We start from the raw sequence: 72,089 nt of genomic DNA on the forward strand, positions 1-72,089 counted from the left end.
AAAAATGGGCACTTGTAATATTTCAAATGTTGCAAGTGCAGATAGAATCTTCCCCGATTCTAATGGAATTCTCATAAGAATACAAAACCCAAAAGTAACCATGGATACAAACATGGGAGCAGATAAGAAGACAAACGTAATCATAGCTGATGAATAAAGTAACCTTTTTATCCATTTTGTTTCAAAGTATCTAGCCTCAATTATCTTATCCAAGAACTTCATCTCCCAACCCTGGAGCTTGAGAACCCTCATATTTCTCAAAGCCTCAGATGTCACCTTCATCCGTCGATCCTTTGAATCCATCAATTCTCCTTGAAATTTTTCCTATAGTTTTCCTAATGGAAAATTTGTTAACATCAAAATCATTGTGCTAGCAAAAGCTACAAGTGAAGCGAGACCAAGGCTCTTGTACAAGATCAACAATGCTAGACCAATCTGAAAAGGCACCCTCCATATATTGTGCAAGTACCAACTGAAAAGCCCAATCCTCTCAACATCAATATTCATCAAATTAATGTTCTCCCCACTAGCATGACCCTGCTTTGATTGGCTTGAAAGTTTGAGATTCTTTTTATAGATTATAGAGAACAAGGCAGCACGGACCGTAATTGCCATCTTTCGCAATTGAAAAAACAAGAGTCTCTCTGAGACACATCTTATGAGCTTTGAAAGAAAGAAAATAAACACTAGTGAATAGCCTTGATATTTTTGTTGGTGAGGGCTGTTGAGATACTTAATAAATGTGTCAATAAGATACGGTCCAACATAAGAGGCTAATGTGCATACAATGGAAAATATAGCTGTCGATAGAATATCCTTGTGTGTTGAAATAATTAATGCCTTCACCAGCTTGAGTGTGCTTACCTGACCACCATTACCATTGCCAACAGATTCAAGTTTATTTCTAAAACAAGCAAAGACCACACTGGCACTATCACCATTGGCAAGCTGAGGAACATCTTCAAGGTCTAGTGTTTTATTATACCCAAGTGCAAGCAAAGGACCCATCCAAGAAAAAGTAATCATACTAAAAAGATTGGCATTTGCATACGGAGTTACTCTCTCTCCATCGACACTTAAGCTTTGTCCATTGTCACCATTATTGCTTCGACTGGAACTAATTTTCAAAAGAGGCTCCAAAAGATGGAGATCTTCATCTTCTTGCCTCTTGCCAAACAATCCAGCATACCAAAAGAACAAACTAGAAATAATGGACACAACATCGGAGACCCATATCAAGAATGATAAGGCTGAATGTTTCCAATACAATGCAAGATGTATAACAAGATAGGAACACGACATAAGGAAGTAGAAGGCCCACCAAATCCTTAGTAGAATGGGGAACCTACGCTCACTTAAGTGAGAAAATTGGATGTGCAAGTAAGCAGAGATCACAAACCAAGTGAGTGCTCTAAATGCAAAATCTAGTTGGAAAAAAAAATTTAGATTAGACCAACCATGTCTACACCCAGAGAGGTAGTTCAACACATATAAGAGAAGATCACAGAAAGACAGAGTTGTGCAAGATATAAGGGCTAACCAATAGTATAAAAAGTAGGTATTCTTCAACAATGGCTTTGAATTTTCAAGGGTAGACATCGTACGTCTCTTGCAAGCCCAGGAAATGGATAAAACTAATAACAAAATTAGGTGTGAAGAAGCAGAAAACCCGTGTAAGAAAATGGTTGTAGAGGATTGTGCAAAAAAAATCCAGATATTCATATCGTTTTTTGATTCTGCAAAAGCATCCATGTTCGCAAATTTTCTTTGCTTCTATTTATAATTTGGTGGTGTAGCTACCCAATGCAAATCCAATCAACTTTACCACATTTTGAATTGATGCAAGCTCATTTGCAAAAATGTTGTAGAAACTCGATCTAGCCTCTAAATACCAATCATTTCCACTTCTTGTGTTCCAAAAAGACTTAGATCAGTATTGAAAATCTTCTAAATATCATCCTTGGAGTAGTTGAACCTGTTATTGAACAAACAAAACAAAAGCTATTTGAAAAAATATATATAAAAAAAGAGTTGTCAAGGCAAAGAACTTCATATCATAAGAAAACCAAGTGATACATTGAAACAACATCAACAACATAATATGGAGGAAAGTGCTCAAGTACAGAGATCTAGTTGAGGGTAATATCTTCCATATCATTGGGGATGGTCGGTCAACTAGGCTTTGGCTTGATCATTGGCACCCTAAAGGAGTTCTGCTAAAAAGATTTGGGCAACGTATTCAATTTGATGCTAGATCCTATCGCCTCGCTTTGGTTTCAGATTTAATTAGGGATGGTGATTGGCGTGCACCTCGTCTGAGTTCCTATGATTTGATCACGGTTGGGAGAGATCTCCCTAGTGTTCCTATAGTGAGAGGGGGGGTGTTTGGAAACAAACCTCTAATGGTTTATTTACCACAAAATAGGCTTGGGAAATGCTAAGAAGGAATGCTAATAAGGTGGAATGGTTCAAAATTGTTTGGTTTTTGGGGTATTTTCCTAGGCACTCATGCACAGCTTGGAGGTGTCTAAAGGAGGGTCTTCCAACTAAGGACCAACTTGTTAAAAGGAATATTCGGGTTGGGCAGCATTGTATCCTGTGTTGGGGGGGAGCCATAGCCACTTGTTCTTTGAGTGTCCTTTTTCCAAGACAATATGGGATGGGGTTAGCTCTTTATGCTGTCCTGATGGGAAGGGGCCTACAAGCCTAGCGGATGTGGTTAGGTGGCTTTCTTTTGTGGTATGCACCAATGACAAGCTAGATGTCATTCCAAAGCTGGCTTTTGACGCATCTATTTACCATATTTGGTGGGAGAGGAATCAGCGCCTTTTCCGCAATACAACTAGGACTATAGATAGGATTTGGGCAGATATTAAATTTGATGTAGCCACTAAATGTTCTCACCCTCCTATTAAGACTGTTTGCAATCCTAGAAACCAGTTCTTGGTTGAAAAGTGGGGGGTGCAAGTACATTGGACAGTTTCGGACCCTGTATGTTGCACTTGGTTACAGCCTCCTTCCCATATGGTGGCGCTTCATTGTGATGGATCCTTGAATGCGGATAGAGCGGCGTATGGAGGCATAATACGACATTCCACAGGAGAACCCATCCTAGCCTATGTTGGTAAAGGGGGGGAGAGGCCAGTGCTTAGCATGGAGGTACTAGCTATACATAGAGGGGTGACCTTGTGCTTGGAGAAGGGATTCCATAGTGTGTCTATTAGATCTGACACAAAATTGGCGGTGGATATTATTACTAGTGAGACAAGTTGTCCATGGATGGTGTGTGTGCTAAAATGCCAAATCACAACTCTGATCAACCAGCTGACTAAAGTAGAAGTAAGACATGTTTGGAGAGAACTGAATCAACCGGCAGATTTTGTGGCTTCCATTGATAGTGGGGATGGGGAAACTATTATGTATCCTTCAGGTTTTCCTGACGACCTGATAAGGCTGGTTCGGGATGATACTGACAGGAAGACATATTTTAGACAACCATGATTGGGTTGGGGAGGCTTTGCTCTTGTATGCCCGAGGGGAGTGTCCTCGGTGAGTGTGGGGCTTTTTCCTCTACCTTAGGGATATCTAAGGGGTGGAAATAGGTCGCCTTCTCCTGTAATTTATTTCTCTTCTTTATATACTCTCATATTACCTATCAAAAAAAAAACATCAACAACATAATAAACCTACGAATAAAACTATCAAATTAAGGATGACATACACTGCAAATCTGCAACTAACGATTCTCAACCTGATCTTAATTATCTACAAATCAATAACTAGGTTGAGTCATACACCAAGTTAAGTGACTCATTTCAATCCATTTCATGTGATCAATACAGTTTCATTAGTTATATACGATAATCACATTCTTAAGGCGATAGTTACACATCACTATAACTAACCACACTACCTAATTTTATACATAAATCAAACATTCATTTAGTGTATATACAATAACCACAATCTTGTGGTACTAGTTATACTTCACCGCTCCTAGGTAAAATGACTATTGGAACTCCATTCCATCACTGCTTGGTGTGATAAAATAGACTTTAGGCAAGAATACTAGCCTAAAGCCTATTTTATCACACCAGACATTAATGAAAGTCGTGGTATAGGACGGCCATGGACAAGCTACATGAATTTTGTTGGTTGTTGACCTAAAATTGTCCAAATGATTTCTAACAGCCATTACAAAATTATATATTTTCAGAAAACAAAAATGCCATAATTAATAGGGAGAGAGAACGCCACACGGTCACGCAGCATACGTACACCGTCCATGTGTCTAGACACAGGGGTGCACGTAATGACTACCACAACCCCCTGGAAAGATGAAAATTATAAGAGGTGTGGCACTCATTTCACACGCCCGTGTCTGAGCACAGGGTGGTGTTCTCTTTCCCTAATTAATACAACAAGTAAATGAAGGTTAAACAAGCAAGTATGTAATACAATAAAGGCAACAAACTTTCTTAGGCATTAAAACAACCAGCTCGTGTGATAAAGCTCCTTTAGAAGGATCGTTATCGCCCCCAGTGCTGGGGGGCTGCTGTGCGCATCGTGTGGCGCAGCAGCGGCCATGTGCCCACGGTGGGGCCCACTATGCACTCATGGCCCCTGCTGTGCCGCACGATGCGCACAGCAGCGCTCCCAGTACTGGGGGCGATCATTTTCCCCTTTAGAAACTACAAAAGAAAATTGGGGATTTGATATCTCTCAAGAGAAATCTTTAGTTTTGATGAAAAATTGAAAGAAGTAAACCAGTCTCCTTATAGCCCCAATGCTGATTTAATATGGTGTGCGGCATTTGTGTAAATGATTCAAAGTTTGTTAGGAGAGAAAATGAGCAAAAAGAAATAAAGGGTCTGCATGATAACTCTTTTGTTTCTCTATTTCTCTTTTTTTTTTGTTCCTGGGAACAAAAAAGGAACAAAAAAATAAGAGACAGGAACAAAAAAATAAGAGAAATCCATTTGTTAACATCAGTTTATTTTTTTGTTCCTAGGAATGAACCGGAACAAAAAAGTTGCCGAGAAATAGGAAAAAAGAAGCTCCAATTTGAAGCTTCCCTCTCCCACAAATAAAAGGAAGAAATAAGGGGAATTTTTATCCTCTCCTGTTACAGCACGGTGCTGTACTGCATCGTGCGGCGGCTGCAGAGGCCATGTGCACCATTTGGGGCCCGCTGTGCCACATGGCCTCTGCAGTGCCGCACGATGCAGTACAGCACCGTGCTGTAACAGGAGAGGATAACGATTCAAATAAGGGGGGAGTTGCTCTTTAATGAGCACATGCTTAATTTGATGGGCAAAGCAGTAATTTCATGTTCAAAATAAAACACCACCATCTCTGCAACTTCAACCACCACCTCCACCTCCACCACTACCACCACCATCGCCATCACCTTCACCACCGCCACCATCGCCACCACTACCGCCACCACCTCCACCTCTGCCACCACACCTCTGCTACAGCCACCACTACCACCACCGCCACTTCTACTACCTCCACCACCGTCACCACCACTGCAACCACCACCGCCACCACTACCTCCACCGCTACCACTTCCTCCGCCATCACCACCACCTCCACTGCGACAACCACCATCACTTCCACCGCCACCACCACCACCTCCACCTCCACCAACACTGCCACCACGTCAATCTCCACCATTTTTTTGGGTATTTAATGACATTTTTGAAATTTTATAGAAATTCTAGGAATAGAAATGATTGTGCATAACAAACATGTTTTTGTTTCTTTTCTGATCAAGAAATAAAAATTATTATGTGTTACCAAACATGTTTTTTTGCCTAGAAATATAGCCCAGCAACAAAAGTACAAAAAGTCATTTCTGGAATAGAATCATGTCCCAGAAACAGAAGTGTTATCATGCATGCCCAAAACAACTAAACATAGTCTGATATTCGAAGCCAAACACCTTGACCAGCACAAGATGAGCAACTTCTCTTTGATTCAGCAAATCAAAAACATTTCACAGAATTTTGATAAAAGAAATAGAAAATTTGTATAGGGCTAAGGCCAGATTTGGTATGATTTCTATTTCAATTTCGGATTGATTTCATAAAATAGTCAACAAATAGAATTTTGGTCAAAAAAATTGAAATTGTTTTGGTTATATCAATATAAAATATTTCAAGGATAAAAAATCCATTTGGTAGTTCAATTTCTGAGAATAGATTCTCTCTATTTCTTTGGGAAAGGTGACGGTGGTGGCAATGAGAATAATTATCACCTTCAATTCACGGGCACCTCCAATTCCTCTAATTCCTCTAATAGGGGGGAGTGGACCCCACCTTGGGCAGTGTTTTTGGGCAAGGGATAGGGTGGTCATTTCAGCCCCCATATGAGGAATTGGAGGGGGCTGCAAATTGGAGGGGATAACGATTCATGGCGACGATGGTGGTGGTGAGACTATTAAGAGAAGAAGAAAGGTGATGTTTTATTTTTAACGTGAAATTACTACTTTGCCCATCAAATTAACCATGTGCCCATTAAAGAGCAAGAGTGAAATCAAATGAAATAGAAATTCTGAAACAACTCTTCAGCTATTTCAAAATTTCTATTCCACTTGATTTCTATTTTGCTAAATACAATGCAAAAATCAAATAAAAAATCACCCCCTGAAATTGAAATAAAAAATCATACCAAATCAGGCATAAGAAAAACATTTTTTTTTTTTTATCAAAATGCTAAATATATATCTATATATACTGCTTGATCAAGGAAAGTGGGTTTCCTACAATTCTGTATGTGAAGGAAGCATTTCTTTTTTTACAAAAAGCAAGCAGTGTCGTATACAAGAGAAAAACATATTACTCAAAAATAAATGAAATCATTCTAAATCCTTAACTACACGTATACACTTCTATTTTCCATAAATTGAAATGAAAAACTATTGGGCATTATAATGACTTAAATGTTCATGGGAATTGTGTATCACTATTGATTCATGATTTCACTTTCATTCCTATGAAGTGTTAACTTTTCTATAATAAACCAGCTGTCATGTTCCATTGATGATCACAAACCTTGTCTTAAACCTGACACTACAAAACATTACAAAACTTCAATCAATATGTTATGTGTTTAATGGGTCCATTCTAGTGTCTGCGTGTTAGATTGGATCAACCTAATATGAGATAGGTTAAAGGACTTGATTTAACCGTTCCATCAGCTTTGGAACTTTTGGCATATCGGTCAAATACCAAACAGAATGAAAACAAGAATGTTACATGGATTCTGAGTGAGAGATAGAGAGAGGTGCACCTTGTTGAAGAAGCTTCAAATTATCCGGTGTTTAACTTCTTCAACGAAACTCCCAAGCTTCTTAATAGAAATTGGAAAGCACCTTAGTTGAGCTTTTGTATGACTTCGCCTTGCAACTCCTGAACTTCCTGAGAAATAGGAAATTGGCGGGTCCTTATCCTCTTGATTCTTGAACGTGCATGCTTCCTAAGAAATGGGAAGACAACAGGTACGACCATTGGAACCCGTGTGCTTCCTAAGAAATAGGAAAGAGATTCTTAGAACCATTCATAAATGGTAACAACCTAAACTATAAATGGAATGTCTAAATGACACATATATTTAGAATTTGTAATTATTTTGATCGATCAAGTTCGATATAAGTGTTTTCAAAATAATTTGAAAATGATTTATCATATCATTATATCGTTATCAAAAGTTTTCATTGTGAATGCGAATGTGACATTTAGAATTTGTAATTGCTTTTCGCTGTTTGAGAGATTAGACTTGTGGTTTTTGCTCATGCATGGAGTTGGTATATCTATTAATGACTCTTGGAACCTGCAAGGGAAAGTCTATCTGAAATCCCTTGGTAAAGGTTTCATATGTTTTGTTTTGCCCTACAATTTGATATGCTAATTATTTGGAAGAGGGGACTGTAGGGTACCTGCAAGGGAAAGTCTGCACCAGATCATTGGGTAATTGTCAAGTTACGTTTGGAGAAGGTGTTAGGCACCGAGTTAAACACGTTCTCCAAACGTAACTTAACAGTTTTCAATGGTCAGCGCTCTTTTTTTTCTTTTTTTTGATTGCTCGCTCGTTAAAGGTCAGCAAGTATGAAAATTAAAAGAAAGAAATATTACAGGGTTAACGTCCATGTATACTCAAACGAATACAAGAGACAAAATAATCTCATAAGCCCAACCTTCGGAAATGCCATCAATGGTTGCCCCATATTGTCAAAGTTGAATTTTCAATCAATTAGGACATAATATCTCCATATGGGAAAAGCATATTGGGATAAAACATGCAAATATGTAGACATCAAGTCCACAAAATTTAAGTTCAAACTAAGTTACCTGATTAGAAAATAGTTTCCTCCAAAATTGAATTTCCATGTTTCACTTCCTCTCAAAGTTTTCCTTCCATGATCATGCATCCTAACCCGAAAGTCTCAAAAGTGATTCTTAAAGTGGCAATTTAAATTGTTCATATAGACAGATGGGAGGCTATTCTGACCCCAATGACATTTGGCTGAGATTTTTCACAAAAAAGATTTCTTAATTAAACAACAGTTCAGGACATCAACTCTTTGATTAATTTGTTTTTGTTTTAGAAAATTTCTACCTTCCTAATTTTTGTCACAAACTTATAACTTCTTAAAAGGGGAATGGTAAGAACAATTTAAATTTTCTAAATGCAACTAAGACAAGCGTATTCAATCCGCAAACCTTCCTCTTTTAAAAAATCATAAATTTTAAAATTGGTTAGTGTGGCTCTTGCACCTAGATGCAAAACTGTCCTACCACCATAGAAGGACAGAAATCTCATCCAGATCGATGCTTGCACATACGCTCCCATTAGCCAACATGCATGTGCAGGCACTATCTGCACACTAGAGGCCAAGGCAGCATTCTCTTACCCATATATTTTATGTTGTTTCTTGGTTTTCTACCCTTGCAGTTTCAATTGTTGGCCCATGTCTGTCAAAGTTAAATTTTCATATAACATTAATTTTCCACATGGAAAAAGCATATTGGGCTAAAACCTGCAAATTGATGGACGATCATAGGATCTTTGTCCCCTCTAGTTCCCTGTTTGGCCCAGTTCGATCCTCCAATGGCTGTAATAAGGGGGCATAATGATCACCCTTCCCATGCCCAAACACTCTGCCCAAGTGGGATCCACCCTCCTTACTACAGGCACTGGGGAACTGGGCTAAGCAAGGAACTGGAGGAGATAGTTTTCCATGAATCATGTGAAGATTAAGTCTACAAAATTTAAGTTCTAACTAAGCTCCCTATACAAAAAATAGTTTCCTCCATCACTCAAATGTCCAACAAGTAACAAATCGAGTGAGACCTAAATTTGTGGCCAGGTGGTCCCTACTAAATCTCAATAAAGGGGTGTAGTTCTCGAAACTGTACTCTATTATGGAATCCTTTGGGTTTGCTTTTTTTTTTTGTAATTTTAGAGATTGTCATCATGGTAAACAGCACCAAGGTTGGGTTTTCTCCATAATTTTTTGTCGTGTATACAATTAATGATTTAGTTCTTGCATATTTTCTTTGACTATGATGGTTAAGCTTCACACGAATCAGATCTAGCTAGCTAGATAAGAAAAATAAGAAAACCAGGTTTATAAATGATTGAGAATTGAGGGGTAATTTAGGTATTTAAAATTTTGAGAGTTGAAGGGTTGTGAAATTTTGCTTTAGCAATAGTCACAAAAGAAAAGTATGCTTAGCCATTTAAGGGATTGAAGAAAGCTTTCACCTTTTTATTTGTTGGTAATAAGAGAAAAGGCTAGGCACACCGACCGCATACTACAAGTTAGTGTCCGTTATATCTATCTTTCTTTTTCCCTTTTTGAAATGATCTCTTTGCCCCTCATGCATAATGCCCCGTCTCACACCATCATTGGTGTCACCTGTTAGTTTACCACACACGGCCGGTGTGACTACCCCTCTCTTTACAAAATTTTCCGTATTATTTAAATGCACACCCCTCCTCCATGGAGAAAACCCATTCCCAAGAGGCACAATCCCAACCCCATTAAATCTCTATTTCAGTTCCACCATAATGCATCCCATTTTATTGATTGGACTCCTGATAGCAGCATATTTTAGTGTAAGAAAAGTGATTCTTTCCATTGGTTAATGATTATTCCTATTTTATCTTTCTTATTTGATTAGAATTTTTTCACATGCTATTGTAGGGTTTTCAAACTAAAAATGCCTTCTAACAATACTGGGAAGAACATGTTGGTTTTCCACATCCACCACATTGGTTAGCTGCGAAGGCTTCTCCTTTAAACCTCCATCAAGCAACTCTCTATACGAAACTTATAGAGGAAAATGAATTAGCTTCCCACCTGCATTCCTTCTGTAAGCAAGCTAATACTGCTTGTTCTAAAGATGCACCAATATCCCAATTGAATGATGTCAGAGTGGCATATGATCACGTTCCAAGTGGATCAGCCCTATCGATAGCCACCCAAGGGGGAATGTCATTTTTTTGCAAATCTATGTTGAAACAAGGAGGTTTCATGCATATCCCTGATCTAAGTGACACAATGTTACATACATCATTCTTGCCACAATCTCTAGCATCAAAAATTCCATTTTCTTTTGCCCAAATCAAGGAATTGAAGAAGCTTTTTGGTGTGGTGGACGAATCAAAAATGGAAGAGTATATTAAAAAGACCCTTGGGATATGTGAGAAGAGTCACATTCGAGGAGAACAGAGCACTTGTGTGACTTCTGCCGAGGATCTCATTGATTTTGTTGTGAAGAAATTAGGGCACCATGTAAGCGTATGGAGTACTGAGAATGCTGAAGGATCTTATGAAAATGTCACAATTGGAGCTGTGAAACTCATATATGGAAACCTCTCTGAACCACCAGCCTTATGTCATAGCCAACCTTTCCCATTTCAAGTTTATTATTGTCATATTTTACAAAAAGTAAAAGTATATAAGGTTGATATACATGCTTGGAAGAAAATGAATCATGTGATCATGACATGCCACTATGATACATCAACTTGGAATCCAAATCATCTTGCTTTTAAGTTGTTGGGTTTTGGACCAGGCCTAATTGAAGTTTGTCATTGGATAAATGAAAATGGAGTGGTTTGGACAAAGACTCTAGATTGAGAAGCATTTGAGGATTTGATTTATCTTTAATTCTCTTGTTTGTGTTATATGTTACTGTTTATGCTATTTTAAAGAATAAATAATAACCTAGTTTGGCTCTTTTAATGCTTTAATGCATCTCATTAGATCATGTTCGGTTTCATAATGTGTTTGAATGTTGTCCATGTTTTAGTCATGTTTAGATTAAGTTTTATAGTCGTATTGTTGTTGTTATGGCCATACCATTCATAGAGTTTAGGTACTACTGTAGTCCTTTCATGTCTATCCTACATGTTCTTGTGTATCATGTTCTAATATCTCTTCTTGTAACGCATTCGAGGTAATGTATGTTTACTTTCTGGGGTGGCTTCTAACCGGACGGACTGGGGTACCTAACACTTTCCCCAGACCGTACCCTAACATGTACCCTAACTATGGTTTAGACAAATTCTTATTAGAGTCATATTTGGTGTTAATTATGGATTCCAAGTCCTAACTTAGGTGGCAACTCCCAAAAACTTTGTATAATTTCTTGGTTTGAGATGGCATGAAGATTCGGTCTATTTTTCAACCCGGTTCCCACACCTCTCTCAAACATTTTGAGATGGTTCAAAGATTGATTGGGAGTTACACAAGATCTTCAAGGGTATAAAATTGACCACATATACTATTCAGGGAATCCATTCATAATTGATATGCACGCCTCTAAGATGATAAATGAAGTATCAACAATGGTTAAAAGGAAGCTAGTCTATTTAGGATGTATATTACTCAATAGGATCAAAGTTCTAGTACTCGATGAAGCTGCTCGTGAGTAAATATTGTAACAGACTATTTAATTCAACAAACACTTAAGCAACACTTCTCAAGGTCTCCTATCATCACAATTGCACATAGGTCATTACAATTAATTCTTGTTATAAATTTGGGTCCTCCTTCTCAATAATGGTTAGTATCTAGTTATTAAAATAACATAATCAAATGGTTGCAGCTGAGTTTGGTAATAAGTATTCTCGTCCTTTTCTAGTGCTTACCTAATTAGATATACATGTTTTCTAGTCTTAAACAGATCTTGTACTAGAATATGATTCCTCAACCAATTTGCTAGAGATCAAGTCTACATCATTTGTGAAGCTTGTTAACGAGTATACTTGAAGATGTATTTCCTAGTCTTTGAAAGGCTAAATAAGTTAGTATTGAATGTTCAAATGTAAGCATGTTCCATTAGACTAATGTGCATTTTTATGTGGAATAGATATTGAGGCTGCCTACAATCATTTGAGTTAGCATTGGCATTCAGGTGAAGCATTGGAGATAGTCAAGAAGATTGGAGGGGCAGGAAAAGAAATTTCTCGTGCACTTCTTCATGCATGTCTATAAACCTTGGTTAATGTTTTAGTACTTCATTGGTATCTTTAGACCACGACAGATATCTATCACATGACACCTTGGATGGAGCTTAAATTTTGTGGACAAGTAAAGCCTAAGATCCCATGTTCACATCTCACGTTTTAGCCAATATGGAATTGACCAATTGACAAAAGAAAGTTTTGAAAATCCAATGGAAAATGTAATGTTCAAAAATAAATAAATAAATAGACTGCTAAAGATACAAGTATATGCCACGGGGGAGGGTATATCCTTGAATCTGAGCCTAAAATTTGGCATGTGTACAACTCTAAATCATTTTTTTGAAATTTATATAATTAAAATTGCCACATCATCCTTCCATGTGACAATAGTTGCGATGTCAATCTATAGAGATACCCTCTAGAGCTTGCCAGTCAAATTTTTTTCCCACAAAACTCCTAGGATAGAAAATGTTCTTGGTGCTACATTTGAAACATCTTGGCAAATAATTTCTTTTGAATAACAATTGTGTTATCTTTTCTATACCTAAATATTTTATTTTTTTGCAATTCTTGCTATGATTAAGTTTCCAAGTTTTCCTTCCTTTGAAAGTTTTCCTTCCATGATCACGCATTCTAACATGGAAGTCTCAAAATTGATTCCTAAATTGGAAATTTAAATTGTCCATACAGCCTACCATGTGGGAGGTTATTCTGACCTTAAAAACATATGGCTGAGGCTCTTCGAAATTTAAGTTTTCCTTCCTCTTCAGGACATTAACTTTTTGATTGATGTGGTCTGTTTTCCAGCATTCTCTTTTTGTTTCTTTTTTCTTTCGGTCAAGTTAGCAATGCTAGAGAAATTAAGAGATCTATAATGGGCAAGGTTTAGGTCTTTTCATTGAACGTGTTATTCTCAGTCGATTTTATTATTTTCATTCGCAACTTGGGCAGGGAATAATTATTGAGTTCACAAAATTTTCAGTTGTGTATGCCATATTTAACCATTAGGAAAGAGAACACCACCCGGCCGCGCCGCCCCTGCACCCTAACACAGGGGGACGTGGAATGATCGACACATCCCTTGAACTTTAAAAATAAAGAGAGATGCAGCAGTCATTTCATGCGCCTCTATGTCAGGGCGCAGGAGTGGCATGTCTGGCTCGATCGGGTGACATTCTTTCTCCTTTTACTATTTTTGTGGGTGTAATTGTAAAAGTGAATTTAATAAGTAGTTTGTTATCTATTTCCTTTAACACTTTTTTGAACAGTAAATGCCTTTTCTTGGGTGCATAATGGCTCCCATAGATCATAGATGGAATAGAGAGTGAATTTGTTATGGGTAGCATTTGACAGAGAGTTTAGATGCCTGAAGATCTGTAATGCCATTACCCGAATTTACCATTAAGTGACTCTTACCAACCACGTGGAGGACTCCTGTATTGAAATCGAGTGCTTGGATAGTAAAGTCCCACTTCAGATTAGCCAATGTATAAAAAATCAAATTTCATATTCTATCTCTATTATTGTGTCCTAACATGATAGGGTTTCTATCCTTACATTTTCAATGGATTCCCTACGTTTGTCAAAGTTGAGCTATCAATCAATTTTGATGACACATTGTGCTAAACTGTACTCCACATGCAACTATAGGGATTACAACATCATAGTCCATCTTGCAAAACAAGTTTGGTTATAATCCTTTCACCCAATAAAGCAAAATGTTTCAGACCAATTTGACTTTTTCTTGTGATATATATTAATACACTGAGAATTGTTTAAGAAAAATAAGGTTAGCTGAATTACATCAACTTCTCCAACGATGGGGAGAAAGTTCCCTACATCATTATCCATACCCAAATCAATTTACCTCCCTTACTCTCCTTTAGATTTTAATACCATAATTACCCTTTGAACCTGGTTCTTCATTTTAATAAGGGTATGACAAGAACCACAAACAACAACACCCCCTCCCCCCTAATTATAACCTGTTAGCACTACAAAATGTTCCCTCTATATATAAATCCAATCACCACCTTCATTCAACAACAAAACAATACCCACCACAGCACAGTCCCAACTTCCATTATCTATTTAAATTCCACCATCATCCATTCGTTCTAGTAGTTACATACTAAAGTGTAAGAAAATGATGATTTTGCATTATCCATTCATTTCAATGTGGAAGAGAGAAGAGAGAAAGGATATTAGGGTGAAAATTGGGCATTCGAACTTAACCGTCGGATTTCCTTAGTCCATGTGTCAACAATCTAAGGGAGAAATTGAGGTACAGCTGTTCTTGATTGTAACATAGGAAAGATGTATTGGTAACCACATGAAATCTGATCATAGATCACAATTAACTCATCCAAACATATACCAGTTGTTAACAGAAAGGTATTAGAAACTAAATAACAAAACCAACATCAATCGGAGGAAGTCAATTACAAGTTCCAAAACAGGGTTTCCCCCAGATTGTTCAATCATAATCATACCGATTCTTTACCATATCAAGAACAGAACTTACTTGAACAAAGTTCAAATTGTCTCCACATCCTACATATTGATCTCTATAAAAGGCACAGATCCCTGATACAGTCATGTCTACATTATCTGTGCTACTAATCCTGTCACTCGGTCATTACAGGCTTGTTCTCATTGGCTTTTGGCCTCTGCTCCTTGGGCTTTTGCTCTTCGGTTTTCCTAGAAGAATCAAACAGAATCAAATGCAAGTATCAGAATTCTGATTTGGCACTTAGTGGTCAGTTGAAGAAAAGGAGAACCATTAAACAGCCATGAAATATTTAACTGAAGAACAGAAGGTAAAAAGATCAACCTGTGATGGGTGGAAGGAAAAAAGCAATGTTGCAAATTCTTAAGATCTCCTCCCACCCACAGGCCACATTCAACCCCCTTCACCCCCGCCGCCCCAAAGAAAATATATGAATTATAAAAGAAGGAAAAAGAATCTACAGAAGATAAAAACTCTACAGAATATCTAAACCGACTTGTATTCCCTCCTTACAAGTTCAACGAATGGTGTTCAAAGTTTGACTGTAATAGTGGTTAACCTAATTATTACATGGAATATACCTATCAGTCTTTATCTTCCGGAGGGCTGAAACAGCCTTCATTGGCGAACCACAGATATTTAGGAACATAAACTATTCTTTTGACTCTTCTTCCCCCACCCCCACCCCCCTTTTTCCTTTCCTTTCTTAATAGGCATGTTTTCATTTGATTATATGCAAAAGTCCATACCTATTTCAGACAATGCGGCAATGCCTTCAGGATCATGCATCACAAAATGGATGTACAAGCAGACAGCACATGTCAGCGTTCACTTTAAAATGTCTAAACATCAACCATGAAATTTTCATTCGCTCTTATCTTTCATCATTCAAGAACGAACATCATGTTGCCAAATGCTGTTGAACGTATCCAATGCTAAAAATTTTGGTTCATACGATTGATATTTTGCCACATTTTTCAGCTTCGACCAACATTTTATGCCAGGACAATCCACGTCAAAAACTACTTACTTAGGAAACTCATGAAAATATTTAGTGATTGCAAGAAGGATCTACATATGGCCTTTATTGACCTAGAAAAAGCTTATGACAGAGTCGTTAGAGAGTTAATCTAGCAAGTACTAAAGAAGAGAAGTGTTTCAAGTAAATATATGGACATAATTAAAGATATGTATAACGATGTGGTGATTAGTATAAGAATTTTGGGGGGTCAAGTTATTGGATCATTACATCAAGGATCAGCTTTGAGCCCATGTTTGTTTAAGCTTATCATAGATGATTTAACGAAAGACATTCAAGATGAGGTTCCTTGGTGTATGCTTTTTCCTGATGATATTGTTTTGGCGGATGAGACAAAAGTAGGGATTAACGCCAAGTCGGAATTATGTAGATCAACCTTGGAATCAAAGGTTTTAAGATAAGCAGAATAAAGACAAAGCATATGATGTGTAACTTTAGTTACACTAGGACGAATAATGAGGTGGTGAAAATTGATGAGAGGGAGATTCTGCAAAGTGATTATTTTAGGTATCTTGGCTCAAAAAATAAAGATGATAATATAGACGATGATGTTTCACAGAATTAAATAAGATGAATGAAGTAGAGGTGCGTCCGGAGTGTTGTGTGATCAATGTATTCCTTTAAAACTCAGGAAAATTTTACAGGACAGTCATAAGACAAGCAATGATGTACGGTGCGGAATGTTGGGCAGTTAAGAAGCATTATATAGATACAAATGGTGTAGTGAAGATGGGATTGTTGAGATGGATGAGTGGCAAAACCAAGAAGGATATAGTAAGGAATGATCATATTATAGCTGAATCGGGAGTAGCTCTGATACATGATACGCTACAAAAAAATTGTTTGAGGTGGCATGGCCAAGCTCAACGGAGGCCATTGGATGCTCCAGTACGAAGCAGTGATTTGATTCAGATTGAAGCAGACTACAGTGTCTCAATCGAGCATAGACGTTGAGTATAAGGCAATGGCACATACTACAACTGAACTATTGTGGTTGAAACCTCTTATTTAGGAACTAGGTTTTAAGTCACCAAACCCATGGAAATGTATTGTGTCAATCAAGGTGCTATTTATATTGCTAGTAATCCAATATTCCATGAGCTGACTAAACATATTGAGGCTGATTGTCACTTTGTGCTGAACATTGTCATGCAGAAGTTAATTTCTGGTAATGTGTAGTGAGTTAAGCATAGTATTGTAATTGTTTTGTTTATGTCTTTTATTGTTATTACACCTTATAGTTAATATTTATTGTGGGTTATGGGTCTCTGCTAGAGATTCAGTCTAGTCGTGACTTCTCCTTTCAGTCTCTCACAATTTTCTCCTCTCTCCCCCTTTGTTTCTTCTTCTTCTCTTCTTCCTTGATTCTTGTGTACTGGTTTCTTAGGTGTGATGCTGTAACATTCTTCTATAGACATTTGTCCTTGACAAAGTTGTTTAACTACAGATGCAGCCTTTTTAGTAGTCAATAGGCAGTCTCTACTTCAAGGCCCATCCATAAATTGTCACCATACCACAGCAAGATCTTGTAGTTTCTTTCCCCATATGATCTATACTACTTAATAGGTCACATGAGCTATCAATGCAAGTTCGGTTTAAAGCTCATTTTAAATTTGGGCCAGGTTATAGTAATAGTTTGAGTTGGGCCTTATTTTTTGAGTTGATTATTGTAAAGGACTTAAATACAAAGCCAAAAAGTGTGTTAGGGGTTTCACGAAATTATTATTTTGTTAGTGGGTCCCATGTCTAGAGTCCAAGAGTCCTATTGTTAATTAGAGTAAGCTAGTAAGAGTTTTATAATTTTTGGTTGTTTATTTAGGCTGCATTTGGTAATAATTCTGCTCTTAGAAAGTACTTTTAACCAATAAGCACTTTTTTCTGATTGTACTCGCAGAGAGTAATTAAATGGAATGGACTGGCGTTTGGTAACTTAGCAAAAAAAAAAGTAATTTTGGAAAATAGATATCACATGACCAGTTTTGCTTTTGCACTGGTTGGCCTTCTCTGTCGAACCCAAAGCTTCGAGTTTTCAGGTAGGGAGAAGGAGTAGGTTTTCTGAGATGTACATGGAGTATGTGGCCAATGACACACTCTGGTCGTAATTGAGGGTGGTGGTGGTTCCCGTGGCAATACTACGATGTGGTTGGTGGTGGTTCCTATGGAAGTGATAAGAGGAATGGAGGAATGGGCGTGGTAGTCCGGTTGAGTAGCAGGAAAAGGGAAAGTGTGTGGGGGTGTTTGACTGGGTTGTTATTGATTGTAATTTTTAAATACTTCTTAAAGCCAATTTTGAGAGAAAACTCGACAATGGATCATGGCGACATCTCCTTCTCTGCTCTCCAGATCTGAGCTTTCAGCTCCATTTCAGATCTCTGACTTTGATTGGTTCCTTACTCTCTTGATTTTCAAGTATTGTTTCAAATCTGAGTATCCAGCTTCGTTTCAGATTTGAGTGTTCTATTTCATTTGGATCTGAGTTCCTTCTTCTTTCTTGCATATTTCTCCATTTCAGTATTGGGGCTTTGCTTCATTCCTGCTGCGTTTCCAGTTTCGTTTCAGATTTGAGTGTTCTACTTCGTATTGGAACTGGTTCCTTCTGCTTCCCTGCATATTTCTCTCAGTATGGGTATTTGCTTTGTTCCTGCTTTCTTGAGTGTCCTGTCGCGTTTCAGATCTGAATGTCTGGCTTCATTTTTTATCTAACTGTTCTTTTTCTATTCGGATCTGAGCTCCGTCATCGTTCTGGCATTCTTCTCCGTTCGTTTGGTCATCGCTGCTCTCCTTCCTTGTTTGCTTCTGAGTTGACTCTCTGCTGCTAGCTCCTTCCTTCGCTGGTTTCAGATCTGAGCTTCTACTTTGTTCAGATATGTTTGGCTGTGTTTCAGTTATGTGGTGAAAGCACCATTGCAGGAGATGGTGGTGTTGCGACAGAGTCGAGGGCGAGGGAGTCGGGAGTGGGGAAAAAGTCGTGTTTTTACTTTTGACGAAAGTGTTTATAAACAGTAAAAGCAATAAATTTTTGCTCTGCCAAATGTACTCACTGAGCAGATTTTGACCTAGAACTACTCTCTCGGAATAGAAAAATAGACCAGCTTGCCAAACGCAATTCTGCTCACAATCTGCTTTTGGTGAAAAAAAAAACAATAAAATTATTTCCAGTGAGTGTTACCAAACACAGCCTTAGAGTAAGAGAGTGATAAGGAGTCCATGGGAGTCGATTTAGGAATGTTAAAAGTCTATATATTTGTAACCAACGCCCCCCCCCCCCAATTAGAATGAGTGGAATGAATTGACTTGGTTGAGATTTCTCTCTCAACCACACTAGCTCTCTTCATCCTTTTTGCTCTAAGTTGGTATCTCCCTATCATTAACTTCTCTATTCCCCTCCTACAGCTATTACTCTTTTCCCCTTCTTTTCTCCTACTATTTCTCTTTAAACTATTCTTCTTTTCTTCTCTATCCTATCCATTGGTTTAAAGCTCAAATTCTATTTTTTAGGAAAGACTTATTTCTTCTCCCTCTCCCTCTCCCTCTCCAATCAACTTCACGCATCAACTCTCTCCAATCAACGTAATCCATCAATTTCAAATACTTAGTTTTTTTTTATTTCTGATTTCTGGTTGCAAGAATTATTTATATCAGACAATTGTTGCTTAAATTCTGAACCATTAGATCTAGATTCAGATCTGGCCATATCAACATAAAAAATTGACCGTTAGATTTAAGATCAGATCTGACCCATATCTAGCCATCAGATCGGATATTGTCCATTCCATCAGGGGCCCAATATCCACAGGCCAATCAGACCCATCAGATCTGATCGATCTGCATCAGCTATATTATTGAGCTTCACTTAGAAAACTACAGAATGGATCTTCCAATGATGGAGGGGTAGGTAGGAAGAACTCTAAAACCCTCCAAGATAGGATTCCGAGACAAACCCCACTCAGATAGCAAACCCAAAATTGACTGAAATTCCAAACCTCTCAGATAATCACCAAACTCTAGGAAACAGTAGATGATAGGAAGGATAAGAACACTCAAAAGATGGAAATGATCCTACTAGCGGTTTGGGAGTAATTTAGGAAACTGTAATCTCACGGGCAGAGACCTTATTAACAGGAAAACTGAAATTAAATTCAATCAGGCCAATAGATTCCCCTCAAACTTGGATCGAGTATGAGTCTAGGTAAGACAAATAAAACCCCCAAGATTGGAAGTTGGAACTCAATCAAAAGGCTAGAAGTAATTAGAGGGGGGGGAAAACAAAATTTTGAAATCCCAAATTTGCAGATTTAAAGTGATTTTAAGTAGCAGTCAAATAACAGATCAAACAGCCCCAAAACCAAGGTCGAGTGTCCCTCTAGGAGTACCCTTTGATATCCCAAAAGCTGAGAGAACTCAGAGTACGGTTCAGGTTTAAATCACAAACCAGACTATACTGAAATAGGGGAGAAAACAGAGCATCCACTGGTTTTAATCTGAACTGAGAACCTGGATCTGATCCTACCTGATGCCAAGGATTTGATATGGGTTGAAGCACAATCAATCCCCTTGAAATCAGAGATCAAATACAGCCAACAGTCAAAGCTATCGAACAAAAGTCAAAAACAACACAGAGCCAGCGGTAAAACAGAGCATGGGAGAAGATGAACTCGAAGAACTAGACCTATCTCAGGTCGGGTTTCTCATCCACTGTATCACACAGTCTCTTAAGGCTCAACAGCACTCAAAAATCTTGATTCAATAATCTGAAACTTGGCTGAACAGCCTACATTGCATTTTTAAGTTTCAAAGCAATTCCTAATCAAACTAGGAAAACTGGGGAAAAACAAAACTCCTATCATAAGTAGGAGAATTACATTGCTGAAATTAAAAACTACTTAAAACCAAACTCCTACTTCAATCAGGAATAAAACAAACTAATTAAATCAACCAAATAGAGAACTAAATAGCTCATGCGAGCTGGAACAAGCCCAGCCCAGCTGGCTGGTATAATTTAGGACCAAATAGACCCAAAATAGGACCTCAGATCAAGGTCCAGCTGCTGCCTTCTTCTTCCTGCAGCTCTAGTGTAACCCTTTGTGTCTATCTACATCATTCATTCAACCCATATAATCAAAAGAGAATTCTAGATCATGGAAATAGTCAAGAAAGAGATAAAATTTGTTGTAGCAACAAATTCTGACAGTTCATTCATTAAGAGCATAAAAACAGCATAATCATGATGTATCCCATATATATGTGTTGTAATTATAACATGTCATGAGAAATCCCATAAAATAAACATCTAGGACCTATATAAAACAGTACATCTATCCAACCCTACCACCTCTACTTGAGTATGTATGATTACAGAAGTATTAGGGACTAAATACAGTATCAAATGGCATGGTCAATTAACCCCGCAGTAATAAATATATAATCAAAAGGAGATGGGACAGTCAAATTGAGAGGGAAAATATCATGAAAAGAATGAAAGAGAAAAAATAGATTTATTTTATATTATGGGGTGAAAGGACTGCCCAGGCCAGTAGGGCAGTTTACGAGTTCTTTTTTTTTCCTGCTCTGTTTGTTTCGGCTTACTTCATAAATGTAAAATTTTACATGTTGAAAAGTTTTCTAATGTTTGTTTCCATCAAAAAACAAACACTGCAACATTTTTCAACATTTAAATTTTACATCTAATTTTTTTTTAAGTGAACATTTTCAACAGGTAGGTAGCATACTCTGCTTGGTCGAAATCCACTGAGGTCAAAAAGTGAATACTAATAGTTATTGGTAGATTAGAGATAGTAGAGTATTAACTAAATCATACCCAAAATTTGAATATGGACACTTGGAAAGAATAAGAGAGAGAAGTAAACGAACAAGCACCTAGGAAGACCCAGAGTTACCCGCAACTGTGTGTGTGTGTGTGTGTGTGTGTGTGTGTGAGAGGGGGGGATTTTCTTTTACCCAAGCTGCTCCAACTCCAACAAGATGCAAAAAAAAAACCGAAGCCACAGTTACCCAATCCGAAACAAAGCAAGTAGATTCACAACAGAGACCAGTATATTCTCAAGAGGCCCGTTTTAAAACAAATTCAAGCGTTCGGAATTTGGAGGCCAGGCAACCTAAACTTCGCACCCTAAACACGCCCTTAGATTCTATTCCATGAAACATTGATTCAGAAACCCAAGGCATAACTCATACATAACCATTTACTAATCATATACATCTAGTTCCAGTGAGATATTGAGTAAAAATTAACGATACAAGACGTTCCAGGACTAGATAGTGTTTATGAATTCTACAAGAACAAAAGTTCAAACACATAAACCAAAAATCAAAACAGAGCAAATTACAACCTTTGTAACCTTGTAAGAACATTAGAATAGGAAGATAGGAACATATAAGTCATACCTATAAATAAATTCAACGTAATCTGAGTAAAGCGCAAGCAAAACAGGATATGTTCAGCAGATTGAAAGAACAGATCTCAGATATAAAATTTAAAGAAAGATGGAAAGAATCGAAAGTACCTCTTATCAGCTGCTCCGCCTTTCTGGCTGAGGAAGGATCTGAACAGGGGGGAGTTTACGTCGTAAATCATTGTGGTCGCGATAGGAAGTAAGCGTCAATAACACTAACTTCAACAAACCCTAGTTTCTTCAGATATCGCTATGTCGTCCTTCTTCGTTAAAAATCCCAGAATGCGGAGGAGGCGGCATACATATATATATAGGTCAGGGTTTTAAGAATAAGGAATCGGATCGGTGAATCAGCGGGTGCGGATTTGAATTGGCCGTGACCGATCCCGATTCCCACCAATCCGACACGGCTAATTCACACCCAAAAATCCTGTTTTTGGATCTGCGGACCAATTATAGGGTTCTTGAACACCGAATCGGGCTGATTTCGATCTGGAATCGCCAATGACCAATCATGTCCCCGATTCCATGTTTTAAAACCCTGATATAGAGATAGTGTGGCCCCTACATGAATGGGGACCAATAAGAATGTGCGTGGAAGCATCATCAGGTGAGATTTCTGTCTTTCATAGGGTGTGGGTGGTCATTTCGCACCCCACTTTGTTTGGGCGTGGTATATACTATCCCACAAAACTTTTCAATAACTTTTCTCCCTATATATATGAGATAGTAAACACTGAGAAATTGTGTTTTTCACTTGTTTCAAGTTTAAATGAAATATTCTCCAATTTCTAATAAAAGCCTAAAAGGACGCCCTACTATGTTGCCCCCTAAGGAATTCATGGGCCTGCTCTTTTTGGGCTAAAACTTGACTCACATATGAAGTCCATATTAATTAAAGGGGAGGTGTTTCTTGTGGAGAAGTGTGTGCAGAAGCATAAGGCGAACGGTCATTTTTGTCTTTCTTGGGGGCGGGGAGGTCATTTCACCCCCTTGTGTCTGTGCGTGGCATTACACTCCCCCATAGGAAACGTTTCCCCTAAATTAAAATAGAGGCGTTGTTCTCTGTGCCGCAGCCGGTGGCACATGGGGGTGGGTGCAATGATCACCCTTCCCCCCTGCACAGGCTGCCCATGTGTCTGGGCGCAGCCTGCGTTGTGGCATAGAGAACATTCTCCCTTATTATAACAAAGGGCATACCCTCTCCCCCCCCCCCCACTGTGAGGTCGGGGGAGGGGTGTACACACTCTTACCATCGCTTTGCAGACAAGCCCATACTAGAATATTATGAAAAATAATGCTTTCTTGCACATTAATTATTGTTCGTATGCTATATAAGAAGGGTTTTTTTGTGTAACCCTAATAATTATGACATAATAAATTGAGGGAAACTAGATTATGCAAAAAAGCAAGCCGAGGTCCACTACTTATCTATTAGTTTTTCAAGCATAATGGAGTTGGCCATGTGTAGAAATAAATCTTTGACCTCTATCAAATGATTCAAACTTCTTAAAGATGGGGAATGAGGTTCTAGTTTGATGGCAGGTGGCTAGACAATTGTGTCTAATGTAAGTTCAGGGGAGCTCAAGAGTTCGACCCTCCTACCTTCCCTAGCCTTCTTGAAATAGTAGCATAATGGTACAGTAATAAGTGTGGCACCTAATGTAGGGCTTAGCACCAAAAACAAAAAACTTCAAAAAGAAAAACCCCAATACTTGAGGAGTATATGCTGCAATCTGGCTCTAAAATTTGATACATGTTCAATCCAAAGTATACCTATCCATCTATATACCACAATTAGGTGGATCATGTAGCTCGTTTATAAGAAATCACAAATGCTATCAAATTGTTCTTGCTTAGTCTATGTTAACTCAGTTTAAAATTTTGTCTAAAATTTTTTAAGTAGTTTTCTATCCGGGAGTATGGCCTACACCAACACTCCCATGTGTCTATCTCTCTCCTCCTCAAAATAAGGGGGCATACTGTCTTTTCATATGGGGAGGAGAGAGATAGATTCATGGGAGGGCTGGCGTAGGCCACACTCCCGGATAGAGTTCGTTTTCCCAATTTTTAAAGGCCAAGTGAACTAAGAATTCTTTCTCTCTTGTTTGAATATTAGGTACTCTATTGGGAATGTTTTCTCTCTTCCTTGTGACTGTGAGTGTAGTATTTTTCTCCACCTTGTGAATGTAGTTCTTTCATCAATGGATTGGTTACTGATTGGGGAATCTTCAAAGACTCCACCCACTTTCTACCCCTCTTCAACAAAACCTCCTGCTCCACCCTCACCCCCGGAACCTCCTCCCCCTTTTAGGGTTGAGGATGTAGTTTTCTCTTCCTTATGGATAGATTTTCTAATTGGGGTGTCTTTCATCTATGGATATGTTTTGCCTCACTATATAACGGTCTATCAAGAAGGTGTCTGTGATTTTGCACTATTTAGAATATATGGAGCGGAGATACGAGGGTGTCCGGGCGTTTATATGCTTGAGAATGCACCATCTCTTGTTTATGGATTTTCAATTTTCTATCATTTTTTGTCCATGACACCTCTGAGAACATGTTTGTAATGACCCAGTTCCTCTATTGGCATGATATTGTCCTCTCTGGCCCGATGGGCCTCAAGGTTTTAAAACGTTTCATACCAAGTAGAAGAGGCTACTCTTTATCAATAGCTCAGGATCTCCATCCCTTGCCGATGTTGGACTAAGTTTGCACCCCCTCACCGATCTCCCAAACCCCCTGGTACTCAATTGTGTCTTGGTGGGAACACCTCAACGATCTCCTGAGCGGGCCAGTACTAGGCCGTATTCTTGGGGCGTTACATGTTGGATTATGTTGCTACTAGTGAGTCCTTTGTTGAAGTTCAGATGCCCACCTCACAGTCATCTACATCCGATAATTTCTTGCCGACAAAGAGGAAGAAGAAACTCCATGGGAGAAACTTAGCTGATTGGAGAGACACTTGGCAAATTAGGGTAGGGGTGTCAACCAGTCGGGCTCGGTCAGTCTCGGTCGGGCCTAACTGGGCTTAACCAATTTCAAACACTGCACTGTGACCTCCCATTTAGCTAATCGGGCTTAGCTTGGATGGGCATGGTACAATTGACATATGGTTGGTCGGTCTCGGGCTACTAGAATTGGGCCCTAAGTGGGCTATGTGCCTATTTAATTCTAGATAGTATTTAAATGGGCTCTAAACGGTGCAACCCTAAAATTTGTCTCTAAAGTGGGATTGATACCCATAAAATGAGGTCCATAAATTTCATTAAGATCTACCAATCATCAGATCTTAAGGTTTTTATGGAGTACAAGACTGTACAATTGTTTGATATTCTGATAAATACCATGGCAAATCTACAAAATATTAATGAACAAAGAGACGATTTTTCCCTTGTCAAGCATCGGAACACGATGATGGGTTGCATCAAAGATTAGCAACCATAGTTGCACATGCCATGCATTTTTGGTGATTCCAGTTTCTAGACATTAGAGGTAAAAATGGGAATTTCAAAACAATATTAAAGGGTCGGACTGGGTTGGGCAGATAATCGGTCAGTCCGATCAGACGTCCAACGGGCTAGGATTCCATACTAGGAACGACCAATTATTAAAATCAGGCTGGTCCGGGCCAGGCTTTAACCGATCGGACTCCGTTAGGTTGGGCCTGGAATTTACACCCCTAAATTAGGATACAAAACGTTTCATTTAAGCCAACTCAACTGACTATTTCGAGTAACAGTCCATCAATTCAATACCCATTAATTCCATTTACTCGCCAAGAGGGAGCGCCGTTCTCGTCTGCAACTAGTTTAGGTTTACTTTTTCTTCCTCTTATCTCTGCCATTGTGCGTGATAGCAACCTTCCGCTGCCGTGCGTGTTTACCTCCACCATTAGTGCATGTTTATCTCCACCATTAGTGCGTGTTGTCCGTTTTTTTTTTCCCTCTCTCCTCCTCTGTTTTCCTCTATGAACATTGGACTTGGCAGCGATGAAGACTCCAACGAAGATGACGATATAGATGATGGCTTACCGGCCTAGGGATGGCTTCTTTCGCCCTCTGTGGCCTACCTTCTTCTACCCTGCAAAGACGATAGCATCTGACTCTCTGGACCTTCGTGCGCAAGGCCGCTAAACCCCTGCTCCCCCACAACAGGGAGCTCTACGACTCTGCTAGGGGCGGTGTTTACTACCCCGTCTTCATCTCCGTCGTTGGTACCAGTTAGGATCTAGATCTACGCACTAAGGGGGAGTTGATACTGGTGATGGGGATCCTCATCTCAGTCGATGGAACAGAACCCGAGCACCTCAGCACCCAAGCAATGATACTACCTCCACTCTTGATTTCTTTATCCGTAAGTCCATGGTTAACCGCATGGCGCCTTACGACACCGCCTGGGGCGGCATTGACACCTTCTCCTCTGTCGGTGGCTCCGATGGGGTTTTCAACCGGCTCGGATTTGAGGAGACGCTGTTGGTGTTGGGGCTGAACCAGTCCTATGAGGCTCAGTTCAAGGCCAAAGTTGAGATGGCCTCCAAGGGTTTTACCGTGCTTCTGTTGATGAGTGGTGGGTCAATTCTGTGGGTGATTAGGGTTTTGTGCCATTGTCGGCCAAAAATTATTGTTTTTGTGTTCTAAGGATTTGTTTCAGTGTTTGGGCTCTTTGGCAAGGGCGGTTCTCTTTTTTTCTTTTTTTGTGTGTTTGCGGGTGTTGTCGACCCAAGTGCTTGTGGCACTGAGGTATACGTCGGCTCTGATGCTCTAGCCATCAGTCATTATTCACCAACACTCTTCGGCCATCATTCAAAGCTCCACTCACCAATCCTGCAGACTATTGCCGACCCAGCAAGTTTGTTTGAAAGTAAGTTGTGGCAGCTTGTCGGCACGCATGGGCAGTGTGGCGTTGGACTGTTTGGCATTTTTGGCGCTCCTTTGATTGGCACGTTTGCGCATGTGCTTAATTGTAGCAATGGCTAAAACCTGTTACCTAGGGAAGTGGTAGTGACCCAACCCCTAGCCTGGATGACCCAGTCAATGGCATGTGCGACTGGGTTAATTTTCACTCCTTGGTTCTGGATACCGTATATCCATACCTTGTGCTTATCATGCTCCCTATATGTGTTATGTATTTCATTTTCCTTTGTTTGGCGTTGGGTGCGCATGAATGAATAGCCTTCTTTCTACCCCAAAAAAAAAATTCCATTTACTCGCCAAGCAGTTACGCAATTAAATGCCCATCAATTCTTACAAGCAACAAATCGTTTTCTTCTCCTCGTTTCATACAACTCAACTTAGGAATGAAGGAGTTCAATTTCACACAACTACATCTTCTCCTTATCTTTCACCAGTTATGGCTTTTAAAGCTTCTCAAACGTATATTAGTGGTGAAAAAAATTCCATTTACTTGCCAAGCAGTTACGCAATTCAATGCCCATCAATTCTTACAAGCAACAAATCGTTTTCTTCTCCTCGTTTCATACAACTCAACTTAGGAATGAAGGAGTTCAATTTCATACAACTACATCTTCTCCTTATCTTTCACCAGTTATGGCTTTTAAAGCTTCTCAAACGTATATTAATGGTGTTCATCAAGAGGCTATTGATAATGCTCATCACTCTCCTATAGTGGCCAATGGTTACAATTCTACTATTTATATAACTCCGCATGACAATGAATAGTTTACGTTGGAATTGCGACTAACCGTTATTGTTTCCTTTCCATTGGAGAATCTTACCTATATCATTGGATCTTCTACCCTCACGTCTCCCCATCTTCCAGTTGTCTCGATCGGTTCAATCGAATCAGACTAAAATTTGATACCCAAGTTCCATGCATACAAATGTAAATGGACAATCTCAAGGGCATTTCCTTCCAATAATAGGTATAACAATTTGTAGTTTCACTTTATCTTAGTTTTATCTTTTATTTGCCTTTTCCTCCTATTAAGGTTTGCACTATGCAATGGTAGATATATAATTTTTTTGGGAAAGAGAACGCCACACGGTGGCATAGCGCACTCCGTCCCTATGCCCTGACATAGGGGCCAACAAAATGATCGCCGCACCCCCTGGAACCCTAGAAATGACTAGGAGTGCAACAGTCATTTTGCACGCCTCTATATTACCCCGATCATTGACAAGCTTCGAGAGAGTTGTTTGAGGTGGTATGGACTGTATGGTTATGTTTAACGGAGGTCTAGTGACGTCCCAATAAGGAGGACTGATATGATCCCTTGAAGGGGTTAAAAGAGCTCGGGACAGGCCTAAAATGACCATAGGAGAAGTTGTGAGGAAGGACTTGCATAGTCTAGGTCTTGTACCAAGTATGATCTCAGATAGGAAAATTATCTACTTCAGTTCCCCAGTTCCTCTAATAGGGGGTGGTGGACCCCCACCCAGGTAGAGTGTTCGGGTAGAGGTAGGGTGGTCATTCCAACCCCCCTTATTAGAGGAACTGGGGAACTGGGTCGGGTGGGGAACTGGAGGAGGTAAAGGTCCTCTCAGATAGAGCCTATTGAAGACAAAGATCCATGTAGCAAATCCCATTTAGTTAAGATTCTTCTGACTTACTGGGTTGTGATTCGTTCTTACTTGTACATCTTTTACTTTTCTTTGTATCTTCCATCATTCATTTGTCATTTCCATTTATACATTTCTTCATGTCTCCATCTCATCTCAATTTTCCTTTTTTTGTTTTTGTTTGGATTCATGCAGCCAACCCAATAAATTAGGATAATGTTGTGCTTGTAATTGTTGTTGTGATAAGGAGAATTTTTTTCCATCCCATGTGTCTACCAAATTTTTTTTTCTTAACATTGAAAAACTTTTAAACATGTAAAATTTTATATTTACAAAGGAAAATTTATGGCATAAAAATTTTAGGGTTTTTTACGATTACCACCCCAAAATCTTTACTATCTACTATTACCCCCCCCCAAAAAAAACTTTCAAACAACTGTTATCCCCCTTTTATACATACTAATTACTAACTGACCCCCACCGTTACATTTCCGTAACGGTGGGGGTTAGTCGTGACAGTATGCCATTATCACGAATTTTCTAGGACCAAAATGCCCTTTTAGGGTGGTAATTGTAAAAAAAAAAAAAAAACCCATCACTGTCCTTCTCCTCCTCCTTCTTCCTCCTCTGCAACCCCAAAATGTGGCTGCCATCAAACCAAAATAAAAAACCTTGGATGGAATGAAACCACGCCGCGAAGTCTCTCCACCTTGCATCCACATTTGCTTCTCTCTCTCTCTATCCCTATAACTCGCTCCTCACTCGGTCTCTACTTCAATAACCCATAGAGCAAACAAGCAAAATCACAATGTAACCCTTCGTCTCTCAAGATCAACTCGTTCGAGAAGGTCAAAATACGCATCAACCCTCGCTTCTTGAGCCAAAAGATCAAACAGAAACTCCCTGAGAAGAAGATCCCTTCAACACAAGCAAAGGCTATTATACGTTCTGCAAATGATTCTGAACCATCAATCCACCGAAGAGCCCATACGGCTTTCCTCTTCACGCAAGGAACTGTCTCGATTGCACGAAACAAACGATCTTTCTCTGAAGAATCCTTGATGTAGGTTTCAAGTAAAAGACTGTACATTTCAGAGTGGAAGTTCTCGATTGCGATCTGAAAACCCTAGAAAGCACGAGCTTCAGCTACTTGAACTTCCTTCATGAACCGACCAGCAAGGTTTTCGAGGACAATTCCATCTGAGGCAGCAAAGAAGGCGAGAACGTGAGTGATGAAATGTTTCTCGTCGAGGGTTAGGGTTTCATTCCAGTGACGGAGATCTTGGGACAGATCAACCTCTCTGGTAGTTTTCTTGATTCTCCATGTGTATTTAGTTCCATTACTGAATTTGGCATTTTAAATTTATCCAGGTCATTTGTTCACTCTGTAGCACTGAACAAGAGGTGAGTTCTAAATGTGGTTTCAATTACAATACCACCAATAATGACCCCAAAAAAATAAAGAAAGAATGTTAATTTTTAGTATAATAATCTATTTTTGCAGTCCAGAAGGAGGCTTCAGCTTTCTTGTATATTTCCCAGATTTGAGGGTAATGGATGGGAACATATAGAATCGATTTGGGTTTGGGGCCAGAAGGGGTTCTTCAGGGATTGAAGGCATTTTTGGTTGCAGAGAGGATGGAGAGAGGGTAATGGAGACTAAAATTTTTTGGGGTTTGGATTTGAGTTGCAGAGATGGAGGGGTTGTGATGAGATTTTTGAAGCAGAGACCGAGTGAGGAGCGAGTTACAAGGATAGAGAGAGAGAGAAGCAAATGTGGATGCAAGGTGGAGAGACTTCGTGGCGTGGTTTAATTCCATCTAAGGTTTTTGATTTTGGTTTGATGGCAGCCATGTTTTGGGGTTGCAGAGGAGGAAGAAGAAGGAGAAGAAGGAGGAGGATGGTGATGGGTTTTTTTTTTTTTTTTTAACAATTACCACCTTAAAAGGGCATTTTGGTCTTAGAAAATTCGTGACAATGGCATACTGTCACGATTAACCCCCACCGTTACGGAAATGTAACGGTGGGGATCAATTAGTGATTAGTATGTATAAGAGGGGGGGTAACAATTGTTTGAAAATTTTTGGGGAGATTATAATAAATAATAAAGATTTTGGGATGGTAATCGTAAAACACCCAAAATTTTATGCCGAAACAAACGGAGTCTAAACAAAGAAACGATTCCCTTATATGACATGGCACCTTAAAATTTTCTAATCCATACACTAAACAATAGTGGGGGTACCACCGTGCAATCAGACGGCTAGTGGATAAATGCCCATCCGTCAGTGCATGATTGCCACATGGCAGATGTCAATGGTGGTCTCCCTCACCCCACACACGTGATTCCACCAACCAAAGAATTATGGTGTTACTTTTTTTTGGCACTCTCTTTATTTCTCCAATCATTGGTGTCTCTAAAGTCTAAACCGAGGCTTTATTTAAAAAAATATAAAATCTAAACAGATATTTTGTTTAAAGAAAATTTTAAAATTGAAATCATAGGAGGATCAATATGCTAACCATATACTGACATCTCTCATGACTCGCGCAAAAAATACCTCACCATGCGTATACAATAGATCCACATGATTAGGGAGAAGAAGAAAAAGCGACATAAGAGAGTTTCATAGATTGTAAATCATGCAGTATGTATGGATTTAGGCATCAATATCGTATTAGTGGACATGTGTAGGTATTTATATCGATATGATACCGACATGGTGATACTGATATTGCCAGGGGGTAATATGATCCAAAAAAAATCTATGTTATTAAAATTTTTTAAGGATAAAATGGTTCGATCAAGTCGATCAGTATTGAATCAATATCGACATCGACTAAGATTGATATGGCATAGATAACTTATACTAAACCCTTGATATTATATCCATCATTTTCTTATTAAATAAATGGGGTAAGAGTTTGCTATCTGTGTTGTTTTGCTAGAGAGCATGTGTAGGGATATCAATATGGATGAGGTTTTTACTTTCATAAGGGCAAAGCCATAATTTCATGCATTCTTGTGTCGTAGGATCGATACGACCTAGTAACGTTATTTTTCCCAAAATTTATAAAAAAAAATTTTTTTTAAAAGGAAAGTAATGCTGCCGGAGTTCGGTTCCTCTACATGTACATGTGAGAGGCAACCATCTGTCCTATTCTTATCTTTTACAAGGGGAAGGAGTATTTATGAAAACAAAATAAACATATGATTGGTCCGTATAGAGATGATCCATTCTGATGCTGCCGTGAGGTATTGGTGTTAGGGTTGGCGGGACGTTACATATAGAGGCTTATATGGCAGGCGGCCCATCCAATCACCGCTCCGTCGGTGCTTTGAGGTTCTTGGGTTTTCTTTCTTTGTTAAGCCCCCCCTCTCTCTCTCTCTCTCTCTCTCTCTCTCCTTCGGTGTCTCCCTTCCTCTTTCCTGCCACCTACTCCCTCAACTAAAAATATTAACACCCCTTCTTCCATCTTTAGCCTTATGACTTTTCAAAATCCCCAACCTATTCACTCAACTCTTTTTTTTTTTGTTTTCGTAAAGATCCACTCAACTCTTTAAGTCATAAATTGATTTGTACTTGGATTCGATGACAAAAATACCCTTATGTTCTACAAGATTTATCTGGTGTTGGGTTAAACCGGTCAAGTTTCAACTCTAAGCCTTGTGATTGCTATCCAATTTGTTTTTAAAAAAAATTATTTTTACTATTTTAAGTCAAAATAAAATAAATAATAAAAATTTATTTTATAGAAAAAGTTATTATTTTCTACTTTCATGTTAGTTTTAATAGAACTGAGTATTCAAATGGAAAAAGTTTTCCTTATCTGTGTGGTCAAGGAATCGTACAACCATTATTGATCATAAAGATCGGCCCTCTATTTATGAATGCTCGATGATTACTCCACTATTCTCCTATACCTATAGACACCATCTGAACGTACCTATCGATTAAGGGATTCTCAATTGATGGTAGGTGAAGAAAAACTTGGTCTAATTGAAATAAGTAATCCTTATTATTTTGATTGTTGACAACTAAATTGGTAAAGTTTCAACCAAAGGAAATGCTTGTAGCTTGTCGCTCACAAGCAGGATAGCCTTGATAAAGTGAGCCCCAGACCCCATGTATCAGCTGTGATAGTGCTCCTATCATAAGCATTTCTCTTCGACCAAAGCCAACCTTGTGCTGATTTGATTAAATGAAAATAAGATCGGGGCAAGAGATTGGTACTTCGTCATGTAGCCCCTGCATCAGCACATGAGTACCAACACGGATGAGACATTCTTATTTTAGGAAGGGTTGGGCGGTAATTTCTTGCAGTCCTGTTTTTGGGTACAAGATCCACACAATCAAACATTGTTCTTTGTCCCATACGATTTTTAAATTTGATCAAACGTAATTGGTTTTTTTTTTTCTTTTCTGCAAGACCCACAATGGTGCTCGATAAAGGACCTAAGGGGCCAAGAGGGGCCCAAGACGGCCACTTACACTACTTACTATCTACTATTATTACTTAGAGAAGATAGGGGTACGAGGATCGAACACTTGTCCTCTCCCTAGTTTAATGATATTACAGAAGAATCTATCAATTGGCTAAGTACTATTTTGTTGGCTAGCCAATGGACCAGGCAATATCAAAAATATGTTGCAAATGCATAAAGCAATACCTCACTAGTGTGGTCTCGAACCTGCTTTTTCTAATTAAACTCAATACAATAGGCCATTGATTAGATAAATCAATAGTTCATTAGTTAGATAGAACTCTCAAAGCGGATGTAGAGACGTTTTTTTATTAAAGAATGAGAAAAAGCTGGGCACATCGATGGTGTACTGTAAACTAACGCCCACTCTTTCTATCTCTTCCACCTTTGAAATGACCCTTGCCCCTCATATATGATACTCCCACTTCCCTATTGGTGTCATCCGCAAATTTATCACACACGGGTGATGTGCCTATCCCTCTTCCATCAAATTATCCAAAGAGGGCCATAGCTTATTCAACTTGCATGCAGGCAATTAGGCTATATGATCTTTGCTTGCAGACATTGTTCTGTCAATTGTTTTACTCCTATGTCGGCCATGCCGCTCTCTTTCAAAGCTTGTTGGTGCTCGCGTATAATCACATCACTTGGCTCTTGCTAGCTAGAAGTGGCGGAACAAATATATTCAAATGGCTAGTACTTATTATTGTTGATCAATCCTACACATGGGAAACATGTTTTGCTCAAGATGATTGGTAGCAAGTGATGTATGATTGATGGAACACTTCTACAAGGTTTGGTACTTTTTCAATTTGTACGATGTTAACAGGATCAAGATGCACCATTGAATATAAGTATGGGGAAAAAGCTCTCTCTCCTCACATGTATTATTTTATTGATTTTTTAAAAAAAATAAACAATGATTTAAAAAAACAATGTAAGAGGATGTAGAGTATCGTGTTGGCATAGAGAACTTTCTCTCATAAGTATATAACCTACCTCAAAAATAAATAAAAAAACTGTCTAGATGATACCTCTAGCAATGTACTTAAAATTTAACATCTTCTTTTAATTATCCTTTATTTTACTCCAAAAAATTATTTAAACTACGGGCATAGAAGGTGAGACATGTCATTATCTTATTATAAAAAGTTATCATTATCTTGCAAAAAAAAATTTACAAATTATTTGACACCGTAAAGGTGTCTTGATTGATTGAAAACAAGATTCGCGATCATCAAATGGATGAAAAGTTTACAACGCATTTAGTGCATGGAATAATTATCCCCTCCAATTCCTCACATAGGAGCGGAAAATGACCACCCTACCCCACCTTGGGCAGTGTGTTCGGGCAGGGGGTAGGGTGATCATTTCCACTCCTATGTGAGGAATTGGAGGAATTGGAGCGGGCAACGAATTGGAGGGGATAACGATTAGGGCTCTTGGGAAATTTTTCCTCTCAAGTATGGTGCATTGTCCAGTGTACCACACTTAAGAATCTAACCATCCACCCAACACATGAAAGGATAAAAAAACATCACTGCCCATGTTTTTATGGTTGAATTCTTAAATGTGATGCACTGGGCAATGCATCGAACTTGAGAGGATGAAAATCCATGGCTCTAATCCTGAAATAAGAAGCTAGCCTTTACCATAAAAAATAAAAAACAAAAAAACAAAAAGCAAAAATATGGTAGCATGAATGCATTAACAAGCTTAACAATAGATGCCAACTGATTTTGGTCACATAAGTGATTATGGCAATTCCAGCCTTGTGGATAAATATGGTCCCATCTTAAAGATGTCAAATAAGATTGTAATAATCTATTTCACCCAACTGAGGCAACAACAATTTTACAAATTCCTTTAATTTTGTTTCCACAAGAGGATTGCATGGTGTGGGGTGTTGCAAAAAACTGATCGGTTTTCTTTTAAATTGGCATATCGCAGTGGGATCAACAAAAGTCAAAGGTGAAGGAGGGATCAAAGCCGTCATCATCTAGAACTAGTTCCTGGAGTAATAGGCCAACTAAGGTGTGGAAGAAAATTTGGAAGTGCCATCTTTAGCATCGATTAAAATTTTCCTTTGGCGAGCATGTGTAGATGGTTTAGCATTGAGGGATAGTCTAGCTCAACGCAAAGTACCATTCGCTCCCATATGTCAACATTGTGATGAAGAAAGCGAGACCTCAACACATATTTTGGTTAAAGTGCCCTTTTGTGCAAACAGTTTGATTTGGTAGCTCCTTATCTCAAAAAATGCACTCTTCAAGGGAAATCACAATAAAATCTTGAATGTAGAGTTGAGATCATTTCAATAGTCTTGGAAATAGTGCTATACTGAAAGCTCGGACCTATATATGTTGTTTCTTAGCATGGTAATTGTGGCGGATAGAAACTTACCAAAAAAAAATAAAATTTGTGGCCGATAGAATGATTTTAATAAAACACACGAGTCATGTGTTTATTGCAAAATCTGAACCAACAATATTCAATAATTTCCTTTTGATTGGTAAAGCAATGGCTATGAGAAGCGGTATGCTAAAAGCAATTTCAGACAGCTTTGAACGCCTTATGGTGGAGACAAATTGTCAAGAGCTTTGCTTTTATATCATAGGAACAATCACTAAGGTTCTTCTATCCGGCCAACCTATGATAAAGAGACATTATCCATTTATCATCTTATTTTCTTGATTGTAAGTTTTACTATATTTCTAGGGAGATCAATAAATTACCCAACTCTTCCATCAAAAAACATAGTACTCGACTCCCTAAATTGGAAGGCGTTGTCAGTGACGTGCGACAATTTGACCATAATCCACCCTGTGGTTGATGGAATCTTGTAATACGGTAACTACAAGCACCACCAGTAGTAATGAACAAATTGATTTCTACCCCCAAAAAAAAAGGAAAAAAAAAAAAAGCTAAAATAAAATCCCAATAAAAAACCAGCCTTTGAATGATTCTAATTGTTGCATCATTAGAAAAAGGGGAAAGGAACTCAATAATGGAAACTTGGAAACAAACAAAGAAAGAAACAAGGGGTCAAGGTGAGGGGTACTTTAGTACAAAAGGTATGGGGAAGACATCTTAGCTGCCTTGCCAGTTGCCAATTTAAAAGACCAAGGAGGGTATTCCTGATATTCAATCTATAATCTTTCTTTATACACAAAAATCGTACGTTCCCCATCTCCGCTTCAAGTCTTCGACCCCTTCTTGGCTTTCTCTCCTCTCCTCTCCTCTCTTTAGAACACCCACCACCTTACCACAATGAAGGGCAAAAGGTGGTAGATGCATAAACCACCACCTCCTTCTATCCAGTCTCTCTTCTTTCAATCACAATCCTACTACCTTCTGCTTCAAACCCCTCCATCTCTGCCTGATTTCCTCCTACAATCCCGATTTTTCCTACCTTTTACGCCACCAACCTTGGTCTTCTCCATCTTTCAGGTATGAACAAGCCGCCCCTCTGGCTTAGAATGGGTGATTTCACTTGTTTGCTTGAGCTTCTGAACGTTTGACTCAATGTTATTTACTTTTGGGTGATCTTGGACATTCTTGGTACTCTGTGTTGGGTTGGTTGGTTGGTTGGTTACGGGTGTTTGAGGTGGTGGGTAGGAGAAAGACAGCATGTCTCATGTGGGTCTATGAGTTTCGATTGATTCTCTGTTCTAGGCTTGTGGAAGTGTTTACTGTTCTTCTTTTGCAGAGTTGGGTCTGTTTTAGCTTCTGTGCTTACCCGTCGGAGGTGGTTGGTCGGTGGGTTGACTCGTATTTTGAAGGAGATTGGGAATTCTTTCAGATGATGGTTTTGGGTCTCTGTGTCGCTTCTTCTAATTCCAGATAGTAGTTTTGGTGTTTCAGGCTTTCAAGGAGTTGTTCGTTTAACTTGTTTGTGCCGTATAAAAGCACCCATGCTATCGTTTCTCAACTCTTCGACTTCTTCGTGGGGGTTTAAGGTCTTGTAATCCTGTCTGCTCTGCATAAAGATTAAAATTGTTTATGCTTATGGATCGAGTGTTTAAGCTTTGTTATCAAATCTAAGTTGCAAATGGGTTTCAGCAAGGCCTTGTTGGACTTGATAATTGAATATTTTGTTTGGTGGATTTTGGGAAATTATTCTGTATGCTTGAGTGTGGAAACTAGCTATCATGAATACTCATTTCCTGTCATCGTTTTTAACCCCTTAAGTTGATGATCTTTTGGTTCGCAGGATTTCATGCTGGGTGTTTATTATTTTTTGTGCTGGTGCTGAACATTTTAGTTTTGTTGAACTATGTTGTCTGTACTGGCTGCATATGAAGTACCACGGAATTTGATAATTAATTAGAGAAAAATGCCTTTTTGAACATCTATACATAATTCTTTTACATAATGGCAATAGTCAAATATGTTGTCCCCCATGTCCTGTTTACTATTCAAGCTCACGAAACTTCCCAGACGAGTCAATTTGGGGATGGTTTTCTATCTTTTGTCTTTTGGACATCTGTCTGATCCCCCTTAGAAGAGATTGATGGTGTTAAAACCTTTTGGCTCCAAATTTGTTGGACTCATTATGTGATTGTATCACTTGATGGTTTTCCTGTACTCAATGTCCCTCCTGTTTATGTTTTTTCTATGTTTTTAAGTTCTGTGGCCTTCTTGAAACCATGATTTTGTTCCATTTAAATTTTTGAAAGGTATTTGCAGATCTGCTACAATGAGGCATACTTCTACAATGTTTAACTAGTTGAGTTGGTTATGAATCATTTGGTTTATTGAACTCTGTTGTACCGCCTACCACGAATTGGGTAGCTTCATTCATATAGAGATTGTATTTTTTCAGTTTTATGATTCACTGTAGTGGCATTGATTCTTGTGATCATCAACTGAACCATTGTCTGTTTTATTAGGAAGAGCAGAACTAACCATGGTGAGCATAAGGAGACGCAGACTCCTAGGATTTTCTACTGGTATACTCAATTAGAAACATTAATATATTCCCTAAAAAAAAAAATGTTAATAACAGTTGTCAGATTTGACCCCTTGTAGGAGGTCTTGTTGTAGGCCTGCTACTGGGGTCTCCCATATCAGATTCTGCGTTCTAGCATCTCACTCAAACTTGTAATACACTACAAATATGCTGGTTTTTTCCATCAAAGTCTACAATATGCTTGAATCAGTAAATCACCAGTTTGATGTGATTTGCAGGGATATGTCCTTTTATGGTTGAGCTTCCTAAGTCTAGTGAAAAGGGAAATAATTCTGAAAATGCTATCAAGAACGCCGGAACAGTTGGTGTGCATCAAATGCCTTCAAAGGATGTCAGCAAGCCAAAGGAGGTAAGCCTGGATCTCACCTATCCTATTTATATTTATTTTCTTCTACATTTCGTTGTTCCACACTCATTCACTTTCCCCGAAATAGTCATTCTTTGTTTAGTGGAAATGCTCTTAATGTGGCACTGTCTTGTTTTAAGTGCTTTACAACTGCAAGTTTCTATTGGTCTGGTCTTGAGTGTAAACTATCTTAAACCCACAATCCCCGAAACCAGTAATTGTAGCTTAGTGTTAAAGAAATAGAGGCCCTTGATTAATCTGACAACTCAGATTTTCCATGCTGTTGACTCTTTGGATGGAACCAAATGATAAATAAGTCAATCATGGTAAAGGGCCAATGGTTATCCTACTTCTGTTTTTTAGTTACCCTGCACTAATTCTTGGCCCTATAATTCATTTTGAGGCATCTTTTTTCATGTATGTTTCTAGATTCATGAATGACTGCATAATATATGATAACGTGCTTTAGTTGTTCCCTATGTGCCTTATCAGAGGACCCTTTTAGCAAAGGTGGTTGTGTTCAGTTTTGATTAGATCTGGACATGATCCAGTGCAGCAGCGTAGTAATAATGTATAAACACCAGAGGTTTAGCATTTCCAGTTCCTACTTACAAACTCCCATAATAGGAATGGAAAAATCCTATATTAACATACTATATGCAAGCTTGAGATGATCAGTACTAAGAAATCCTATTTTAACTGCTAACTTGCTTCTTAGCTCCATTGCTTGAATGGTTGCGCAAGGATGGCCACCTATTGTTGTGGGGGCTGTGGCCAAGAATGCAATTATTTCCCATATATTCTTGCTCTGCATCTATTACCTGAGTCATCCATCTGTTCCAAATTATAAAACAAGTATATTTCACTGATTCTCTGGTCTTTGGTCCATCTGACCAGATTAATGTGGATTGGATAATTGAATTTGAGTTGACAAGATATTTAGATTTCCCCTGAGAGATTAAAATTCTGCCCCCATCACAGCCAAGTGTTTTGACTAGATACTTCCAGTCGCAAGATCCATTTTTTTGTCCTTGTGGTACATTTGAGTTTTAATATGCTCTTGACATTAAATACAAATGAATTACGTAAATGCCCTTTGGATGCACACTAAAAAGAGGAGTTAAGAGCAATTTCGTTAATGCAGAGTATTCCAGTGGAACCTATTTTTTGCTAGTTCTTTCTTAAGTCCTACATTTAACACATTGCCTAATTGGTAATGTATTCCTCAATTTTCCCTTAATGTTGTCAAATTCAAAATTGGCACCTTTCTTGAGTATAACGTACAATGATAATATGCTCTGAAGAGCAGTCTTACTGTCAGCACATGTACAGCAGAGATCCAGTCATGATCGAGTTTCATGTTCTTGTGACAGAGGTTGTTTGTCCTTGTAGATTTTAAGCATTCTGTTGTTCTTCTCTATCTTCTTTGTAAAATTCCTTTGAAACCAATGCAATTGTAAATACTTCAAAAAGGTTTGATTTCTTGATGACCATTCCTCTGAGGTGATGAGTTAAAAGTAATTTATTTTTTCAATCCCAGGGGCCAGGCATGAAACAAAATTACTCAAGGGTTTTGTTTAAATCCAAGTACAATTGCTGCTAACTGTTGCTATTAATAATACATTATTGTAGATCTTCGACATGGCATATTTTTCCAGCATTTTGTTGACCTACTCTCTTCCTGTATACTTGCTATGGTTCATAATGCAATTATTGATTGAGAGTGCACCAAAATCAAAGTATACGTTTAGCCATTCAATTGCACTCTCTTAAGATCACTTGTCTTCCCCTTATTTGCCTCACTTCAGATATATTTCACCTAACCTTGCTCTTGGATACAAGCCAATAAGGCAGACCCGAGATACCAATACTGTATAAATTATTTCTTGGGTGATGTGACTTTTTCAACATTGGGATATCTGGCCAATTGATTCTCCTGTCTTAATAAAATATGATACTGGATGCAAATAAATTGTGGATTATTTTATTCTCTTCTTGAATGAAGTGTGTAGAATCGGCAATTCTGGCCTGGATTTAGCTTCGGCTTAGACATATGTCTGATCTTCTGTGCCAGGAGAGTCGTTTGAAACATTATATGGAAGTCAAAACCAACATACGTTGCATGATATAGCAAGCAACTGGAATGAGATCAGAATCTAATCAGCAAGACAACAAGAAGAAGAAAGAAGAGGAAAAGAGAAGAAGATGATGGAAGATTGAAAGGAGAAGAGGCTGTGCCGTAGACTAGAATAGTCTACCGCCAGCAACAAACCTTATATTTATAATAAGCTGGTTACAATCACAATAGGAAACTGATTCTTACGTGGCTTAAACTAAACACATGATTTAAATAAAAAGCATCCCCTAGTATGGAGGTCTATGGACACCCATAGACCTCCAACCGACGCACACATAAATTCTAACACTCCCCCTCAAGCTGGAGTATATATATTTCCAATACCCAGCTTGGAACAATGACCAACAAATGCAGGTCGAAATAGTGCCTTTGTAAACATATCCCCAAGTTGATTGCTAGAACTGACGAACACAGTTGAGATAAGCTTCTGCATGATTACATTCCTCACAAAATAACAATCAACCTTAATATGCTTGGTGCGTTCATGAAACACAAGATCGCTAGCAATATAGATGGCAACTTGATTGCCACATTACATTTTCATTGGTAGAGAAATTGAGAACCACAACTCATGTAATAGAGACTTCAACCACATCAACTCAGCTGTAGTATGAGCTATTGCTCGATACTTTGCTTCTGCATTGTACCTGACCACAGACTGCTTCTTACTTCTCCACGAGACAAGGTTACCACCAAAAAATGTACAATATCCAGTGGTTTACCTACGATCACTGGCCGCACCAGCCCAATCAGTGTTAGAAAAAGGAATTAAACTTCGATTATCCGACACTGGGTATGTGGATCTGGTTTGCTTTGCAAGAATGCAAGCATCACAATGAAAATTGTTCAAATTACAATCTTTAGAAAAACTAGGAAATAAGCTAGTAAGAGTTCTTAGCACTGGGTGTCCTAATCGACGATACCACGTATATAAATCAGCAAGGGCTTTACATCTAGATCCTAGGAGAGAAGCCACGATAGATAATGTAGTAGGGGGCTGCTGTAATAGGTACATGCCATCTTCCATCTTACCACATGCAATCATACTGCCTGTTTCCAAGTCCTGAAATACACAGTGAAAAGGATAGAAAGTCACTTTACAATTGAGCTCACGTGTAATGCTACTAATGGATAACAGATTAGTAGAAAAATATGGGACATAAAGGACAGAAGATAACGAAAGGGAAGGTGAACAATTTATAACCTCCTTGCTAGATATAGGAGAAAAGGATCCATTAGCAACTCGAACTTTATTATTACCAGCTAATGGATAATATTGGGAAAAGTGTTTGGGAGAACTTGTCATGTGGTCGGTAGCACTAGAGTCAATAATCCAGGAAGTGGATTTGACAGAGGAGCTCTGACTATAAAATAGAATACCTATAGAATAATTGGCAGAGGAAGGAGCAGTAGCGGCAGAGGCAACACTAGCAAGGGCCGAAGGTGCTGAAGTAGTAGATTCCAGCCTTGACATCAAACTCCGCAGGTGGCTCATCTCATCGGTAGAGAGAGGTGTACTCGTTGTGCTGGAAGAATCATCCTCAGAGATGGACTGATGAGCAACACTTCCTCCAGATTTGGGCGGACCACGCCCACAGGACTCAGGTGGACGGCCATGAAGCTTCCAACAACGATCCTTGGTGTAGCGCTCTTTCCCACAGCAGTCACACTTAACAGGAGGTCGCCCAGATGGGGCAGCAGAACCACGATTCTGAACAATAGGAGAAGTCGCAGAGGAAGTCAAAGCCCCTTTAGAGGGAGCCGTATAAAGGGCAGCACACTCCACAGGAGGAGGGTGTACCATAGCCTCACGTCGGCTTTGTTCAAAAGCAATAATAGCATACGCCTGGGCAAGGGTTGGAAAGGGATCCCTGGTCAAGACATGGGCACGAATGGGATCGTACTCCATGTTCAGTCCGGCCAAAAAATCATACACCTGAAGCTTTTCTTCCCATTGGCGGTAGGCAATAGTGTCATCCTGACATGTAGTAGTAAACTTCCCATAGAAATCCAAAGTTTGCCAGATACCTCTCATGGCATTGTAGTACTGGCTAAGAGTAATATAGTTCCATTTTATGTATCTTCCGACGGAGTTCATAGCACTGTGCATCATTACCAACCTTAGAGTAGGTTTCTTTGGCAACGCTCTAGACATCAGCAGCAGTCTCCAATAACAGATAACTCTGAGAAATCGTAGGATCAATGGAACTAAGGAGAAAAGACATCACCAGGCACTCATCGAGATCCCATTTATCCTAGGCCTTCCGTGTAGCAGTGGGACGAACAGTGGTACCCATCATTCAAACCACGGGAACCAATGGCAAGCGAACCAGATCTCGACCACATGAGGTAATTATTGCCATCCAGTTTAACGGAGTTAGTTTGGAAACTAGAGAAATCCTTCTCATGATGCACAGAGGTTCCCCCTTGCCCAGAAGAGATGGCAGAATTTTCGTCGTCAGACATGGCCACAGAGAAGGGAAAACAATATCACAAATCTTCAATTAGCGAAGCAGCACATAAAAAATCTCCAAAATAAGTGGAGATTTAGGACATAGTGGATGAAAAAAAAAAGCCCTTGGTGGGATACACTCAACACCAAGGGAGGCCGAAAGAGAGAAGCAGGAAAAAACCTGCGGCTGTGGCTGTAGAGGCGGAAAAAAAAGGGAAAAAGAAAAGATGGAAAGAGGTGGAGGGAAAAACGAGAAAAAAAGTGGAGGGGGGGGGATGGAGTCTCGCGAGAAGGGAGAGAGGAGGCGGAAGGGTTGGTGGTGGCAGAAAAAAGGAGGCGGAAGTGGTGGTGGTGGTGTGGAGATTGGATGGGAGGCGGCGGCTGCAGTTTTTCGAATCTCAAACATAACCTGAAGCCCTAGATCAATTTCTCTTAGCTCTGGATACCATGATGAAATCTGGAAAATTAGGGAGAATGACTTGTGTCAATGTGACACAGGCCACCTTTATTTATAATAGAATAGAGGAACATTCTAGAATAGAGTACAAGACCAAAATACCCTTATGACAGTTCTACCCTTGTACCCATATTACAACAATATCCTACAACCTCAGTATGGCCAAGATAATGATAAATAAGACCTTTTCCAGGAGCACTTTTAAGATTCCTCAGAATGTGACAAGCAGCATCCCAATGAACACATTTAGGATTCTCCATAAATTGACTGATAACCCCAATAGCAAAGGAAATATTTGGATGGTTGACAGTCAAATAAATCAGCTTCCCAACAAGTCTTCTGTACTGATGTTTATCCTCAAAGTCTTCACCATCACACACACCCAGTTTCAGATTTGGATCCATAGGATTGTTAACAGGCTTACACCCTAACATACCTATTTCAGAAAGAAGATCCAGAACATACTTCCTCTAAGACAGGGTGACACCTTTCTTGCAACGAACAACTTCAATTCCCAGAAATACTTGAGGACTCCTAAGTCCTTCATCTGAAAGTGCTGATGAAGATAATGCCTTAACCTCTCCAATGCTTGAAAGGTCATCTCTTTATAATAAGCTGGTTATAAATAGGTTACAATCACAATAGGAAAATGACTCTTTAGCTTAAACTAAACACATGATTTAAATAAAAAGCATCCCATGGTATGGAGGTATGGACACCCATAGACCTCCAACCGACACACACATACATTCTAACAGTAACTAAACTGGTCAATCTACAGGTTAACAAACCTGACACATCTGAATTATGTTTAACATGAGTTAAGCATGTGCTATATTAATTAATTAATTTATTTATTTATATGAGGGATGATGCGATAGCTTTGAACATGTATTATAGTTATAAAGCAATACATGGCTATAGTGGTTCTTGAAATTTTATTTCTCTGATAAGCCCAGCTGTTTGGCCTGGCCTGTATTTTGGATCAGGCTGGGTCTCACGTCCTATCCCAAAGTTCCTGGCCAGGGCCAGCCTGAACTCCTCTGATAAGATGTTCTAAGTGGGGTCCAACTTCTAAGTATTATTGGAGTTGCTTGTGTTATGTTCTAATTCTCATGGCGAATAGGAATTTGAACCCCCACATCAAAATATGGTGTTTTAATTCTAGTAGGACATGGGAATTATATGGTAGGGGAATCAATAGCTGATGTTAAACCTCATATTAACTTTTTGAGAGGCCACCTATGACTGATGGGAGCTTTAGCTCTCACAATCCAAGAAGATGGTGAACACACACATGCACACACACTCTTTCTCTCTCTCTTTGGTGTCAGTATTGGTATCCACTTGTGTTGGTTGGACATAGCTGCAGCTCCTATCTGGGAGTGTTTACAGATGTATATAAATGTAAATGTTGGACTTCAAAACATACTACCCTTGTTTGGTAAGTCTAGACTTCTGTTGCATGTTGACTGTTGGCATGACAAATATATCTGTTCAATGGGAGGTGCACTTGCTTTATTTCCAATTGATATGAGCTGTCTATATGAGACCCTGTTTGTCCTTGGTAAGTCTAGACTTCTGTTGCATGTTGACTGTTGGCATGACAAATATATCTGTTCAATGGGAGGTGCACTTGCTTTATTTCCAACTGATATGAGCTGTCTATATGAGACCCTGTTTGTCCTTGAGATAGTAGATGGTTGTTTATGGAGAATGTTTCTCTAGTATCACTGCCTAGATGCAGCAGGATTAGGGGTTATGCATATATATCTTTGAATGTAACGTTTTTCATAGATGGTGATTTTCCACCATTTTTAGCGGGATGTATGATGTTTATATGATACTTTGGATTGTTTTCTTGCTGCGTGTACGTTCTTATCGGTTGGTTTCTTAGTGAATCATATTGGCTGGTATGTAGAATACTCTGGGTGGGTACATTTACGTCTTTCTGACACTAGATTCCACAATACTTCTACTTTATGAATTTATATTCTCTCAATATGGAAGTGGAAGCCAATTGGCATACCTGTTTTTATGAATGAAACAACTTGAGACTATATTTTAAGCTTTTCCATTTCCTTGATTTTTACATATGTGTATTTATGGCATGCTAAAGCATATATTTATTTTCTTTAATTATCATCTTTACAATTCAGGCATACTATATTGCTTCTTTTCGAGTTTAAGATATCTATCAGTATGATCTAGTGATTGAGATTGTATTTATGGTATACAATGATGCCTCCCAGATAAATGTATCCGGTTCTAGCTCATCAAAAGAGGATCAACATCAACAATTTTCAGGTTTGTCTTTTAGACGAATATAGATTTGATATAGATTAATTAATGTTGTTAGTTGGATTTAACAAAAGAACTGTGTTTCCTCCTTGGTCCTAGGTAGCTCGATTATGTGCAAAGTTTGTGCAGGGTTTAAAGATATAATTGTAATGATATTCAAGTTTCTAACTATTGTTTTATACTTGTATGAAGAAAATGAATTAAGAACTCAGCTTTGGCTAGTTATTGTGTCTAATGCTGGATTGAGAATCAATGTCATGTAGGATCTGAATCAAAAGAAAAGTGAACAAAATCTGTGCCAGGCCTTACTAATGGCATATATCACCCTATTATTTATATAAAAAAAATTTGAAAAGTATATAGGTACTATAAAATTAAAGGAAGCTAAAGGATCCTTAAAAGAAAACATAAGAAAGTGCGGGAGAGGGAAAAACTCTCACCAATCTCGCCACAGACCCAAAATAGACCTTAATATAGAGAACCACCCTCCACAGACTGGCACCCCCCCCCCCCCCCTCTCCAAAGAAAAAAAGGGAGTAGTAAGAAAGCCTCCACAATGCAGCTTTCTCCAAGGCACAAGAACTCCACCTAGTGTCTGGAAAAAATTATGATCCAAAATGAGAATTAATGAGGATATCAAATATGCATCCAAGAGAAGCCGAAGTTGAATATCAAGACCCTTTGCTGATGCTGGGGCTTGTCTCTTCTATCTGCACAATTTGTCCTATGACCAATCTCCCCACATCAAATAGTCTGAACCTCTACCTACTAGATGATCTTTCATGGTTTTCACAGGCATCATTTCTTTAATTAACAAAGTGCTCCTCCTGATGCTTTGGTTGGTATTGCAAATCCAAAGAAGGCTGAAGAAGGGATAGCTAACTGAAAAATCACATAGTGAGCTTTGATCTTGTCTCTAGCTCCTTCTCTGCTTTATGATGCATCTTTTTTTCCGCTTCAATCTTGTAAAGACTTGGATAATGTATTCTTGTTCCCCTTTTAAGAAAATTCCTAATTCTGGCTTTTCATGAATATGTACAAATTGTAGGTTGTAAGAAAAGACTAGAGTTGAAGAAAAATCCAAAAGGAAACGTTTTCTTGTATTGATATATAAATGGAATAACGTTTGACTTACCCTATTACTCATGGGTTTACAGCCAACAGCCAAGGTGTGTTTGTAATATATGCAAAGTGGGATGTTTTTCTCTCTCTGTCTCCCAAAAAGGCTCTCAACTTGGTTTTTTTGTTTAAAATGTTCTAAAAAGAATATGTAAAAAGAAAAAACCTCTTTCCACAGGAAAGGTTCTCTTCATTCTTGCAGTCTTGCTTGGTCAATGGGTAATCACAATTATATTTCCTTGTTGCTAATCCTTGGCTTTAGTTGGATCTGGCTGAATGAAGTACCTCTTTCTCTGAAATTTTGCTGGGATATGATTTGGAAAATCTTTGTTCCTTATTATTTTTTTTGGGGTCAAATTTTAAGTTAATGCGGACCAAGATCCACCTTTTTAGGTTCTGTAGGAAGCCTTGCATCTTCTTATTTTCTTTGTGAGCTGGACCCTGGTTGAGTCCACTGCTCTCGAGTCCACAGGATCTTATGTTGTGGCTAAAGGGGTGCTTGGTGGACCCCTCTTGGCTGAGGCCTTGGGGGTTTGTCTGTGGGTGCCTTAGGGCTTAGGCCATCTGGGGTGAGTCTGTAGCGTCCACTATTTACCTTCTAACTTGTTGATTTTGATTTAGCAAGAATTTTAATGCCATATAATATTAAGTCAATTTAAGTTCCATTATGAGGAATGGTTGCCACCAGCAGAGGGAATGGTTTGTACTTCAGAATTGGAGTGGTGTATTGATTGGAAAATGTGTTTTCCATTCTTGTTATTTATACAGAACAAGAAGGGGGGAAAGGAAAAAAGAAATAAAGTACGTTGGACTTTGGAAGTTTCTGTCTGACTCAGTTTAAATGTCAATTAAGCATTTGATAATTGATTGAATAGATTTTGTTTGATTATCTGTACTTTTTCTTCATCTACATGTGTGTCCCTTGGCCCGTAGGGCCTGACACAAGGTTAGAATTCTAGCTATTCCAGAGTGGTATCTCACTGATAGCTCGAGTTTGTATAACTATGCATGTAAACTCGATAAATGATTTATTATCATAAGACCATCTCTTCTGTGTTTTTGTGTTGCCATTTGGCTGTGCAACTAACCTACTTTCCGGCTATTTGTAGGGCAAGCAATCAAACGAAGAAAGCGACACCGGAGGAGGAAGCATTTGGAAAATCAAGAGCCTTGTATGATGAGAGGTGTCTATTTCAAGAATATGAAATGGCAGGCAGCAATAAAAGTTGACAAGAAGCAAATCCACTTGGGAACTGTTGGTTCACAAGAAGAAGCTGCACGTTTGTATGACAGGTACTTGCCCTTTTCTGAAGTTACCAAAACTGTGATAGTTTAGCATAAAATGGTGTACTGTGAGGGAAGTTTGATCACTATGTTCCTTTTCGGATCTGAAGGTCCTAGCTTATTGGTACCTCTTAGCAGTAAATATGAAGACAGTTACGACTTTTCTTTCAACTAATTCTAGATGATCCTGGTTTCCATAATGAGAGTGATTATCCTCTTCTGTTGATATACCATACTGTAGTACTTTACTATATAAATATTTTGTTAAGCTTGGTCGGGGAGACTATGGAGTCTGGCCAGATCATAATAGAGAAGAAATTACATATTTATCATATACATTTTTCGTAGATCCTCTGGTGTCTCCTAAGTTACAAAACACGCAAAATAGTTAATTTGGTTGGTTTCCTTAGAGGTGTACCAGAAGCTTTTATAAACTGTCCCTTGGAGTGAAGGTTGGACTAAAGACATTGTAGAATTTTATTATATGGTAACTGCCAGCTGTGAATTAGTAGTCACTCTGACCTTCCCAAGCCAAGGCTTTCAGCATCACCATTTTGGTAACAAAAAGTGTAAGGGGGGGGGGGGGGGTGAGAACACTGTGACTGGATCATAATTCAGGCTGAATCATTGAGCTAGGGACTAGGGTTCATTCAAGTGTGAAAATGAGATGTTTCTCTTCATGTTACCAGATCTCACCTTTACAAACTTCCAATTTCATTAAGCAAGGACCCATCGTTAGCAATCATCCATTTACTCAGTGGCTAGGAAAATTCTTTGCATGGTTTTGGAACTTTACGGTAGAACCCAACCTTGCTCCCCATTGTGAAAGAAATTCCTGTTAGAAGTATTGGACAGGGAACTTCTGTCATACTCTTGACAATTTTTCTGGACAATCTTTCCTGCCATATTCTGTACACTTGGCATGAAGAAAGGTCATTTTACCATTGGGAACAAGATCAGAACCTCTGAAGTCAACAATAATTTATGCAAGCTCCACATCCTTTTTGCTTTTTCATATCTTAATTCAGCATTAAAGACCAGATTTCACTATTAACCATAGAAGTGGTGAGTCATGCTACTATTTAGTGAATTTGTGTACGATAGCTGAACTTTACTTATTTTTTAAGAGAAGGTATGAAATGCCAAACAATTGAAAATTTGCAGCAGACTGCAATTATTGATTTCAAGAATACATCAAGTACAGAAATAATACCGTTTTATATTCAAGTTATATATATGGGATTGAGTTCTCTGTCAGGGAGCATAGCGTATGCTAGCGCTCCCTGGGTCTATCACTCTCCTCCTCCAACAGGGGGCAGAGATGTCATTTCATAGAGGGGAGGAGAGAGATAGACACAGGAGGCGCTAGCGTATGCTATGCTCCCAGACACAAAAATTATCCCCATATATATATAGGGACTGTCTGAATGACACCTCTATAGGTGTATTTAGAATTTGACACCTTCTTTTGATTGCCTCTTGCCTTATTCCCCAAAGTTATTTAATTCAGGGGTAAAACAGGATTTTCAAAAATAATTTGAAAGTGAGTTGTCATTATGTCATTTTCAACAGCTGTCATTGTCTTATACATTTTTCTAGTATACATGTGAAATGACAGGATTTACCCTTGTTGGGAAAAAAAAAGGTGTGCTATACTACTAGAAGGGCAGAGAGAGAGAAATGTGCCAATTTTTTGTTGAGTTTCTAATGCACAACCCTAAATTTGCTATGCATCACCTCCTTTCCATCTAGTAACAAATGAATGCCTATTTTTCATTTTCTTGCTGTATCTACAATGTGTGAGCTAGCCTTGTATGTAGTGGTATGAAGTGCAAACTCATAGTTGCATTTAGGTAATTGCTAGGGGAAGAAAACAACTATTATACATAAATGGATTTGTCGTCGTGTCAAATTCCTATCTCTCATCTCATGTGTTGGGAATTATCCAAAAAGAATAGATACAAATAGTTTAAGATGCATGACAATAGGTTACATATTAGTATCTTTGTATCTTTACAGGGCGGCTTTTATGTGTGGGAGAGAACCCAACTTTGAGCTCTCAGAGGAAGAGAAGCAAGAACTAAGGCAATTCAATTGGGATGAGTTCTTGACGTACACTCGCAGTGCAATTACTAGTAAAAGTATCCTCTTCTTAGTCTTACTCTATTTTAATGTGCTTTTACAGTTTCTTTGTTTGAGATATTCAGTAAGTAGATTTAAGTGAATCTGTTGTTGGCTCCAGAACACCAGAGAAGGGTTGGTCCAGTGCCTGCGAAGAAGCCTCAAATTCCAGTGAAGAATGACGATTCAGACGATGAGAAAAGAGCTGGTGGATTTTCGGCATCGGAGGATATGGAGCAAGACACATCAATTTCTTGATTATGGCGATATTAGGGGAGTAAGGCGAAGAATGCTCAATAAACCCGTCTTTAGCAATCGGGTTTTAATCATTTGGCCTTTTTGTTTTTTTGTATATAAATGCCCCTATTAGGGCAGCTTATAGTTGACTATATATTTTTAGCAGACCTTGATGCCGTAAACTAAAATAAACAATGTATTTATTTCATCATTATTTATGCTGTAGTTTCGCTTCCATCTTGAAAGCAAATCCAACTGGTAGTTATTCAAAACAATCAATGAAGATGGAAGAAAAAGAAAATATCCAAGCTGCATTCTATAATATTTTGTTAAGCAGTGTTACTTCATGCCATTTTGTTAGGGCATGGACCATGACAAAGTGTGGTAGTGTGGGTTGTTTTGTGGCCTTAGGGAGTGGTATGTGTTTGCCTTGGCTTAGCTTTTTGTGCCACAGGAGCATGGTGCTACTGGGCAAACAAACCATTTGATGGAACTGAATCCAAACTTCATTTCCCTGAATCTCCCCTCTTTGGCCTGTTATTATGTGTTCAAACTGCATCAGAGTAGGCCATAAAGGAAAATGGCAAAAGAAAAAGATCTTGATTTCTCCTTATGAAGCATTGGTGGTAGGCCGTTTTCAACCACCATGGTCGCCATGATCGTCTTCAGCCTTAGTTGCCGAGGAATTAGCTGCTTCTCGGCTCGGAGGCAACTTCATTCCATTGTTAGAATGTACAGGCCTGATCTCATTTTCCTTTCTGAGATGAGATCAAATCAGTTATTCATAATCTCTCTCACTTCGCAGTAATCTTGGTTGTCATTATTTTGTTGAGGTTCCAGCTTTTACATTATTGCTATCTGCTGGTGGTTTGCTCTTATTCTAGAAATCATCTATTGATTTTCATATTGTTTAGAGGGCTCCCTGGTGTATTCATACAATGGTATCAGATCATTTTCTCTGTTGCTCTCACTGGCTTTAGTCTCACAGCTGGGCATATGTATCTCATGAAATCATTACTGCTCATAGTTAGTACGTTCGGGTACGACAATAACACGGGAACGGATACGCACGGCAAGCAATTGGCCCACATGGCAATAGTTCGTTTTAAAAAATCCGGGGTAATAAAACGTGTACGGCAATTAATTGGTACGTGTTTAATATGTGTTTTAGTACGGTTGATCTGAAATAGTACCGGAGCAAAACTATGGGTTTATCCTAGTAAAAATCAAGGAGAAAACTGATTTTTTTGCAACAAAATTCTGATCTTCTCATGCATTCATGAACACTTAAAAGTTAAAACCAATATGGCTTTCCAATTTGAAATCGTTTCCCATGGTAACATAAATTCCACTATGAAATAATAGAAAGTAACTCATTACTCATGTAGCAATAGAGGCATCAAAATATGAAATAGTAAACTCAATTCAAAATTTGGTATGCTTTCTAACAGAGTTATTGGATTCGGAGAAATTAAATAGAGCTCTAAGAATTGGAAAGAAGAATAAACAAAAGACAAATAGGCTTATTGGCTTTATGAAGAGAAGAGTGGAAATTTCGCTGACTGACTCGAAGCTCTGAAAAATGGGGTCGGATGTAAGAGAGCTGTTGATGAAAGAAAATATATATATACATATATATGTTAATAAAACAGAAACAATGCTAGTCTTACAATGCCTTACAAACGATTTGAGATGGGAGACGGGAGAGGAGAGGGTTTTCTTACAACCTACATTCAAGAATCGCCTTTAGAGCTGTATATGTTCAACGATCCTAATGTTTCATCAAAAGTTTAGACTTCAGACTTCAAAACTCCTTCAGGTTCAACGATTTTCCTTTTTTTTTTTTCGATGTGTAGATGATTTGCAGGAAACACAGAGTGGGAAGGCAGAAGGCAGAAAGCCGAAGGGAAAGAGATGGGGTTTAGGGTTGTCTTGTTCGTGAACTGGTTTAGGTTTGGGGGTTTTCCCATTGTTTTTTGGATTTTTAGGTTTCAGGTTTTTATTTTGTTTAATTAAATTAAAATACATAAATATGCATTGATACAATAATTAATACGACACTTAATATAGAGATTAATACGACTATTTTTAAAAGTCGCATATGAATTAAACTACCTCATAGAATATGATAAGAGTTAGGAAATTGAATTATACGATCAGCTACGATAATTAATACGCGAACTTACTAATTATGCTACTACTTTGAATCATATGGCACTGGTACTTTATTTCGTGAATAACCATCATTTTTAGGATAATTTTCTTGTTTGCCATGAATTACTTCATTGCGTCAATCAAAAAGGAAATCCTAAGTTCGAATCCCACTGTCCTCACCTTGGGCCAGCCATCACTCACAGTCTCAAGTCAGTTGGCCGCTGTGACGGAGGTTTAGTGCGATAGTAGGTGCGGTGGCACTAGGGGATTAGTCGGATCAATGTGTGCGGATACCCCCTGAACCACAGGTGATCAAAACTGTCAGTCTAAACAGTTACCAAACAGTTTAGAATCTGGACTTTCAGTCATAGGCCGTCAGATTGGAATCATCACGCCCACAATAAACAACGACAATTTCGTAATTCTCAAAAAAAATAAAAATTCACATACATGTCCAAGACCCGAGATCTGCGTCTCTTGCAATACTCCGAAGCAGAAGGAAAACAAAGCTACCCAAAGCACAGCACTTTCACTTCTGCTACTCTCCTCTACTGGGCCTTGGACGACTCCAATTTCCTCCACAGCAATCACAATTCCATCATTCAATCTCCACCTCCTTGAAGACTCGTGGGTTTCCGTTGCGGACACCGGATTCTCATACCCTCGAAACCCTAGGTATCCATCCGCATCTTTTGGCTTCAAAGCCATTAAAAATCTTGTCTTCGAAGGTCAGTAACTACGTCTTCTATTGGGGGCTGTGTCGTGGAGTACCTTCGATGTCTTGGCATTTGCTATGTAAGAATACAAAGAAGAATAAGATTCTTAGTAACTGTGGAGGAGGTTGTCGTAGCCGGTAATGATGCCTCCGAGGAGGAAGAAATGGACAGAGGAAGAGGAGCGTACCCTAATAGACAAGTATGGAGAGATGCTTTCCGATGGGACCTTGGCCAAGATGAAAACCAGAGAGAAGAAGTTCCGACCCATCGCTGCCCAGGTCAATTTGATGCATCACACTCTAGACCCAGTTGCCTTCCCTTGGCAATGGTCCTGGAAAGACGCCTCCACCAAGGTCCAGAACATGAGACATCAGTACCTCCTCGTTAAGCAGAAGATCAAGAAGCCCGTTACGGCCTCCGCCGGCGGTAGTGATAGTTCCGCCGGGGAAAACCAGCTGGAGGAGTTCGACTGGGTCGAGGGTCTCACATACTGGCCCAATTTCCTCCGATACAAGGACGTTTTCGGGGATATTGAACTTGGGTTTAATAATAGCGGTTCTATGACGGCAATCGCGGCTGTTAATGGTAGGAGCTTTGCTGGGAGAGGTCGAGCCATGGATGTCATCCGGTATAGCGATCTGGGTCCTTCATCAGATGGAAGTTTCGGGGTTGGGATTGTTGATGGTGATGAAAATGGAGTTTTGGCTTTGGGGTTTGAGTATGATGGAGATGAAGGAGATGGGAACAATAACGATAATAATAATAATCATATGGAGGATGGAGGTGATGGTTTTAAGTATGAAGAGGTAGACCCAAATGGTGCTGAATTGAGGAGGAAGAAGAAGAGGTTGAAGGGTTTGGAGAAGCGGGCGTGGTCATTTTTGGTAAACCAATTTGCACAGTTGAGTGAGAGGGAAGCTCGCTTTGAGGATCGTGAGGCTGAGAGAGAGCGAGAGAGGCAGAGGAGGGAGCACTACCGTGCAGAGCTTGAAAAGGAGCGGGAACGGATGTGGGAGGAGAAAGAGAAGGAGTGGGAAGAGGGGGAACGAGTGAGGGAGAAGATGAGGAGGGAGAGGTTTCGGGAATGGGAAGCAATGGAGGAGTGTGCAGAGAGGGAGAGGCAGAGGAGAGATGAAGAACTGAGAAAGGAGAGGGAATGGGAGGAGAGGATGGAGCGGAGGAGGTTGGAGTGGAAGAAGAGGATGGATGACATGTTGAGTCAGCACCAGGCGGCAATGGGCCAAATTCAGTCCCGGATACTTCATGACCAACAGGCCCTTGCCGGTCAGTTGCTTGGGCTTGTTTCACAGTGGACAGGTCATCCAGCAGGACTTTCCGATCATACTGGAGCAGGAAACCCTTATCTTTCTCCAATGATGCAGAATTTGCACAATGTGAATGGTATTGTCCATGGTGAAAATAGAGTTGACGGAGATAATCAAGATGATCAATTCATTGTCGATGGATGATTTTCTCTAGCGGCGTAGACGGTTCCTAAGGGATGTCTGGTGATCTTGATGATGTTAAAGTTGTTGAGGTCAGAAATGTTTTAATGTGCATGTGTACTGTAATTAGTTTTATTTTAGTGATACTAATCTGGCTAGTTTGAATTTTCATTCAGCTGGATTTTCTTTCACCTTCTTGCTGTTCCAATTTTGGCTGTAACTTGTAGTTGTTATGCTGTATACATTTTGAGAATTTTATGAAAGAAATTTACCTTAGTTTACTAATCATATCTGTTTTTATGAAAGAAAATTTACCTTAGTTTACTAATCATATCTGTGGCTTTCTCATGGAAATTAAGATCAGGCATGACAAACAACATTTTTAGGTCCATCATCAAATTTACCTAATTTTCAAGATTCTTGATATGTAAGAAACTGCATAGAAAATTTATTACTAAAATTTGTACCAGAGCGTCCCAGTGCACGAGGCTCCCGCTACTGCAGAGTCTGTGAAGGGCAATATGAGAAAGAAATTGGCCACAATTTCATTCCCTCCCTTTTCATTTATAAGGGTTTTAACCTCCTTACACTGTCTGTGACCTTATGTGATTCCAGTTTTTGACTTTGCCATACCATTGTATGTAACTGCAATGCAAACTCTTGGGCAAGTCTGAGTGCATCTGATGATTGAAAAACACACCTACTTGGGGGAGGCAAACATAAAACATAGCTTCATAGATGGATGCATACCTATGAAAGATAGATAGAGATAGAGGAAAAATCCAACAAATAATGGGAGAATATTTACTTGTTGAGGCTGCATTGATTTGACTCAACAAAGTCCTCCCTATTAATTAAGGAACGCTACATGAATCCTCCACTATCTAAGGACATAAAGGCATAGTTCAAGATCTTGGCGAGATCTTGCCGAGATCTCGCTTTTAACCCGATCTCATAGGATCTCGAGACGAAACGCCATGTGATACACAAATATGTCATTATCTCGACTGAGATCTCGGCCCTATATCTCGTTTCGAGTCGAACCAGACCATATTAAAGGCTTTAAAAGCCCATATCTCAGAGAGATCTTGACTCTCTCTAGCCTCTCTCTCGGCTGTCTCGCCTATCTCGCCTCCTTTGAAGGGAAACTCCGTCTTTCCTTGGTTTTTTTCATTTCTTTTGGCAAATCACTCCTCCAACACCTCATCAAAGCTCAAGACATTGAAGATTCAAGCTGCTACTCTCCTCCATGCTGCATCTTGAAGAACCTAATGTAACTATTCATCTCAAAAACTATATTTTTTTTTATAGAAACATGATCTAAACTTGTTTGTTGACTATGATTCTTTTCTATGTTATACATTGTCCACCGATCTATGGAATGAAGGAGGCGAAATTTTTTTCTGTTTTTAAATTATTTATTTATTTTTCTGTAAAAATAAATGATTTTCTTGTAAAAAAAAATATGGTTTATACTTATGGTTTGATGTATTTTAGTTCCTAATGCTTATTTAAGTTGTTTTGCACTTCTACTTAAATTATTTGAGTTCTAAATATTGCGTGGATTGTGGAATAGCTAGGGTAGACCTCACGCACGCCGTAGACTACCAACTTAGGGTCAGTAGTCAAAATACCATTTTGGGTTTGAATTTGTAAAAACTAATGGTTCCACCGTGTTTAGATTTAGAAGGCCTAAAATAGGGGGAATGTCAAGTTTCAGCCCCTATCTTGGCCATGTGGCCACCGAAACCTACCATCGAGTTCAAAAAAAAAAAAAAAAATACATCATCTCACTGAGATCTCGGTTTCGTGGCCTGTCGAAACCAGTGGTGAAACCGAGACCTAAAACCTTGCATAAAGGCCGTGCCCAGTGCACAAGGCTCCCGCGTTTAGCAGGGTCTGGGGAGGGTCAAATGTATGCAGCCTTACCCCTGTTTCCAGAGAGGCTATTTCCAGGACTTACCTTCTGTTAAATCAATTGCCAGGCACTCAGGCCTCTTAATGGGGTTCTAAATTACGTAAGGCTTAGGAATTTCAGAAATCCCTCTGGAAAAAACCAGAATTGTAGGAGATAGGAACCAAAACCAGATTTCAGAGAAATCAAATAACAGAAAAGCGGAAATCTGGCTACTAATCTGGTCAAGTGTTCAATCTAGGTAGGAGAATAGTATATCAGAATTTGAGACCAATCCAATGGTTAGATTCCAAGTTATTGAGGAATCCTACTTGAGGTAGCAAAGCTCAAAACCAAAAATTGAGTGCAGGTTTCAGATGGTTCAAAACGGCAGCTAATGGTAATCCAATTTTTGAGATAAAAGCAATAGGAAACCAGAGATAACAACAGAATGGTGTTCTGAAACCAGAAGTCGTAATCAGTGACTAAGGCTGATGCAGGAGCACTTCCTTGGACCGGCCCAAACCTGTTGGGGAGCCTAGATGGAGATGAACCAGGTCAAAATTTAGTTTTGGTCCAGTAGGATATGTAGGGATTTATCTATTTACTTGGGTTATTATTGTTGTAACAGTATCTAAATGGTAGAATCAGTATACAAAAGAGAAGAGATGAGATGGGAGAGAAGGGGGACTGACTAGAGAACAATAGTCGACGATAGGCAGTCCCTCCCAAAGCACTATTTATGCTCAACAGATTACATAACAATATATTCCTATTTGTATTAGGAATCAGAGATAAAACCTAGTTACAACTCAAAGATTAAATTGGAAACTAAATTAGAGACAACTCTAAAAGGGCGTACCCAGTGCACGAGGCTCCCGCCACTGCGGGGTCTGGGGAGGTTCATAATGTGCACAGCCTTACCCCTGCTTTTGCAGAGAGGCTGTTTCCAGACTCGAACCCATGATCTCTTGGTCACAATGGAGCAACCTTACCGTTGCACCAAGGCCCACCCTCAAATTAAAGACCAACTCTAAGACACAAATAAACTAGGACTCCAAGACCCAAATCTTGATAGAGCAAGACTCCCATCGATGGAGATGTAACTGTTAAGCCATGATAGACTCAACTTGTGTGCTATCATGGTCAGTCTGGCCTTTATTTATAGAATTACAAGCTAATAATTTAAGGTGGACTCAAGTAGGAATCCTACTCAGAGTACACATCTGTAATTACACAATAAAAAGGAAACTAAAGAAGTGTAATAAACCACTACATCACGTTAGGCACAGACCCCCAATCATGATTCATGACAACTACTAAAACATTAAAGTAGCACCAAGTATTTGAACACTCCCCCTCAAGCTGGAGTATATACGTATCAAAAGAAAGCTCCAGCTTGGATCAGATATTAAAGGCAGCACCAGTCTTGAGTAACAGTTGTAGATGCCAGTGAGCATGGAGAGAACTTCATTCAGGTAGCAATATCAACTCAAGCACACAAAGCTCTCCCATCTCATCTTTGCTCTTTTGTTTACTGATTCTACCATTCAGATACTGTTACATGGTATCAAAGAGATGAAGAAGAAGAAGAAAAAAAAAAAAATTTCCGCTGAGAAGAAGGAAAGTCTCTGCTAGTCTGAAAAAGGGTATCATGTGTTTGATTACTACTGGTGTATTAAAAAAAAAAAAAAATCCTTGCATCGTGTTCTCCAGTATTGCTTGTGATATTCTGGTTCTCTCCATCGTGCTACTGCTGCTTCGTTGTCATTTGGTACTTCGACGCTATTTGCTGCTAGGGTTTGCTACGATTGCTGCCATCGAGTTGTTCGATTGTTGGAATCGTTTTCTCTATTGGAGTTGATTTGCTCTAATATTGATCGAAGAAGAAGTGATGCCCTGTTTTGGGCGATTCGTACCTGCTGTCCTCTGCTGCCTGCTGGAATTAAAATGCTCTTGGATCCGTGGAACCAGTGTTGTTTGCTGAAGCTCTACCATGGAACCAGTGTCCTTTGCAGGAGATTTCCGTCGCTTCCCCCTCCTTCCTAGTTTCTCAATTGGAGACAACCTCACCACTTTTTTTTCTAAGAATTTTGCTGGTTGCGTGAGACAGTCAGGCTTCTCCACCTTGGCTACTCTGTTCTATCATGGAGAAGATCTTGTTCATCGTAATGACAAGTATGCCTGTTCAGTTTTAGTGATCCTATTTAATCCTTTCATGAGATTAGATTGACATAATTACCCTCTGGTACTTTCGTTAGTCAGTTTTCCAATCTTATTATTATGCTTATCTAAAATGTTCAATCTCCCCCCGCCCCCAGGACATTGTATTTTTTGAAAGTTGGTTCCCATATTGCCCCCACTCTTTTATCATTATTCTGTTTTACCCCTCAATTTGTGTTATTGCCAAGATTGTCCCTACTTCATAAATTGCAATTCCCATTGTGTCCCATTGCTTCTTTGTTTACCAAAAGCCCTTGAAAAATTCTGGTTATTTTTCAGAATGTCATTACTTTCTTAATTGGGGTATGTACTTCGCTTTAATTACGAGATTGCCTCTGCCATTACACTGTACATGTTAAAGCACTTGGGTGGATCCATAGCGAGCCCAAATAGGGTTTTCAAACTCAGGATTCCATGAATTAATTATAGATTTGCCATTGGGCTTATATATTTGTTATATTATTACTTTGTGGGCCCTCAATTACATCAGTTTGGGATTTTCAATTTTTGAAGATCGACACTTGCATGACAATTATTTGCTACCGTGAGGGGAGATTGGAAGTTATATGTTAGGATTCTTTGAAGGTTGATAATTGCATGGGATTTTATTTGCTAGCTTGAAGGAGAGATTGGAGATTTTTTATTGGAGATTATTTGCAACTACTCTTGATTATTGGATTTTTTTTTTGTGATGCTCATCTTTTGAGATGTTGATTATTGGTGGTTAATATTTGTCCACGTGTAATGCTGCACGTGAGGGGGAGATTGAAGATTATTATACTCTTATCTACTATTGAAGATAATTATTCTCGTATCTGCTCTAGTCATCTGCTCAAGACTATTTTTATTTGAAGATTACTATTATTTATTTGTTTTTGTTCTCAACAACAATTTTATCTGTGAAGATGTTATTCAGCAACAATTCATATTTATTTGGTCCGCAGTAACCTATACTGCCTACCTGGTTCGTTGTAACCTATATTGCCTATCTAGTCCGCAGTAACCTATACTGCCTATCTGGTTCGCAGTAACCTATGCTACCTATTTATCATTGGAGATTTTATCTGAGACCTCTGTTTGGGTTCTATTTCTACCTTGTTTGAGCATAATACTACTTACTACCTGCCTTTCTTGAGAAAGGCTTTTGATGTAACCATTGGATGCTGCATTTTTATTTTTCTTTGAAAAGATGGCTACCTAGTACCGGCCTTCTTTAGAGTGAGTTCAATTTTTGAGACTATTTGGTATGATTTTTTCACCCAATATCTCTGAAATTGAAATTAGTTTGAATCAATTTCAAATATTGAAATCGTTTCAACCTATTTCGTGCTGGTAGCCTGGTAATGAGCACGTGTGTTCACAATGGTTCAAATTTTGGGCAATAGTGTTATTTCGTGTTAAGACTCAAATAACCGGGCATCTTCTCACCTGGTGCTGATGGAAAAGAGAATTTCACCTGGAAACACAGTGGAAGTGCCCTTTTGAAGTTACAGTGTTAAGTGCCCTTTTGTCCCTTCCTCTGTCCACAAAGTACTGTCCCTGATCTCCCTCAGTCCACCCTCTACCCTCTCTATCTCTGAAACTCAACAAAGCTGAGCGGCTGAGCGGCTGAGCGGTAAGCATCCAGTCACAACCTCTCACTACATTAAGAAAAACCGTTGGTGATGCCCGATTGTAACCACCAACTGGTTAGCACAAATCTTTTTATATTTTTGAATCTTTCTTCTTCTCTAATGATGTCTTTCTTTGGTTGCCTTGCAGGTGTGATTTGATTATTTGAAGGCTGAAGCACAACTATGCAAGTTTCGAATGTAATAGAAAATTATTTTTAGCTGCTGCTTCTTCTTCATCATCATCAAGCTGCAAACTTCTTTCTCTTTTTTTCCCCTTAGCCTTTTCTTCTTTCCAGCTTCCTTCCCCATTATTCTTCTTCTTCTTCTTCCGTCGGCTGCAACTATGCATCTCTGTTTTTGTGCATATCTTTTGTTGCTATTTTTTATTGTTACTGATTGCTTCTTCTATTTCTAGTTCGTGTTTTGTCGTTCTGAAATAGTAATCTTTCTGTTAGAATATTCTTTATTAAAATCTGCATTTTATTGTTCTCATTATTAGAGTGCTTATTGAGTTGTGTTCTGATTGTGTTCTTTTTTACAACTTTTGGTTGGGTTAATCCAACAACCTCCCAGCTGCTAGCACTGATGAACTCTTGATCAGATTATTGATAAGCCTATTATTATCTCTTATTGTCACTTAATAAGAAAAAAAAACAGTAGTGCCGTGATCTCGTCTCAGCATTTGTCCAAAAATCAACAGCATTGCAGTAATTGCTTCAGTCTTGTATTATCTGAAATGGGTCCTTATTAGATAATTGGTATGTTGTAGTGGAGCTTCAGTCTTGTAATATTTGAAATGAGATGGGTACATGATCTTCTTGAGTTACTATGACAGTTTTGTTCAGCTACTTGCTAATTGGTATAATACAAGACTGAAGCAGTAGTGTCGTGATCTCGTCTCAGAATTTGTCCAAAAATCAACAGCATTGCAGTAGTTGCTTCAGTCTTGTATTATCTGAAATGGGTCCTTGTTAGATAATTGGTATGTTGTAGTAGAGCTTCAGTCTTTTATATTTGAAATGAGATAGGTACATGATCTTCTTGAGTTACTATGATAGTTTTGTTCAGCTACTTGCTAATTGGTATGTTGTTGTACACCTTTCCTTTCTGACTATGGACCACTCCGTCCTTCATGATCATTTCTAAATTCCTGTTCATGAGTTATATCGATTGACCTGAGAGACACTATGAACATTGGATTTTATGGGTATGGTAAGAGTCATCCACTGGGCAGCAGAAATTGCTCTCTTATTTTTATTCATGGTTTTTATGTGATGGAGGAATTTTTTGGAGTATATGGATATGCGTGTGGTATGTTGTTGTAGAGCTTCAACGGAGGTTTGATGGATTGAAATCCATGTTGTAGAGCTTCAAGGGAGGTTTGATAGATTGAAATCCAGGGTTCCTGTTACATTTTGTTAAAAAATGTACTGAACTAAAATATTGATAGACTTCCAGCTTTGGTGACTTCAAAATCAACATAGTCTAGTGTCCACAGGGAGGAAAAGGGGAGTTGGCTGGAATTGGTTGAAAATGAAATGAATTTACAACAATTCTTGTGCTCCCTTTATTTGAGGGTGCTCTCTTTTCTTCAGCCTCGGTCTTTGGAGGTCAGTACTTTTGGGGTAGTCATGGGATCATCTCTTGGTTCACCTAATCCCATTAGGGATTAAAAAGATCAAAGTTAAATTTTCTTGATCACTTACAGGGATGCCTATGGGAAACCAATAAACGTTATACTAGGGTTTGGTATAAAAATTCTATCAAACCTTCTCTTTTTTTTTCCATCTCATGGAAAGAGAGATCCATCCCATATCCGAATGGGCAAGATCGATTCAAATTTCTTTTACATCCCATGATTACCAAATAATTAAAACATTAATAAATGATAAATAAGCATTAAGATCATCCTATATCCAAATGTGCAGCGGAAAGAGATCGATTTTGATTTCTTTCACAGCCTAATGATTATCAAATAATTAAAATTTTAATAAATGATAAATAAACATTAAGATATGCGAACCTGTAGAGCCTCAAGTGTTGCTCTTTTTTAAGATAATGGTTCTTCTTTTAACGAGCTCTTCAAGAAAGTCCTAACTTGAATTTTCTTGATGCAGTAGAAGATCCTCTAAACTAAGACCTCTTCTCCAAGAAGAGGATTTAATCCAGAAAACTAGGATTTTCAAAACCCAAAAACAACTTCACCACTAATAGAACAAGGGAGAAGAGAGAAGAGAGAAAATTAGGGTTCCACAAGGGGGGTAGAAAATTTGTCCAGCCTATCTGGTCGCCCCCTTGTGTGTGTTTATATAGATGGGGTTCTTAAGGAGCCCCTCTAATAATCCCAGTGAGAGTTTGACACTCTTTCTCTTATTTGACTTAAAACCCTAATGGGTTTTTTTAATGGATTTCTAATTAGTGAAGAAGAAGAATCTAAAAGGGAAATAAACTAATTAAAGTTTTAATTTTTAATGGGTCTTTAATTAAAAAATGCATCAAGGCCATTTAAGATTAAACAAATTAATTATAAATTAGCAAATCTTAGAAATACCCTTGCATAACTCTTACGCACCAACTCTCCACTAAACAATATCATCATCATGGAATTTAGGGCATGTACATTTGTACTGCCAAATCCCATTCTATGGTACATGTCTATATCAGAGCATCTGTGTACGTGATCGAAATTCGCAAAACACGATTAAATCATTTAATCAAAACATAACTATAATATATCATTTTATGTGAAAATATGTTTTGTTTGCAAAATCATTTACAAAACGGTACAGGATCTTGATTCTTACCTGACCATCCAGAGACCAACTCCCCTTGATGTTCGAGCAGTGGAGATCATGTTGAGTGACTCTTTCACTCACATAATATTTACGCATTCCCAGAACACCGGCTTTAGTTCTCTTGAACTTTAGTCATTGGTGAGCCAAAGAATACGTTCACATCATGCAGTGACAAGACCCTCTCAGATACTAAGTCTCGGTGACACATGTTTATCCCAAACCTACATCTGGCAATAATACATGAGAGAATCAACAAAATAAGATTCTTTCCCAATACACATCTGTGTGTGTACTCGTTTCGTACCCCGACATCAACATGTCTAGGCATACCCAATGCGACGACCATATGATAAGGGTGTCCAGCCCAAACCCTAGTCGTGACTACCAATTTTAAATGTAACTTATGGACATACATTACTCAAAAAATTTATATCGCATGTGATTATATTAAACAAAAATGAATAAAATGTTTAATAATAATAAACCAGGTCGAACCGGTATGAACCGGATTTGATGGACAAACATATTCAACATGAACTTTAGAAAGGACCCTTGAAGAATATTGCCAAACAATTTATTTCTCATCTTTTTTTGAAAAACCTTTGGAAACACCAACCTTCAAGCATGGTTGTTTATCAAAATTCAACTCACGTAAGCTTCACTAAGGTCCACTTTTTTCTCTCCTCGGATTGTACTTGTAGTACTTTTTGCATTACATCTTCCTTTTCAAACTAATTTTTTTTTATACCTTTTCCTTTTTCTCTTGGATTTTTGGGCAATGCATCACACTTGAAAATCCAACTGTACACCCAACACTTGATAAGATAAAAGACGTCATTGCCCATGTTTTAACGGTTGGATTCTCAAGTGTGGTGCACTCACTGCACTTGAGAGGATAAAAATCCCTTTCTCCTACCGTGGGTTGCACCACTTTTTTTTTTGTAAAAATAGAAAATATATTAACACTAAAAAGTTCTGGTACAAAAGGACTATTTTTCAAGGAGGCTGTACAATGCTAAGTGTTGCATAATTACAAGTATCGGATCATTATGATAAGAAGACAATTTTAATTGTAAGATAATAGGAAAACATCTATAAAGAGCACTACCTTTTTTTAAAGTCTTCTTCTAAATGTACTTTTCAACAACACTTTTATTACCTCTTTTTTTTTCTTCGTTACTTTGTGCATACCTCCTTCCTCTCTTATGTGGACACACACGCCATCTGTTCTCAAGATTTTCATGAACAACCTACGACATCTGATGAACCTCGCTCTGATACCACTTGTTGACACTTGTTGGGGATGAATGTGCAATAATCTTCTCTCCCGACACAGATCTTGTGGGGGAAGTAAAACAAAATTGAAAACAGAAGGTGAAAACGGTCAAATAAGTTTGCAAGGGCGTGAAGAAAAGGCTTATGCATCATCGATAGTAATGCCACTTCCCAACCTCATTCTTTCAGCCAATATTGCCTTGTGGATTCCATCGTCTTTCTTCTAAGATGGCTTTGTCATGCATTGACCTCGTAAGGCTAGCGGTGATCAACCATGACCCCCACTTTCCACTTTGCCAAGAAGGCTTCTTAATTTAAGTCTACAACAAAACCATCTCCAAGGATTGATGAAAACCTTAGAACTAGTCAGATAAAAAAAGATATATGATCCATTCAACACTCTAGGGTTGTAAAAAGGTTGAATATGGAGCAACTATAGGTAAATACATATTCGTATTCAATATATAGTCGAGAAAGGTATATTTCATGTAAAAAATAATTGGATGAAATATAGGTATATCCATTTCCTAAATAATTGGACCAAAAATCTTATTCCTTTAATTTTCACCCCCTAAGATTTACCTAGAAGATGGCCTCCATTCCGTTTTTGACTAAAATAATTAAAGGGAAGTAGTTTAAAGTTTGGGAGTGTGGCCTACGTCAGCATTCCCATGTGTCTATTGTTTTTTCATATGAGGAGGAGAGAGATAGATCCATGGGAGTGTTGGCGTATGCCACATTCTCAAACAGAGTTCTTTTTTCTTAATTAAAAAATATTAATTTTGAAAGTGAGAAAGAAAGGAGTGAACAACTCCTTTTCTTCTCCTTCTTGACTCGGGAACTTGGAAACAAAGGTTGATTTGGTTCTCCATTAATCCATCTCTCCTCAAAATCACTGTTTTGTTCATTTTCTTATTTTCTTCTCTGAATTTGTGTTTTAATTATTCTTTTTTTTTAAAAAAATTTAATGGAAAAAGGAAGCATACGTCGCCCTTGTGTAGATTCTAATAATCCTCTCAAATAATAAACAATGGAGTCTATATTAACACTCTCTCTCTCCTATCCTGATCAGGTGGGCCCCACGTGGACCCTATATGGATGACATCATTCTCCTGACCCTCATAGGTGTAGCATGTAGATTCCTTCTTACGCTGGCGTCATGAGAACCTCTCCCCAAAATTTAATATACTCTTTTTAAAATTTCAGTTTTTTCAAACGTACTAAATGATTTGAGCTTTCGAATATCCTGTTTTGTTTAGGAATTGCTAGATTTTGGACTGGGAAAAGTTTGGAAGTTTTCAATTAGAAGAATAATTAAGCTTGTGAGCTCTCAGGTAAAAGAGAAAAGGTGAAGAATTTCCCACGACACCAGTGTGGGGCCGGAATTTATCAGGTGATCATATCAATGGCGGTGCAGGGGAATGGTATAATGTGCATGGAACATACGTGGTCATGGTAGGAGAGAAAATAAATAAAAAAATTCCATGTGAGGGGATGATAGCACATTAGATTATAGGGATTATTTAAAAAAAAAAAATAATATTCAAGTACGATTTGAATTCAGCAATCGTTCTTTCTTTCATAAAAGTAAAGGTGGAAATAATAAATGTATTAGTAACCATATAGCTGTGACTACTAACAGAGACAAACTCTATCTTCATTTGAGTACCCCAAACACCAAGCAATTTTTTTTGGGGCTATTGCCGTGGGAATATGGCTGGATGACGTGGAGACCTGCAAAAGGAAGAAGACACTGAAGAGGCCCGGAGCAGACTTCGAGGGGGGACTCTGCGATGCCAAAGTCAGTTCGGCAGAACAGTAAGAGAAGGGTATTGAAAGAGTCAGAGTCAAAAAAGTGATTGTACCTCTCGGTGGTTCCCCTTCCTTTATATATAGGGCTTGCAGTTATCGAGGCGGTGAAGACTTCTATTTTCGTACGCCTCTCGATTAGCCCTTTGGTTGGGTTTCGTGCTCCCCAAGTCTAGGGATCGTTCCCGATGCGATTGCATCAGTAATCAGAGTCCCACTAGGAGTATGGTACGTTGCGTTGGGAGTCGTGCAGCTCAAGTTGCCTTGCACGTGCCCATTTCCTATTAGCGGGCTGTTATTTGGTATAACAGGGGCCATATGTTCTTTGTGCCGGGAGTGCAAGTTGCACCCAAACACATAGGGGGTGGGTGAACTAGTCGTCCCTGTCCCCTTGAATGGTGGAAATACCATCCCCGAACATCAACCCCCCTGCCCTTTTTTGGGTGCAAAACTCATTGTGGGGCCACATAAAAATCCATAAGGGGCCAATAAGAGGCCCAATTGGTCCACTTATTATTACACTACTATTGTTACTTACACTATTGCTTAGAGAGAGTGGAGGGTGGTCACAACACTCTACCTCTCCCTGAACTTATGCTAGATCTTCACTGACTAGTTCTCGCTGGTGCGTCACAAAGCTAGAAGTTCATCCCAAAAAATACAACATTGGGTCACCCCTAAAATAGGTGCCCTTACATTAGGACCTTAGGTGTAATTAAACTTAAACACTTCACAAATTGTAACTATAACTGTGACTTAATGACCTCAAGGTTTTACAGATTTATATTGCGTCTGATATGCATTCTTGGAATACATTCCAAGTCGATTTTGCATTCTTGGATGATAAAAAAAAATTGTTTTAATCTTCTGAGAATGTGAAATCGACCTAGAATGCATTCCAAGAATACATACAAAACACAACCTAATTTGATTAAATCGGTGGAATTGGCCAATTGACCTGGTATCGACTGGGGCTGATTTTGATTAATCTCTGTTCTATGCATAGTAAGTCTAACCGAGTTTGGCTGAAATCACCTTACACCAAGTTTCTAAAGCTGCAAACAACCGTTAGCTCGGTTGGTTGGTGACATTGCAAGTTGGTGCATGCCCCCCAGGAGGTCAAGGGATCGATTCTCCTGGATTGCATATTGTGCCAAAAAAAAGGCACCTTTCTCCCCTCCTCCCCACTTAGTTGTAGATTGTGGGCTTGTCTTTGCCTTCCCCTTAGCTTGTAGTTGGCCTATGGACCCTTGAGTAGGATAGATCGGAAAAAAAAAAAAAAAAAAAAAATTTCTAAAGCTTGCTTTATTATGATCTATCCTTGATCCCAAGGTTTTAAAATACGGAATCGGGGATTGAATCGGTCAATGACGATTCTAATTTAAAGTAGCTGGAATCGGCTGAAATAAGCGGGAATCAGCCAGAAACGGATCAGAATTGGAATGGGCCGGATCAGAATTGGATATGGTCACTCCTATTACTGGATTGGACATGTATGCGTCACCAATCAATGGCTTCTCTTCCATATTTCAGCATTCTTCAAGTCCTCTCTCTCTCTCGAGAGAGAGAGAGAGAGCGAGGGAGAGGGAGAGAGATGGGTTCTGATGAGAAACTCTCGAAGCCTTTACCGTCAGAGGGGTGGAAGGAGCGCATCTTAATTCCAACTCTAGTTGCAGGTCCGTCTCTCACAAACCCTAATTTATCTCATTCCCTTTTCTTCTCTAGTTCTCTGTTTGTTATTTTTTAATGAATTCTTATGCTTTTTATACAATCAGAATTTTTTTTTCTTTTACTTTTATAGTTTTCACATACTAGTAGCTTACTTTGGCGATCTGAATTTGAAATTTTAATGAGAACTTGTGATAATTTACCACCAATTTTCAGGGGTTGTGGGTGGAGGAGTTGGTTTGGTATCTAAGCATCGAAAAACTCACGGTCTCGCTAACATTTCTGCAACATACGCTGCTAACTTCTCCATTGTTACCGGATGCTATTGCGGTAATTGTTGAAACTTTCAGTTTCTCTGTTCACTCATTTTCTTCTTCATTGTTTGTTTGTTACTTATAGTCGTCTTTTCTTTTATGATTCTTATTGGTTGATTGTTGTGGATCATGTTCGACATGCTATTTGTTGATATCTGCCTGTTCCTGCATCTGTGGATAATTATTCCTATGAGTTCCTAGTGCGTAGCCCATTAATGAGCTGTGTGTTTCATTCTTGCCTCTCTTACTTGGGGACTATTATGACGATGATGCTAGTGAGAATGTCAGGACAATGATGGGTGTTCTTATGGTTGAGGACGATCACTTGGCATCTGCATGATGAGCTCGCCATGCATTGTTTGAAAAGGATTTAGAGCCAAGAGTAACATGATTATGGTGTTTGCTAGTTCTCTACTGCTTGATGCTAAATTTTTTTTCAGTTGATCTACAAACTGTTTGTTATGGGTTTTTGGAAAGTTGTGCTAATTGTGCTGGAAGACTTCTTTTCTGTGTTAAAGAAGTATTGGTGGAATTCTGAATTTCTATGAGAAGGAACAAAAGGCTTTTATGAAGAGAACAATTTTTCTCATTTTCCAGTTCTACATCTGTTGGCACTGCTGGCTGACTCAAGTGTTCAGCTGTATGAAATTTTGTTCAAAGTTCTCAACCTTGAAAGCACTGATTACAGAAGAAGGAACCTGTGACATTCACTGCCATTAGGTGCTAGTGAACCGGGCTTAGCAATTGATCGTAGGTATTGTGTAGCATACAGTCTGACTACACTGTTTTCCAGCTTTGCGTAAGGCCTGATTCTACCACTGACCAGTGGACCCTGATGATCTTGTAACTTGTAAGCACCATAGTTTATTCTTCTACATCTTAGTTTGAGATGAACAAGGAAGTTCCTGTCCTTGATTTTGTGTAGCATACTTTGCTCCCGTGTGGGTTTAATTCTGGAGTTTCCAATAAAAAGTCCAGCTCAAATATTATTATGTGAACTAATAGGGAAGAACCAAAACTGAGCAAAATAACTAGGTGAGGGGATTAAATGTTGTTGGTAAGGAATGATGTTTACAATTCAGTAAGCAACCATGGTTATACTTCTATGTATGTTATCCTGCTATTTCATTGTGTAATACAATTTTTTCTGAACTTTGATGTTGCAGTGTTCGGAAAACTTGTTAATTGTTTTTTTATTTTATTTTTTGGCATTTGTCCTATTTTTATCATTTGAGAATGCAAAATCGACCTAGAATGCATACCAAACACAGCATTCGACTGTGTTGGTATTTTCTTGAAATAGATTTCTGGTATAGAATTCATTTTGAAACCCAATTTTTTTTATGGATTGTTATTCATGTAACAAAGGTGGGTTACATTTGAAAAAATAACAAAATAGTTAAAGGATGAGTATGTAAACCAATTTGTAATGAACAATTGTGCACTACCCATCTTCCCCACATCCAATATGAACCTGAAGCTTCCATTGTAACTCCTGAAACTTTTTCATAATGGTGTTTTTTTGGCTTTTTGCCACTGTAATTTTGAAAATGTGTTTAAATGTCCCTCAAAAGCAGATAAAAATATCTAAAACATATAAAATGCAATAAATCTTGTTGTGAAACAAACGAATATTGTGAAAATTGGTGAACATAACGGACTATCAATAACTCTCTCTAAGGTACTCAGCAAAATAGCCTCGTAACTTTGGGAGAAGAGGTGCCTCCTCACAAAGGATCTCAGTGACCAAGCTCGGGCAACGAAATGAGATTTACGTGTATTAATAAACAATCTGATCTGCAGTAAATTTTCCATTTCATTTACTTTCACTCTTCCTTCACTTACGATTGATTTTTTTTTTTTTTATGAAATACGATTGGATTTTGTTATGTCCACACTCCTTTAATAAATAGCCTTAGTCAATAACAAAAACAAAGATGAAGTAGGAAGACAAATCCGGATTGATTTTTGGCTAAAAGCTAAAAAATTTCAGGACCCATCCTTTGTTTGGATTGAACTTTAAGAGATTCAAACAGAATTAAAAGGGAACAATACGTAAAAAAAAAGGGAATCAGATCCTCTCCATCGCGCATCTGATGGCTAGGCAGGATGCTGGGATGCATGTGGGGTGCATCCAACCATTGGATGCGCACTAGAGAGGATCCACGGCTCTCCTCCAGCTGTGGTGAGAGTTGGAGGATCCAATCCAGCAAAAATAGGGGTGGTATGGTCTTTTCACAGGTGCCCCACCCCCCCCCCCCCAAATGAACCCAAGGGGAAAAAAACTTTCCAATTGATATTTGACCTTTTAGAGCATAATCATTCTCAAACTAGATTCCAACCATCCAATCAACTTTTTAGCGGAGTACATTGCCTCTATGGCTTCTCGATGGTTTTGAGGGCTATTTTGTGATCCGATTTTAAGGCCGGGCCACATTAACGGTTGAGGGCTTGAATTATGATCCTTTGATTTTAGCTCGAGCTCTTTCCAACATTACTCAAAATATATTATGTCTATGAATCTAATTCACGACCTATTAATACATGTTGTTTGGTATGATTAATTAAGCTGGGTAACAAGTAGGGATTAGTGCCTGTCCATTCTAATGAGAAAAGTAAAGAGTTTAGGATCCATCTGTGGGCTTGAAAACAGCATCTCGGGTTAGTTTGGTCAATTAACAATGCAAATATTTTATAACTCATTCTACTGCTGGGACCTTTATTGAGAGGAAATCAGGGTGTGTGGAAACATCATCAACACTACGAATCATGTAGGCCACGTTTGTTTGACGGGGAGGATGGGGTGAGAATGTTGTGGGACTGGGTCCCATAATGTAGTGGATTGGGGAACAAGAATAGAATTTTTACTTTTTTCATGAACAGTATATTTGAATTTTTTTTTAGGTAAAAATGAACAACAACCATAGTAGTTTGTTTTTTGTGGAACTTTGGATAATATAGGGGTGGGATTTTCAAGTGCCTTTTCAGCAGTCAAAACATTTAATGTTGTTCCCTAAGTTTTTGTAAGTTTACCATCCCAGATTAAACAAACAAAGTTGAGATGGGATTTTGAAGTGCCATAACAGGAATCTCCCAGCCCCACTGAAGTTCCCGTCAAACAAACAGGGCCTTAGGAGGTGTTTGGTTGAAAATTTTTGGTCTTAGGTTGGGTTTGGACCGAACAAAATGGGTTGTGAGTTGGGCTTGGGCTTGGACTTGGGCTTGAGCTTGGTTTGCCCTCTCAATGGCCAATGCTCACTCTTATTCACCATTTAATTTAAGGAGGGTGACTTGTATCTATACAAG

At 38.8% G+C, this 72,089-nt stretch overlaps 2 protein-coding genes and 2 pseudogenes across 4 annotated transcripts; 1 reads left to right on the forward strand and 3 right to left on the reverse strand.

The window, feature by feature from the left end:
- The window catches only part of LOC122667670, an 8,664-nt pseudogene extending 6,826 nt beyond the window's left edge, over positions 1-1,838 (reverse strand).
- A 13,066-nt stretch (positions 1,839-14,904) lies between these two features.
- Positions 14,905-22,719, reverse strand: LOC122669068 (wound-induced basic protein). Its single transcript, XM_043865703.1, has 2 exons — positions 22,556-22,719; positions 14,905-15,183 (listed from the first exon to the last, which is right to left on the reverse strand). The coding sequence occupies exons 1-2, from the start codon at positions 22,624-22,626 to the stop codon at positions 15,111-15,113; spliced, it is 144 nt and encodes a 47-aa protein (XP_043721638.1). The 5' UTR covers positions 22,627-22,719; the 3' UTR covers positions 14,905-15,110.
- Positions 22,720-29,717: 6,998 nt separating this feature from the next.
- LOC122668393 lies at positions 29,718-31,534 on the reverse strand (annotated as a pseudogene).
- Positions 31,535-36,710: 5,176 nt separating this feature from the next.
- On the forward strand, positions 36,711-51,118 carry LOC122670063 (ethylene-responsive transcription factor-like protein At4g13040). Of its 3 annotated transcripts, XM_043867018.1 has the most exons (8): positions 37,024-37,210; positions 37,316-37,410; positions 38,344-38,403; positions 38,642-38,772; positions 46,068-46,122; positions 48,345-48,528; positions 50,539-50,660; positions 50,762-51,118. In XM_043867018.1, exons 3-8 carry the CDS (start codon positions 38,361-38,363, stop codon positions 50,896-50,898), a joined length of 672 nt encoding a protein of 223 aa, XP_043722953.1. In that variant the 5' UTR covers positions 37,024-37,210; positions 37,316-37,410; positions 38,344-38,360; the 3' UTR covers positions 50,899-51,118. The 3 variants fall into 3 exon arrangements, with proteins under 3 accessions (XP_043722952.1, XP_043722951.1, XP_043722953.1); XM_043867017.1 differs by lacking the exons at positions 37,024-37,210; positions 37,316-37,410 and adding an exon at positions 36,711-36,901; XM_043867016.1 differs by lacking the exon at positions 37,316-37,410 and having other exon boundaries at positions 36,977-37,257; positions 38,341-38,403.
- The last annotated feature ends 20,971 nt before the right edge of the window (positions 51,119-72,089 follow it).

This window comes from Telopea speciosissima, chromosome 7 (assembly GCF_018873765.1).
Source record: "Telopea speciosissima isolate NSW1024214 ecotype Mountain lineage chromosome 7, Tspe_v1, whole genome shotgun sequence".
NCBI classification, from domain to species: Eukaryota; Viridiplantae; Streptophyta; class Magnoliopsida; order Proteales; family Proteaceae; genus Telopea; species Telopea speciosissima.

What these genes read in the sequence shown, in the direction of transcription:
- LOC122670063 (XM_043867016.1), top strand. Translation starts at nt 37,089, where the DNA reads ATGTGGGTCTATGAGTTTCGATTGATTCTCTGTTCTAGGCTTGTGGAA. An exon ending in ATGTCAGCAAGCCAAAGGAG is followed by an intron (nt 38,773 to 46,067) that starts GTAAGCCTGGAT and finishes GATGCCTCCCAG; the next exon opens with ATAAATGTATCCGGTTCTAG. An exon ending in GCTGCACGTTTGTATGACAG is followed by an intron (nt 48,529 to 50,538) that starts GTACTTGCCCTT and finishes GTATCTTTACAG; the next exon opens with GGCGGCTTTTATGTGTGGGA.
- LOC122669068 (XM_043865703.1), bottom strand. Translation starts at nt 22,626, where the DNA reads ATGATTTACGACGTAAACTCCCCCCTGTTCAGATCCTTCCTCAGCCAG. An exon ending in GGCGGAGCAGCTGATAAGAG is followed by an intron (nt 15,184 to 22,555) that starts GTACTTTCGATT and finishes TGATTCTTCTAG; the next exon opens with GAAAACCGAAGAGCAAAAGC.